The following is a 72,089-nucleotide window of genomic DNA, read 5'->3' on the forward strand; positions in this document are numbered from 1 at the left end:
ACCGATTAATTTCGAAGCGACCGACAGCGCCATCTATCGCGTGACCCGTGCAAGGAGGCTTTTGCATCTAAATTGACGGTTGACGGCGTCAACAGTGCTTGTGTGCGTGCACATTCTGCTCCACCGAATCCTGCACTAATCTCTAACGTCACGCACACACACGCATATTTATCAAACGAGGACGGCACTTGAACACAAGAACACGGAATCCGGCTCACCTATGATTAAAAGTGATTGCTCTCACCTGAATATTGCTCCTCCATCAACGAATGAATGCGCTCATGTTCTTACCAATAGCAAAATAAGCTTTCACACAAATGATCACGAATCCGTAACAAATCATGAGCAGAACGATCAAAACAATGCTGATCCAACACTCACACAAATACGTGGCGCTAATGTCAATCCAGCAGGGTTTGCCTCCACTATTTTTCGACAAAATTATTCTTGCAAATCTGAGCTTTCCGTGTATTACCAAAACACCCGAGGTCTACGGAGAAAACTCTCGAGTTTCTTCAGTGCATCTTCAAGCTGTTCTTTTGATATCATCGCGATCACAGAAACCTGGCTCAAGGATGACATTGCCTCGTCTGCACTCTTCGATGACCGATATGATGTTTTCCGAATGGACCGTAACTCCTCAAATAGCCAGAAAACCCGAGGGGGAGGGGTACTGATTGCGGCTAAAACCATGCATCGTCCCTCAGTAATCACTGTTGCGAGCTCATCAACCGAAAGTATCTGGATCCGCATGCGTGTTGGCACTTCATTCGTAATAATCGGTACCGTTTACGTTCCACCGATTCTTAGTAATAATACCGAATATGTTGCTGCTTACTGTTCATCACTTATGGAAATTTCTGAGAAATATCCACAAGACTCGATCGTGTTGGGAGACTTCAATCAACCAGGCCTTTCTTGGCTATGTGACACTTACGGTTCTTTACATGTCAACATTCCGAGATCCCGTGTATCCCCAGCCTGCTCCCAACTGCTTGATACTCTCAGCTTTGTGGGACTATCTCAGGTCAATAATAATGTAAACAATCATGGGTCTTTACTTGATCTTATATTCGTGAGCCCGCGTATAATTGAGAATGGTATGAGAATTTTCCGTTCCATAGATTATTTAACTGAGGAAGACCGATATCATCCGAGCTTGCTGGTCAATATTACACTTCCATCAACAACCCAGGCTGCTACGGAAGTCACTGGATCGAACAGCCTGAGACATCTCGATTTTAGAAAAGCTGATTTCCCAAAAATGATTGACGCTTTTGCCAATACTGACTGGTCATTCCTTAATTCTGATAGCAATCCCACCTTATCAATCGATTCGGCAATCGACTCCTTTCAAATCAAGGTTGGTCTAGTCCTTCACAAATGCTGCCCTACTTTACAAGAGCGCGCAGCTTCCGGTCCCCCGTGGGGCAATAGAGAATTAAAAAGACTTAAATCTGCGAAAAATAGAGCTTTACATTGTCTCGTAAAGTCTAATCTTCACTCCAACAGACTATTGTTTAACACTGTTAGTGGCAACTATAGAAGATTCAATAGGCATCTGTATAGAATCTATATCAACAAACTTCAACGAAGTATATCCACCGATCCGACTAAAATATTTTCTTTCGTTAACCGTAAGAGGAAAAATGCAAAAATCCCGTCAGTAATGTCACTAGACACCGAGAAAGCCTCAAGTGAACTTGAAATAAGTCAGCTCTTTGCCAAAAAATTTAGTTCAGTTTTCGACCTTCAATCTTCGTCACCAATTAATATTGCAACTGCCCTGCAGCACACACCCGCGGATGTTCTAGATATGTCTATAAATGATATTGTCATCACAAATGAATCGGTAGAAAATGCAATCAAACAAATTAAACCCTCATTTATCCCGGGTCCGGATGGGATTCCAGCAATAGTCTTACAGAAGTGCTCAACTTATCTTTCAGAGCCACTGGTCCATCTGTTTAAGCTTTCTCTGCACAGTTCTACATATCCTACTATGTGGAAGTCTTCGTGGATGACACCCGTTCATAAAAAAAGGTCCGAGACATGTTATATCTAATTATCGTGGCGTAACTTCCCTATGTGCATCAGCAAAAATACTCGAAATTCTTGTCCAGGAAGCGTTAGTCAGGGGTGGCTTGAATTATATCAGTCCAAGCCAGCATGGATTTGTTCCCAAACTATCGGTGTCGACCAATCTCGTTCAATTCGTGTCTGAATGCCTTACGGCAATGGACGGCAAGTCACAGATTGATGCAATTTATACTGATTTCATGTCAGCATTTGATCGGATTAACCATGACATACTCCTTGCGAAACTGAGCCGGCTTGGCTTTCATAATAATCTAGTCATATGGTTAAAATCATATTTAAACCAAAGATCATATTGTGTTAAAATCAATAAGTGCTTGTCCAACGTGTTCGTTAGTTCGTCCGGTGTACCACAGGGAAGTAACATTGGCCCAGTATTGTTTATCCTATTTATTAATGATGTTGTATTTGCGCTCCCAAATCAATGTTTGCTTATGTATGCGGACGATATCAAGATTTATGCGACCATTAGAAATGATTCGGACAGCTCGACACTCCAGCACAGCCTAGACGAATTTAGCAATTGGTGCTCTGCGAACTCGCTATCCTTGTGTGTCAATAAGTGTTGCGTGATTAGTTTTACTCGTAAAAAAGACCCTATCAAGCGAGACTATAACCTTGACTCGTGTATAATCCCACGTAACATAGAAACTAAGGACCTCGGCACTATTCTTGACTCATCACTCTCCTTCCGTCAACAATATTCGTACGTCATCGACAAAGCAAATCGGCAGCTTGGTTTTATTCATCGTCTGACATCTGATTTTAATGACCCTTTCTGTTTAAAACAACTGTTTGTCGCCTTAGTCCGGTCCGTACTTGAATTTAATGTTGTAACATGGTCTCCACACACTAACAACTGGTCCACACGAATTGAGCGAATTCAGAAAAAAATCACAAAAATAGCTATAAGAACCTTACGGTGGAACATGGACCAGCCTCTAACCTATCAAACTACGGCTTCTTCTAGAATTGCAGTCCTTAGAGAGACCTAGGGAGGTAGCACAAGCAGTTTTTGTAGCAAAATTAATAAAAGGCGAAATTGATGCTCCCGAGCTTCTCCTTAAAATAAATTTGTACGCCCCTGACCACGCACTTCGTCCTCGAAATTTTCCGATCAAAATAGACCGGGCTCGTACTTCCAGAGGAGCTCATGATCCAATTATTTCAATGTGTAAAGCTTTCAATAAGTTCTACTGCTTTTTTGACTTCAACATTACAGTTGCCACGTTTAAATGTTCATGTCTGTTTTCAAATATATAGCCAGTAAGGTTATTTTTAAGTATTACTTTATTTTAATATTGCAAAGGCCCCTGCGCGCGCCACGCAATTATCTTCAATAAATTAACTAGAAACGGCAACAAGTTTGTTGCCCCAATTTCATATTATTCACCGCATAATCATTCTTCTCACAATTTAATCCGAACATCTCACCTCTCAAAATTAGAGTCAGAAAAATTAAAAAAGGTGTTGGAGAAAAATAGCCATTCATTTTATAAACCAGATACTAAATTAACTTGTACAACTAATATCGAATGTGCAATACACACTACGGATAACTCCCCAGTTCATCAAAGAGTTGATCCTTACCCTGCTGCATATGCTGACGAAGTAAATAAGCAAGTGGAAAAATTATTAGAAGATGGAATTATTAGACCGTCTCACTCGGCTTGGACATCCCCGGTATGGATTGTACCAAAAAAGTCAGATGCGTCAGGGCAAAAAAAATTCCGAATGGTTGTAGATTATCGCATGTTAAATGCCAAAACCATCTCTGAAAAGTACCCAATGCCTGAGATAAACTACGTAATAGACCAATTAAAAGGAAAACATATTTTTCAACGTTGGATTTAGCTTCCGGATTCCACCAAATTAAGATGAAAGAATCGGATATCGATAAAACAGCATTCGCTATTAATAATGGCAAATACGAATTCACTCGAATGCCATTTGGCTTAAAAAACGCTCCAGCGATATTCCAAAGAGCGATTGATGATATTTTGCGAAATTTTATTGGAAAGATATGCTACGTCTATATAGATGACGTTATAGTTTTTGGAGATAGTTTGGATAACCATCTAGAAAATTTAGATACAATTTTGAAAACATTAAATAATGCAAGGTTAAAAATTCAATTAGATAAGTCAGAATTCCTTCGTCAAGAGGTAGAATTTCTAGGTTTTATTATTAGCACTGACGGAATAAAACCTAATGAGAACAAAATCGACGTAATTAATAAATACCCCGTGCCCAAAACTATTAAGGATTTGCGTGCATTTTTAGGATTAATGGGCTACTATCGACGATTTGTCAAAGATTTTGCCAAAATAGCAAAACCTCTGACAAACATTTTAAGGGGGAAGGGATCTGACACATCGAAAAAGAAAATTACTTTAGACTTACATGAAATTGAATGTTTTAATAAAATGAAACAAGTATTGTCATCAAGCGATATTTTGATTTATCCAGATTTTAATAAGCCATTTATTTTAACAACAGACGCCTCAAATTTCGAAATAGGATCAGTTCTCTCTCAAGGTGAATTAGGCAAAGACAAACCAATCCACTTGGCCTCAAGAACCTTATCGAGGACAGAAGAGAAATATTCAGCTCCCGAGAAAGAGATGCTTGCTATTTTTTGGTCATTGCAAACGTTCCGTAACTATCTTTATGAAACGAAAGTTAAAATAGTAACCGATCACCAACCCCTGACTTTTGCACTATCACCGAAAAATACGAATGCCAAATTAAAGCGTTGGAAAGCTTATTTGGAAGAACATGATCATGAGATTTTATACAAGCCTGGCAAAGGAAATGTTGTGGCTGATGCCCTCAGTAGAATAGTATTCTCTGTGTCTGGCACACAACATTCCGCAGAAACTAGCCAAGATTTCTACATTATCTCTACAGAAGCCCCATTAAATGTTTTTCAGAATCAGATCATACTAAAGGAAGGGAAACCGAAAACAGTATTCGAAAACCCGAAATTTTAAACGAACTATCATTTATACAGATACATTAACTGAATTCTCTTTTTTACAGATTCTTAAGGATCATTTCATATTAACAAAAATAAACGGTATTTTAACGAGCGAAGAAATTATGGGTAAATTTCAAGATGTTTATAAGAAATTTTATGGAAATCAGAAACTCCTTAAAATCCGTTTTACACAAAAGCTCTTGGAAGATGTATCGGACGAAAATCTACAGATGAATATAATTACGGCAGTGCACATAACAGGGCACACCGTGGAGCCCAGGAAAATAAGTCGCAAATTTTACGCAAATACTATTTTCCCAAGATGCAAGCCAAAATAAAAAAAATTTGTTTCTAATTGCAGTATATGCAATGAAAACAAATACGATCGTAACCCGATTAAATTTCCTCAACAAAACATTCCCATACCAAAAGCACCATTTGAGATTGCTCACATTGATGTGCTTTTTTTGGAAAAACATTTTTTCCTCACCTACATCGATAAGTTTTCAAAATTTGCCCAAGTTAAGTTGATTCAATCGCGAGCAGCCGTTAATATAGTTACAGCTTTAAAGGAAATTTTAACAAAGTACCACCCGCCAAAAATATTAGTTATGGATGGTGAAAAATCATTCGGCACTCAGGATTTAACCAACTTCTATAAAGTCCACAATATTCAGACCTACTTAACCGCTACTGGTCGAAGCGAGATGAACGGAACGATAGAAAGATTTCACTCAACCTTACTCCAAATTTATCGTATTACAAAATCCGAACAAAAAGATATGCCCATCCCTGACCTTGTCCAATCCTCAGTTCATAAATACAATTCATCAATCCATTCCAGAACTAAACATACTCCATATGAAATTATGCTACCTTCCTTCCGGTCATCTGATATTTGCGAGAATGTTTATAAGAATTTAAATACCAAGCAGAAACACGATCTTTTGCTATACAATAAAAACAAAAGGGAGATAACAATACCAATTGCTAGAACGATTTATGAAAAGACTAGGGCTAGATTAAAACACAAACCAAGATACAAAAAGATTAAAGTTAAAAATGTTAATAGGAGCACAATTACAACCGGAGAATATCGCTTTAACTTAACTGCTTAGTTTAACTGCTGGAGTAGGGAAGGACAGTCGATGTTACTTTGCAGTAAACCAGCCACAAATAGTTGTTGTGCGCTACGGCGTCGGATGTGGAGCGGTTGCAGTCCGAGGAGCAGAAGTCGCGTTTCATAAGGTGGTAACTGACTGCCAGGTGGCCAAGGTAACAAGCGTGTTGCGTATCGGGATAAGCGACGCTGTATAGATTCCATTCTCTCAGAAAATCTTTGGGTTGAGGGCTTCCACAGGCGATACGACACAGGCGTATTCGAGTACCGGGCGGATAATACCATAGTATAACGCTTTAATGCAGACTGGGTCTTTGAAATCTCTTGTTATCCGAAACAACATGCCAAGCAATTGATTACCTCGGGTAATCACCTCCTCTGTTTGCTGGTCAAATGACAGCTTTGAATCCAGTATGACTCCGAGATCCTTCATAGCATTAGTGCGTTCTATTGGTAAACCGTTAACTGTGTAGCTGGTGTTCTTAATTTCTCGTGCTCGTGTGAATGAAATGACTCGGCATTTTTCAATTCAGAGGCTCAGGCGGTTTCGATTGCACCATTGGTGAAAATCGAGAAGGTATTGTTGTAGCTCGGAGTGGTCTGTGTCATTTTTTATCGTCATGTAGATTTTAATGTCATCTGCATACATTAAATGATTTGCTGCTGGTACTACATACGATAGGTCGTTGATGAACAGTACGAACAGTAGTGGACCCAGGTTGCTACCTTGTGGCACACCAGATGATGCAATGAAAGACCTTGAATGGCACCGTGAGAAAGATACAGCATACGATCGATTGACAAGGTACGATTCTAACCAGCATATTAAATTTCGCCCAAGTCCCAACTTATTCATCTTGGCTAAAAGGATGTTGTGATCGATGCTATCAAAAGCGGCCTTTAAATCCATATAAACTGCATCTGTTTGCATCCTGCTATCCATGTTACGGAGACATTGTGATGTAAAGTCAACAAGGTTAGTAATCGTCGACCGCTTTGGAACGAAACCGTGTTGTTGAGGGCTAATATAGTGATATGAAGCCGTGAGTAAACTTGTTTGGATCACTTTCTCAAAAACTTTGGCTCCAGCACTGAGTGATGTTATGCCTCTATAGTTGGCTGCATCTTCCTTGTCACCTTTTTTAAATATGGGGACAATCCATGAACTCTTCCAAATAGAGGGGAATTCTCCTTGCTGCAGCGAAAAATTAAAAATTTTGGTGAAGATCGGTGCAATGGACTCACAGCATCGGCTGAGAATGATGGCAGGAATACCATCTGGGCCAGGACTAGCTTTGGGCTTGACTGCTTTGAGCACATTTAGAACAGATTCCTGCTTTATTTAGTTAAATTGAGGTCGATGACATCATTAGGAGTATTAATTAAAGCGTTGGTAATAATATTGTCGTCAGTAGTTGAGATTGTGTATGCCTCCTCGAATCTACACGCAAATATATCACAAATATCTGAAGCAGTTGAACCAGCTCGGTCATTGTGGTAAATCGATTTAGGTGTCACATTTGTACTATTGTGTTTCTTACGAAAACTCCAGAGAGCTTTGGGCCTTTTGATGAAATTCTTCTCCAACCGAGACAAGTAGCCACCGTAGCGTATTTTATTGTAACTACGGTACAAGCGAGTTGTTTCGTTTAATATGCTTTTGTTAACAGGTGATCGGTACTTCGTGTATTTTTTTAATGCAGCTTCCTTAGCTCTTTTAAGTTTTTTTAGGTGGCGGTCAGACCAAGCAGGGCCGCTCTTTGGTGTGATAATTGGTACACACGAATCAAACGAGGATAAAAGAAAGCGTATAAATATCGATAAAGCTTCATCAACAGAATTAAACTGGCTAATTCTGAACTGGCTATTAAAATTAGTTATGAGCTCATCAAGCCGAGTAAAATTGGTTTTATAAAAATTCATCCTAGGTCTACTTGCTTGAGTCAGTGTAGGATTAGGATCTAGGAGTGCTCCTTGACGAAAAGTTGAGCTTCCACGACCAGCTAGAGCACGTTGTCACTAAGGGTAACCAATTGATCGGCTTACTAAAACAAATAGCACGAGACATCACTGACCCGATTTGCATCAAGACGCTATACTGTGCTTTGGTGCGACCAGTGTTAGAATACGCTTCTGTAGTATGGTGGCCTACAGCTGCTCGTCCCCTAGCTCGTTTAGAGTCGATCCAGCGCAAATTCACGCGGTTCTTGACTATGAGGGACGCTGTGCGTTGCTTGGCATCGAGACGCTGAAGCAGCGGAACTGCAACGCTCAGAGGCTGTTTGTCGCGGGACTTCTTGACAATCGGATCGACTCGCCCGCGCTTCTTTCGAGGCTCAACATGTATGGCCCGCCGAGATCGCTCCGAGCTAGATCGCTACTTGACGTGGAGGAACGCCGCACTCGCTTTGGCTCCTCTGATCCGTTTATTCGTATGTGCCGTGAGTTTAATGTCATTTGTGATCGTCATCAACCTGACATGTCGCGCACCGCATTGTTGAATAGTATTCGTGTCGTGCGACCTTTTACATGTTAATTATGTTACTTAAGACTAAGCGTGACAAATGAATGACCGTAATGTGACTATGTTATAATGAATGAATGTAAATGAATTCGCTTCAAGTGGGCCAATTGCGGTCCGTTGAATTTTAATAAATAAATAACAATAAATAAATAACAATTAGGCATTGTGCTTGGAATTCGAACCGTTAAATCGATGGCTGGATGGTACAGGTCAGGAGAGACTAGTGGTGTTGGGCAGGGGTGCAAATCGATGCAGTAAGTTGCGGCAATAAAATTTGCGAATACTAAGTCGAGCTGCCGGTTAGGCGAGTTTTTGATACAGCTTATTTGATAAAGATCGCTAGCGTTAATTTCATCCAAAAACCGAGATCTGACCGAAGATGATGAATTTGCCACATAGTGCGCGAACGATGATGAGTGACCAAATGTTTGTTGTGATAGTGACCACGATACTGCCGAAAAATTAAAATCTCCAAACAAAAATATTAGATCATTAGTTTTTGCATGGTTTACTATTGCACTTACACTTTCAATCACAGATGTAAGAGTATCTGTGTCGTTAGCTCGATTAGGAGGAATGTAAACAGTCCCGATGAATATCGTGCAAGATGATAGGCGAACGGTAACCCACACTTGCTCAAGTGAGTTACGAGGTAGAGTGAGTTCACGGGTGTTCAATAAGGATGAGCATGCGATCAGTGCGCCACCACCACGAGTATGCATACTATTAGACAAGCTACGATCACATCTATACACCGAATAGCCCGGGTCAAACAGTAGCGATGATGGAATTGAATTGTCAAGCCAGGTTTCGGTGAGTATTATTATCTGATATTTAGCGTCCAATGTGTTCAATCCGAATTCTGTGAGTTTGGTACGTAGTCCTCTAACATTTTGGTAGTGAAAATGTATATCACATGGTTTCAAAGCAGTGTCAGTCGGTTTGGCATGTGAAATGTTTTTAATATCGCGAACTGAAAACATTTTCAAGTGAGTTGCTGTGTTAGTGCGTGCGTGGTCATTACATGAAGTGTTAGTGTGCGAATAGCGACTGGCTGATGCTTCTTGTGTGCGTAAGCTTCATGAGCTGTGTTCGTGATGGACGTCATTGTTTTGAGCCGTACGATCAGCTGGGATAGGTAAATGCTCCATATCGTGCACTATTGGGTGTACATTACTAGGTGATGAACTATTTGGCTTTTCATTGATGGTTTGCTCTGCCGGTTTCGGAATATTATCGATAGGCACTACATTGATGCTTTGAAGTGGGGTTTCATGTGCATTCATCGGTGTGAGACAAGCCAAAGTATGGGATGAGGCTGGGCGGTTATCACGTAGTATAAATTCACGTACACGTAGATTAGAAGGCCAAACCGAGGACGATAACGCAGTTTCACGAAGGTGAGCCGGGATGCGAACCTTAAACGACATCGGTCTAGCCAAAGTGGTGTCGAAATTTTTGTCCATCAAGCTAAATGCAATGACGTCGGTTGTGGCCAGCCGTCGTTTCACAGATTCCACGACTTGTTCACAGGAAGTGCCAGGAGCAATGTTAGCTAAATGAAGCCACATTTTGGGTACAAAGCGGTTTTGAACGGTTGGAAGGTTTGGAGAATCGTTATCCGTGCCATAAATAGCAATTGGCTGCTCAGCAAGTGACGGTACGGATATGTTATTGTTGATATTGTTATTATTGATGTTTGTTGTTCTTTTGGCGATAGCAGGTGAAGTGTTTGTAGCACTGACCACCTCGGAGAATAATTTCTTCGCTGGTAAAACTCTGCGCAATTTGGCAGGAGGGTGACTGCTCAGTGGTGTTCTCTTCTGCGATTCATTAAGCTGCGATAGACCAGTACGAATTTCTTTTGCTAGAGGTTCAAGTGCAGATTTGAGACTATTGGCGACGGGATCCATTGTTGTTTGTATGCTCGACTGAGCCAAAGCTTGTTTGATGTATTTAGTGCGAGGATTAATAATCACATTGTTGCACGCTAGGCAGCACCAGTGGAGTTGTTGGTATTCGTTGATTAGCTTCAGTGCATTCTCGGGAATGCGCGAACAGCGGATGTGGAACGGTGAGTTGCAAATATAACAGCTAATCAGGTCTTCGGTGATCTCGGTTGCGCAAGAGTTGCAAGTATGCTCCATTTTGAAAAGGAATTCACAGGTCGATGCCTTGACCGGTTAATAGACGCACTACGCGGGTGATGCGACCGACGAGCAATTGAAGAAGAACTAGCACAATTGCTAAAAGTATGTATAATACGTTGTGGGCAAGCTCACTACACAACTTTTTTACTTAGAGAAAACTGATTGTTTGTTAAAATAACCGGAATACGGAAAATAAATCACGGAGCTATACGTAAACACGTCTGACTATGCCGATTTGACAGCTTGGAATTTTTAAACGTTGGGATTCCGTCGGCACTCTTTGGAAGTACTTAGCAGGGAACCCTGACGCTAATGACCTTAGAATAATAAACAGCAGTTTAAACGACCTGATAGATAACAACAACAAACAAATAACAATAAATAGACAGTTTAATAACAAAATTAAAGAGTTAGCTTTTAACACAGTCAAGGCTATAGAGCAATCAAATTCATTAGAAACCCATTCGATTGTTATATATATATATATGCACTTAGAAAAAATTATAGAATCTGTTCAAGGAATTATACATAGTATAGTTTGGACAAAAGCGAATATTGTTAATGAAAAGATTTTGTCAGATTTGGAAATGAATTTGCTAGAAAAAAACTTACAATCTGAAAACATACCCTTCACAACGAAAGCTGAAGCTCTCACGTTCATCGAAACCTCAATCGCCAGCAATAATCGCGAAATAGTTTTGCTACTAAAAACCCCTAAACTCGACCCAAGAATCTTCCGTAAAGTCAAAATCTATCCTGTGTTGTACCATCAAGGGCGAATCCACCTGGACCACACATCATACGTCATTAACGGAAACATTAGCTACATGGTAAACAGTCTCAATCAATACGTATATTCCATGAGTGAAGTCAATCAAGATCGATCAGAATGTGTACCAAGGTTAATTGGAGGACAACAAGCTTCATGCAATTTTACAAAACAGCCACGTACATTTGAAGCGTTTTGAGTAGGCGACCAAGCCGTGTTGATCAACTGTCTGCGCCCACACGCACGGTCCAAAACAGCCGAAGTCATACAAAATCATGAAAAAGTCTGCGCCCCTTTGTTTCGGCACCCTCGTGAAGTTTACCGAGCCGAACCGAATAGTTGTGTTCAATAAACATGTGTGCGTATCAGGTAGCAGCATTTGTACTGCTTACCTGCCGTATGCTGCTGTGATACCGAGCGAGACGCATAGACAACGCATCAAAAGGACATGTGTAGCCGTGAGGAAATTTTTCTGTGTCTCTTTTGCCTTGTCCTTGCCTTTAGATCCTGATGAGTAAAGCATGCATACCTTTCGGGTACGTTTCGGGGTATAAGCTCTGTCCCTCTCATGTTAATAGTGAAGATAGAATCGTATGTCATCGGCTCTGCCTTCGGGCGTGGGCAGGCCTGTGGACGCCGTTTGTTCGCAGGCACTCAATCCAAAATTTCTCGCTTTTCAACAATTGCGGAACCAGCAATAGAACGTTAAAGGGATCATTCGTCGTCAGAACAAACTCATGCGACGTATGGATAAATGATGTACAATTCTCATCAAAGGTGATAGAAATGATAGGCGAGCTCTCGTTATATCAGTTGGACGGAATAGTCGTCAATAAGCAGCACGAGGTTATCAATATGTCTATCGAACACCTTCTAGACCTACACTTTGAAACAAGGAAAGAACTCGAGCACATTCGTTTAGCGAACCAATCGCTATCCATCACCTGGCCATCCATAAGCCTTTTGGGAGGAACGTCGATCCCTCTCGTCATATGCATTGTAATTTTGCTGGTATGTAGAAGAAAAGCAAAAGCTAGAGTTGATTTGACGATCGCACCTGCAAAACCTGCCTACACAACGTTTCCACACCGTAGCTATGTTCCGGGGACGTCAACAACATAAGGAAGGGCGAGTTAGCACATCGGCTTCAAACTGCTGATGCGGCGGGTTGAATAACTTGGGTATCGATTTGCTGATCGATATATGCATATCGATACCGTTAGCCGACCGGTCACATTAAGCGTTGGTAACAAATAATGGAAAATAAAGTCAGTTGGTTTCTAGTACTCGAAAGGTCCACTTCTTTCTAGCTTCGAAGAAAGAAAAATAACTCGCGGTAAAGTTTAAAATAAATCAAAATAAAATACTTACAGCTTGTGGAACTTATACACCAAAAAATCGCAAATTAAAAGCTACGGAAAATTTCAAGGCAATAATAGCAATGAACCAAAAGTTATTGCAGTTTAAAGTTGAACTTAAAGGTTAAAATGATAAACAGATACTGCAGCGTTTGTGCACGAACATATATGTTCGAAAATCACACTCCACTTTATCCTTTTGATTTTGTTTGAACTCATGGTCTGAACACAACACTGAATATTATTTTAATAAATGTATATGTTGAAGCGAATTCCACCTTGTTTTAAACAAATGACATCAAATACGGTGTATTTTAAATTTTCACTAAAATATATTGTATTAGCAGAATTTTGATTATCTGAAATGTATCTTTGTATTCGATAGGAATTATCTTAAATTAAATTTGTTTTGTCTTTTTGCTGAATTGGGGTTTTGTATGTTCAACATTATCCATATAACCAGTGCCGGCAGAATATGAGCAATTTTATAAATCCTAATTCTTATTTTGTACAGTATTAAATGCATTCAACATTATTGTGCAACGAAACGTAAATGTGCTAGTGGTTTTGTTGAAATGCAACTGCACAGCTTTGGAAATAGCTTTAGTAAGAAAAAACGTGTTTCTCAAATAAACTTTACTAATTCTCGATGCTCACTGCCTCATGTACATGGGTTAGCTTTAATAAGTCTATTATCAAATAGGAAACATTTGGTTTGTTTAATATCTAGCAAAGAGGAACATTGGAATCTTTTGAGCTATTCATTTTTGTATGTGTTTCTTGCTTTGTATATATCGTTTATCCCGGATGGAAACTAATAGATTAATCGAGTAAATATTATATAGACGTATAAATCCTTATTTAAAAGACTAGCATGCGGCATATGGAACAAAACAATGCAATCATATTGTAGTTCAAAATTGTTCGTAATACCTCAAGTCAAGCAGTCATGAACCTGGTGGTCTTAAAATAAATATATAACTTCCATCCATGAAGTCATATAGTTTAGTGATTTAAAGAAAATGTGAAAGATAATTATATGACTGATAATTTTAAAATTACTCATCTATTAACCGTATGGTTGAATAAGACGATCAGCCCTAAAAGTGTTCTGATAATTTGCAAATTCTGTTGTAAATTAATGTCTTTCAATTGGTTCTAACTAATAAAAGAGAGTCTTTTCATGTTTTGAAAAAGCATTTGTTCTACATAGTAATTGATTCACGGCTGTTTTCATTGCTTTCGTTTAACGTAGACGTGTTCGTTGCAGAAGCTCCAGAGGCAGAAGGTATAGCTGTTAACGTTGCTGTTGACGAGCTTGCCGAGGAGGAATCATTGCTGTTTATCAGGGAAGAGTGTTTGGGAGATTGATTCTGTATTTCAGGAGGTATTAAACCTTCCTTCACTCGCTTCTTTTGTTTCATGCGTCTATTTTGGAACCAAATTTTTACCTAAGTGAAATAAAAACAAAAATCATTTCATAAACACTGATTACAAATATGCAGTTGCGTGAAATATTTCATTTCTTACTTGTGTTTCGTTTAAATGTAAAGCATTTGCTATTTCTATTCGCCTTGCCCGAGTCAAATACTTGTTGAAATGGAATTCTTTCTCCAGTTCTGTTAACTGCTTATTGGTGAAATTTGTACGGCCTGTGCTGTTATTGTTTATCATAAAACTTGATTGATGAGGTGATACAGCACTAGGGGCTACTGAAATGAAGAAAGAGTATCATTATCATTGTATCATTGAAATCATTATTTGTTGGTATTATAAATCCCTAGGAAGCAAAGAGTAATGCAGGCTACAAAGTTCAATGTGAAAAAGGACTTCGTTGTCGAAAAACATTAAAAAAACATTTATGTATATACATACCAACTGTCGTGTGATTAGGAACTCTTAACGGGTCGAGTACATGCGTAGGAATATGATATTCTGGTGTAGTTGATAACTGTAAAGACTTAGTCACTATTACAGAAAAAAAAGAAAAATAGCATTAATTTAAATAATATTTCTATATTCACTACTTATTTTATTAGGAGGCTTATTTATTCTTGCAATCGAGATGTCTTGACGTTGACTTATATTGAGTATTGAGAAGAAAAAATGGTTTACTTTAAAGCTTAATCCCATTTCTATTGGATTGGGATTGGGATTGGGATTGGGATTGGGATTGGGATTGCCACCGGTCAACGTCCACGGGGACCACAGTGTGTACATGCACACTGTAGCACACACTAAGCGCGCAAGACTTAGTGTGTGCCGAGCGCCGAGCAGAGTGTGCACGAAGGCCGATCGAGCAAGAGCTCTCGGCAGCGTCGCTCGGTGCGACTGGCGCGGTCTACGTTTTAACGTTTTGTATTTCGTGTGTATTTATTATAATGTTAAAGTTTTAAGTGTTTAAATAAAGTAAAAGAGCAATTCATAACACAGATGACCACCCAAACTGGATGGACCTTTTACTTATTGGTATTACTGGTATTGAGTGATTTAAGGACCATATTGGTCAAGATTGGCATGCTACGTGGTCATTTTGAATACGTGAAAATGAATACAGTCAATCTTTCAGTGGACCACATCAATTTATGTTCTCACGTTTCTCTCACGTTTATGCATAGTGTTCCGAGATATGAAAAGATATCGGTCTGTTTTGTAGTAGAAATATACAGGCAGTCCCCGAGATACACGGTACCTCTTATAAGCGGATTCGGAGATACGCGGTTTTCTAAATTTGACAGTTCTTTGAGCAAATTGTACTGATTTGACACATCAATTGTAAATTGCCAAATAATTTCCGTTTCGATCGAATGTTAAAAACTATTTCAAAAGGTTTTAAACTGTTATATTCAGTCAGAATCATATCAAATAGGGGAAGATAGGTAAAGACGGACACTGCGGGTAAGATGGACACTTCTCATAAATGCATGAAAAAGGTAATTTTCGAGTAATTCAACAATGTAGAATCCAAACTGAAGGTAAAATAACACATTTGAGAACATTTTTGGCATAATATATATAAAATTGGTTAAATCCACGAACAAAACAAATTTTCAATCGTACGCACCCTTGTGAATCTAATTTGACTACTGCAGATCTTAAGCACTACAACTTGTATTATTTATATTTCCGGAAGTTTTATTTCATGAATGGGTTGTCATGATCATTAATGAAAAAACTGGCGAAAGAACGAGGATAAAAGTGTTGTGGACAGACCGCTGCCTCATCCTGAGGGCTCACTGTTGACAGCAAGGCTGTCATCCTGTGACGTCCTCAGTGAGGATCGCGGCGCGAGCAGGACCAGCCGTCCTCTCCCCGCATTGCGTGTGTGTTGTTTATATTAATTATTACCAATGTTAATTGTACCCATACCAAAGATAGTGACAAAATATATATTCTGTTTGTGCCGTACACACCACCGTCTCATGTTTGTTTTGTGCGGACACAACAGTGGCGACGAGGATGGGATCCTCCTCGCGTAGGGGGGGATCCTACAACGAACCGACGCAGCACCGAGACCACCATCGCGGTTCCACCATCGCACAACCGCCATCGCGCAGGATAGGCACGCTCGGGCTTGCGCGAAGCCCCAAAGAGGATCCTCACTCCGCTGCAGCCCTATACCGGACAAAGCGAGGGGACATTCCGCTTTGGACCGTCGTCACACGGCATCACCGCCGCCCGCTGCAGCGTCATCGGACACACACTGGTGCAGCATCGTCATCGCGGCACCACAGCCGCCCTTCTGCACCAGCATCATCGCGGAGCCCGATAAGGCACAGTGCTGAGGCATTTCGGCTGCCCCCTGTGGACCTTCATCGCCGGCGCTCCAGCTGCACAGGTGCGTCTCGACGGCGACACCACTGTCGCCCCTGTGCAGCACCATCACATGTGTCCCGAGTGCACAGTCGTCGTGCGCGGCATCACGGTCGCCCGCTGTGCATTCGCATCGTCATCATCATCACCATCATCCTGCGCGCCCTGCACAGCAGTTCACCGGCAGCGAGATCACGGTCCCCCCTGTGCAGCGGTACCGGCTGAGCGGTCCAAGCGCGCGCGGCACCACGGCCGCCCCCTGCTCAGCCGCACATCGACGCCCCAACGGCAACAGCATCCGGAGAGCTGCCTCATCAGCATCATCGGTGTCCGGAGCAACAACAACAACACCAACAACAACAACACCGACAACAACAACACCGCAGCGGCTGCAACGGAACGAGCGAACGCAGCACATCGGCTGCCCCCTGTTGCAGCCCGCAACGCTCATCCCGTCGAGCGTTAGACACGGAGGCCGGTCAACACTCTCCCCCCCCGTTTTACACAGCGCTACTTGAGCCGTACGCTTGCCACTCCGGTTTTAAGTACATTAAAACTGCTGCGTTGGCTTAAGCCGTACCGGCTTAATTAAAACGGGGAGATGTTGTGGACAGACCGCTGCCTCATCCTGAGGGCTCACTGTTGACAGCAAGGCTGTCATCCTGTGACGTCCTCAGTGAGGATCGCGGCGCGAGCAGGACCAGCCGTCCTCTCCCCGCATTGCGTGTGTGTTGTTTATATTATTTATTACCAATGTTAATTGTACCCATACCAAAGATAGTGACAAAATATATATTCTGTTTGTGCCGTACACACCACCGTCTCATGTTTGTTTTGTGCGGACACAACAAAAAGCAATACAAAATATTGTTTTCTGGTGGTTTAAACATTCTGACATCAAAGCGGGAAAGACGGACACCTTGTTGTAGGGAAAGATAAACACCGAATTTATTGATTTTTTTACATCTTATATCAATTGGTGATGAATAGAATTCTTCAAATATCTTAAATAAGGGTATTCCGATGCTATAAATCAATCAGTAACTAGAAAAAGTATTGAAATAAGTGTGAAATTAAACACCGATCTAATGGTTTAATGGCTACTATCATTCGTTATGCTATTACTCGCTCGACGCTGATGAGGCGCTTCACGAAATCCAATATCTTCTCACGACTTGGACAACTTTAAGCAATAAAAAGATGAGACATTTATACGACATTGTTCAGGAATAGATGAGAAATTCTATTGGAATACAAAAATCAAATGTTGAATTTTGACATGGTGGAAAATGGATTTAACTGTTAACAAGTCCCTCATGAATACTGGGGTCGTGGTCTTTTTGCGGAGTAATTTCCTAAAAGGAAGTTCTAGACTGTTGTTCTGTAAGCTAGAGCAACGTCAGCTGTAAGTGCGCGATATGTCAATAATGCTTGAGATGCTGCATTCTACGATATATTACAAGCGCCGTTTACAATTCCTAAATTCATGGCTGAATGAATCGTCGTTGCAATAGACCAAGAATTGGTTTATACACGTACCAGGACGTGGAAAGCGATAAAATTTGTTAAAATATTGTAAAACTTTTCACTTTCTAACCTTTTCTACAGGTGTCCATCTTACCCTTCATGGTGTCCATCTTTCCCATATCAGGTGTCCGTCTTACCCGAACATTTCAAAACTTCACGAAAAAAAAATGTTTTTCATTCATGAAAAAAACGCAAAAATCGATGGAAACTTTAAAGTTTTAACACATTTTCTGATAAAACATGAGTGTAAGATAATGTATGCACATTTTCATGGTCGTTGCACTTATATATCCCTAGATTTTTACCATTTCCCTTAACGTGTCCGTCTTTACCTACCTTCCCCTAATTCATAAAGTGCCTAAAACCGCCCCCTACTTCCAAATTACTCGAATATTAATGATATTTTAGCTGGAAATCACGAGATTCGACTTACGCGGTATTTTGCTGCCGTTTTCGGTCCCCATAAACCGTGTATCTCGGGGACCACCTGTAGCTGAAGAGGTGTCCTCAACGATGCATGAAAATCGTTTTCCGGTAAGTGGTCTAGAAAACTGTGCAAAGTTATACAATTGGTGAAAATATGAGGTATCCGACTTTAGGTGACAACCTCTGTAAATAAAACTCATGAGGATCATTCAAATCCGTTTCCATTTAAATACATTTTTCATCATTCAAACAATTATTAATGAACTTATGCAATATAATAGCAGATTAAGCCCAAGAACCACAAATCCACTAAACGACCACTAAACGGTTTCTAAACGACTCAAGCTGTCTACCTAAATGGAATATAGTAAAACTTCGTTTAGCAGATGGTGAACGAGAAAAAGAGTTTTCTCAGTTTTATAGCTTTTCAAGGTATTAAAATGATATTTTGTTGTTTCTTTATAAAGATAATCATTATTTGATATGATTTTAGACATTTGACATCTGAAATAAAATCGCATGCGGCGATGCGGCAAAATCAAATGATTTTGATTTTGCCGCATCGCCACATGCGGCAGATTCGCAAGTGTTGTCTTTAACGTCAAATCCCATACAAAAGCTTGTGGCAAAATCGCATGCGGCGAGGTTCTGACCGCTGCCTAAACCAGTAACGCTATGAAGGTTTCATTTTTTCTATGGATATTCGATTTTCCAGTCGTTCCAGCTTAATCTGTGTCGCTTGGGATGTTATTTAATTTTATTTTTATAATTGAACGAATAAAATGTGAAATTATTCAATTTTACATTTTGAAGTCAATTGCACGGCGGGAATGTTTGACGGAAATGTTTAACGGGGATAAAAATGCCTAGGCTCGCAAGCTCTTTACAGGGTTTCACACTTTATCTCAAGACCGCGCTTTATTTCAACCCCTTCCAGAATCTGTCTTAGCCAAAGCCAAAACTGCGGTATGATGCTTGAAAACGTTGATGATACCTGAATTCATCGGATGCAATGCTGAATCTGCGGCACATTTCTCGAAACACACTGGTCCGCGCCGAGGACATGCGGTCGAATATTTTTTTACACGGATAACCTTTGTGTACATAAGTCTATTAGAAACACTCAATTATCCTTTTCGTTTTTACCAAAAAAAGACAATTTAATAAAATGAGTAAATGCATATTTGTTTAATTAAAACATTTACAAGTGTTAAGAAAGTAGTTTGAACTGTTTAAATAATCTTTTCTGGTAAAAACACGAAAAAAAAAAATTCACTGTTTTCAGTACACTGATGTCAGCATGTCCTCGGCGCGGACCAGTGTGTTTCGAGAAATGTGCCGCAGATTCAGCATTGCATCCGATGAATTCAGGTATCATCAACGTTTTCAAGCATCATACCGCAGTTTTGGCTTTGGTTAAGACAGATTCTGGAAGGGGTCCCGCGGTCTTGAGATAAAGTGTGAAACCCTGTAATGCAAGGGCTCTGGGGCTGTGAACTTATATGGCGCGCGAGCCCTCACGTGCCCTTGCAAATCGGATAGGGCTCGCAGGAGGATGTATCTCATTTCTCTAACCGTATTAATAGGGGAAAGTGGGGCAATGCTCAAAAAGTATTCATTAGAGTGTTCTATAAACACCATCCCTACCAGCATTAAACGGCTTTGAAGGCATTCAGAAGGCATTTAAGGCCTTAGTCGCCATGGAAGGCGAATAAAGATTTCAACCGAAACTTTCACGGCTGTAACGGGTTCTCTTCGAAATCTTTCAACTTTTTGATTCAACGAGAACAGATAGCTTGCCGCCATCTTAGCTTATTTATATACTGGTTTTACACCCTTACAGGTGTAACTGCTAAATAGAGCAGTGATAACGCTTTTAGTTCCGAACCGAGAATACGTGTGTTCAAATCCTGATTTTTATTATCTTTTTTGTGTTTTTTTCTTTTTAAATTAATATTTTCTTGCTACAATTATAGTTCGCTTGCAAACGTCAACGAGAGAGGACGTGTTGTTGTTTTGATTTGCAAGCCATAATGTGTACGACCGAAAGATATGGAAGGAACACCTTCCGTATCGACTATTCGGAGGCTCCTAAGCGACCCACCCTAGAAGAAACCGTGAACTTCCTTTTTGAAGTGCTAGAAACGGGTGTGGATGTGAAGATGGTGCAACACAGCACTGCGCAAAGTGCCGTCTACGTCACTATGCCAACGCTTGAACGTGCGGAAAGCAAAGTGAAGGAGCATTCGGGGAAGCACTACATCACGCACGAGGGGAAGCAGTATCCGATTCCGATCGAGATGGTGGATGGTGCGATGGAGGTGAAAATCCGTGATCTTCCGCCAGGAATCCCCAACGAAAACGTTTCCGCTGAGCTGAACCGCTTCGGTGAAGTGCTCACTATTGTGCCCGGTGTTTGGGGAGCCGAAACGCGGCTTGCCGGGATTCCTTCGGGTGTGCGCATAGTGCGCATGAAGCTGGCGAAACCCATCCCTTCCTTCATTAAATAAATAAATAAATAAATAAATAAATAAATAAATAAATAAATAAATAAATAAATAAATAAATAAATAAATAAATAAATAAATAAATTACTGTGTGGGTGAACTTGCCCGGCAAACTTGCCGTCACTGCAATGAAGCTTTGCATCACGGTATTAGCTGCATCCAAAACCGTGTGGGTCAGCTCCTCAACAGCGGTGCGGCAAAATCGTACGCAAGTACCGTTAAACAAGCACCAGCACAAACATCTGATGCGAACACAGCATCAACTAGTACCGCAGGTACTAACACCACGGGACGGCGCAAAGGGAAGGTCAAAATCACTTCCCTTACAAACACTACTAAGCCACCAGCGAGCACTGCATCGAAAGTGGCTAATCGGCTTGTGATCCCGATCGAGCCGCTAACTCTAGCTCCGCCTTCGGGTCCGAAGCGGAGCGTGAAAGCCAGTGGTGAGCAACCCGAGGAGAAGATGCGTGCTGCCGTTGGTGCCGTCGCAACGCATGTAGAAAATGACGATGCTCCTACTTTTACTGCTCCTGCTGCCAATGATGCTGCCGCTGCCGCTACTATCAATGCCGCTGTTTCCGCTGCTGTTGCCGATGCTGCCGCTGCTACGGATGCTGCCACTGATGCTAACGATGCGGCTGCATCTGAGCCCATGAGGGTGGAATGCCGGGCGCTTTCAGGTGCCTTAATGTTCAAAGAGCCGCTCGCAATCCCTTCCACATCCTTTTCCATCCCTTCCCACGACGAACCGCTTGCGGTTAAACGCAAGCAAAATCCGGGAACGGATAATGAGAGTGACGCCTCATGTTCGTCAACATTTAGTGTTATGAGCGCGTCCAAGCGTAAGCCTGGTCGACCGTCAAAAAAACACACAACTTCACTACAGATTAATTAAGTTTTGTTGCGATGGATCCTAACCCGGTAAGTAGTAATCTTGGTAGTAGCTATAATATAGCTACTATCAATATTAATGCGATTTCTAACGCGACAAAGCTGAAAGCCCTCAAAACATTTATTAGGACGATGGACCTGGACATCATATTTCTGCAAGAAGTATGTATTTCAGATCTATCGCTTCCTGGGTATAACGTAATTTGCAATGTTGATGTGACGGGGAGGGTACGGCGATCGCTTTACGTCAACATTTAAAATTTTCCCATGTCGAGCGCAGCTTAGATTCTCGTCTGATTTGCGTTCGACTCGAGAACAATGCCACCCTGTGCAATGTTGACGCTCCTTCGGGCAGTCAGCGGAGAGCGGAGAGGGAGGATTTTTTCGGGCGAACGTTACCTTTCTATTTGCGGAATGCATGTAACCATGTTATTCTCGCGGGTGACTTTAACTGCGTGTTGCAGCCGAAAGATGTGACGGGCGCTAGAAATTTTAGCCTTTCTTTGCAAAACGCTTAAAGCAACATGGGCATGTGCGACAGCTGGGAGCTTCTCAGAGGTAACTCAGTGGAGTTTTCTTATGTCACAAGTGGTTCGGGTTCACGTATCGATCGTTGTTATGTCTCCTCTTCACTTAAAACACAGTTAAGAGCGAGCAGTATGCATGTCTTGTCCTTTTCCGATCACAAGGCGCTTACCGTTCGTGTTTGCCTTCCAATCCCGCCGAGCCGTTCGCACAGCAATGGCTATTGGCAACTGAGACCATATGTATTAACTGACGCAAACCTGGAGGAGTTTGGATGCAAGTGGAAATATTGGACCAGACAGCGTAGAAATTACGGCTCGTGAATGCAGTGGTGGGTTGAGCTCGCGAAGCCTAAAATAAAGTCGTTTTTCCGTTGGAAAACGAATGAACGGTACCAAAGTTTTCGCTTGCATCATGAACTGCTCTACAGGGGGTTGAAGTCCGCCTATGATCGATATGTCACGGACCCTAACGAGTTAGTGAATATAAATCGTATAAAAGGACAAATGCTTCTCTTTCAGAGATGTATTTCCGAGGACTTCACCCGCATTAATGAAACACGCGTATGCGGAGAGAGCATGTCGGTCTTTCAGTTAGGGGAGCAAAGGAGGAGACGAACGGTGATCGACAAGCTGACGGTTGATGACGGATCGTCCTTAACTGAGCTAAAGGATATAAATGTTCATGTTGAGGGCTTTTTCAGAAATGTATACACAACATCCGACACATCCACAACGACCACAGAAACAACATTCACAAGCACACGCGTTATTCCCGAGGACTGCGAAGCCAACAAAATTGCATGGACGAGTTTACTTATGGTGAGCTTTTCGATGCAATTAAAAAGTCACCTTCGAGAAAGTCCCCTGGCCCGGATGGAATTCCCAAAGAGTTTTATCACCGTGCATTCAGCATCATAAATAGAGAGCTTCTTCTAGTTCTTAATGAGGCCCTCTTAGGAAAGATTCCTGAAAGTTTCGTTGACGGGGTCATAGTGTTGGTTAGGAAGAAGGGAGGAGGCTGTACCATGTCTGCATTTCGACCGATATCACTCCTTAACGCAGATTACAAGCTTCTGTTGCGGATGGTCAAACACAGACTCGATGGCATCATCGGGAAGTGGGAGATTATTTCGGCAGCGCAGAAATGTTGTAATAAACCACGCATTATTTTTCAAGCTGTTCTTTCCGTTAAGGAGAGAGTGATTGATCTGCAGAGGAAACGAAAGTGTGGTAAGCTCATCTCCTTTGACCTTTCGCATGCTTTTGATCGCGTCAATAGGAATTTCCTTTTCAAAACCATGCTCTCTTTGGGATTCCATCCGAGGTTGATAGGGCTTTTGAGAACTATTGGTGTGCGATCAGCATCCCGCATCCTCATTAATGGTCACCTCTCTCCTTCCTTTCCGATCCAACGTTCTGTCCGACAAGGTGGCCCTCTTTCCATGCACCTTTTCATCCTTTACCTTCAACCGCTCATCACAAGACTAGAAGGCATTTGCTGCGGCCAGGATGAGCTGGTCAACGAATATGCTGACGACATCTCTGTGGTGACAACCTCTTCTGACAAAATCGAGCGTGTGCGAGAACTATTTGAGGCATTTGGAAGTGTCTCTGGTGCTCGTCTCAACGTGGACAAAACTAACGCACTCGACGTAGGAATCGTTAGTGCTTCCACAATAGTATCTGTCCCATGGCTACACACTGTTCAATGGCTTCGACTGCTCGGAATTCTATTTTCGAATAACATCCGAGATGACATGGGACAGAATTGGGACGTCGTAATCCAGCACTTTAGATCTCTAGTGTGGCTGCATCGCATGAGAGATTTAAATCTTGTGCAGAAGGTATACCTTCTCAACACCTTCCTGCTACCGAAGCTGTGGTACGTGGCGTCAGTTTGTGGCGCCAGAGCATTGGACATTGCGAAGGTCACTAGTGTTATTGGTTCCTTTCTGTGGCATGGCACTGGAGGAATCCGGATCCCACTTCATCAGCTGGCACTACCACGGAAGCGAGGTGGTCTGAATCTGCACATACCAGCAGTTACAGTTAATGTTCTCTTGACGAACAGGTATGTTGCAGAACGAGAGTGCCTAGCAATTGGTGAGCCACACATCATACCCTTGCCTGAGAAACGTGATCAAACAACTTGCGTACGTGCCACCAGAGTACGGTCAAAGGCCATCGTCTCGGCTGTTGTGGCGTATGCTTACGAGCAGATTACCAGACGCTAAGATAGTACGTGAGACACGACAACACAGCTGGAGAAGGATCTGGAGAAATCTCAATTGTCCAGCCTTATCATCCCTTCAACGTTCGACACTTTTCCTGTTGGTCAACGGAAAAATTCCAACATGCGATCTCCTTTTCCGAATGGGGCGAATTGTGACAAACTCGTGTTTGTTTTGTCCGTTCGTGGAAACCCTGGAGCATAAATTTTCATGTTGCAGAAGAGTTTCTGCGGCTTGGGAGCTATTGCAACAGAAAATACTGCGCTAGCTCCAGGTTGTGCTCGTTCTTTTAACTGTTTGCAATTCCCAGTACTAGCCGGAGCTAGTACTGAACAGAGAATAGGTGTTTTGCGTTTGTTTGCAAACTGTATCATCCACATCGTTGGTAACAACGATGGTATGATTGATCTAGGCGTACTCAATTGTTGTCTAACGTTATAAAATATGTTATTTTTTTCCCTGCGTCATATATATATATATATATATATATATATCTATATATATATATATATATATATATATGTGTATATATATATGTTTAATAAAAAAAAATCATACGAAAACAGCTGCAAAACTTAGTTCCATGTATATTACACAGTTTTTGAGGCATCTTTGTGTACCACCACTATAGGAACACAACACGACGACTATAGGAACCATACCACCATTATAGCCCAAATAGAAAAAAAAAAATGAATACAAACAAAATTTAAGTGAAGCTAAATTAATTAATATCTTTTTAAAAACATAATAATAACAATATGTTCACCTTTCATTATCAGGATGGGAGAAATATGTATCTCATTTCTCCTTTTATTAGAGTTATCGAAATGAGTTTGATATATTAAAACCTTACAACGGGTTGGTATTTAACATCCGATTAATGCAGACCATCATTAATAAAGTGAAATAGCTCTGAGCTTAACGCAAGAAAACATAACACGTTAATCGTGCTATCAGCAACTATATGATTTTATTATCAGCAATCGTGCAACAGTGCAGTGCTGAAGACGCTTGTAAGGTTTTCTTTTGACAGTTGCAATTTCAAATTTCAAATTAAAAGCGAAATTTTTCATTGACATATTTCAAAGGCATTTAATTACTGCTAAAAGCTCTGCTGATCGCCTTAAATTCGCCGGCAATTACAAGGCGATTAGAAGGCATTTAACGGAAATTTGCGGGTAGGGATATGAGTTTCATAACCCTTACATAACAAATAAAAAAGAAAATTTCAAATTAGGGTTTGGTGGCATATTGATTTAATTTTTTCCACTTCGAAAATAAGCTTAAACCAGTGTCACAGGGACGCGTTGAAGTTTTACATGATATATTTTACCGGACGGTTGGCGGTTAATCGATTTGCACGGATAATGATCCAAGAAATGTCAAACGCATATAAAACATATGAAATTCACTAGTTTTATCATGAATTCACCTAGAATCAATCGATTAATCGTTAGTAGAATATTATTATAATCAATAACTGTAGGTTTAAGAACTGTTCATTAACAAAAATGAATTTCGAAAATACCCCTAGACACTACAGAGCTGCACAATAAACTCGTTACCCAATTGATTATCGCTGCAAACTTTCGCCGTACGTATGAACAGCTGTCAGATTTATGCGCACGGTTAAGCCGCCCGCCGGTTATTCCGTCCCCGGATAATCGACGTTCTACTGTGTAACAAAAAATACAAAAATGCGTCAGGTGGGGCAAAATGGGCAGATGCTTTTGACATACGACGCTTGGTGAGGCTATGGTGTAGTATTTGACGCCTCAATAATGATAACGGGCACAGCTTCAAAACATTCAATTTTGTAGTTTTAAACGTGTAAAAACTGTTTTAATTTTGAAAACGTATTTTGGAAGAATTTAAAGGGCTTTCCTGGACAGCAAAACAAAAGATAGAGCGAAAATACATTTCACGAAACGTGCGCAAATGCATAGACCATTATCTAAGCGCAGTTATACAATAGAACGTCGATCATCCGGGGGCGGATAAAACGGCGGGTGGCTTAACCGTGCGTATAAATGTGATAGCTGTTCAAACGTACAGCGAACATTTGCTGCGATAGTCAAGTGGGCAACCAGTTTCTTGTGCAGGTCTGTAGTGTCTAGTGGTGTTTTCGAAATTTATTTTTGTTCATGAACAGTGGTTAAAGCTATCGTTATTGATTAAAATAATATTCTACTAACGATTTATCGATTGATTCAAGGTGAATTAATCATAAAACTAGTGGATTTTTTTAATTTTTATATGAATTTGACATTTCTTGGACCATTATCCGTGCAAATCGATTAACCGGCAACCGCCCGGTACCGAACTGTCCGGATAATCGACGTTCCACTATATTACCATATTGCCCCAGTATTTTGACGTTTCACAGCATGTTTACATATGCCCATTTTGCCCTGCGTGTTAAAATAGCTTCTCGTAAAACGTCAACATTTATTTAATACTTTTTTCATCTTTTAAGTTATTTTCATTCTATGTGATGACTTTAATCCATAGATAAAGGGTGGAGGCATACATAAATGAAAGAAAAATTGTGTTTGGTGGCATATTCAAAGGAATATTCAGTAAACTGCTTAACATGCTAATTTTGCCCCGATTTCCTCTACCTCGCTGAGACGAGGATAGATCCAAAGGTAGATACGAAGAAGGTTAACAAAGGATCTCCAACCCCTACACCAACTAAATATGTCCCCGTAGTACAGCACGGTAACATGTGGTAACCCTCTCAGCGGATGTAAAGATCCGAATTGCGTTCGACGAGGTCTGGGCTTCGAAATAGTAGCACTTCAAGAGGTGTCCTAGAAAGGCGTGACGGTGCGCCGGTACCGTAGCAACTGCACGATCTACCAGAGCGGTGGTGAGACGCGCGAGCTCGATTTATGGTGCTAGGTGCGATGCAACAGAGAGTGATCGGGTGGTGGCCGATCAACGAACGAATGTGCAGGATGAGGATTCATGGCAGATTCTTCAACCTGAGCTTTATAAATGTGCACAGTTCGCACCTTGGGAGCACCGATGACGAGAAGGAGGCCTTCTTGCAGTTGGAGAGGGAGTACGACCGCTGCCCAAAGCATGACGTGAAGGTCGTCATAGGAGACCTTAATGCTCAGGTCGGACAGGAGGAGGCATATAAACCAGCGTTTGGATGCTTCAGCGTCCACCAGCTGGCAAACGACAACGGTCTCAGGCTGATAAACTTTGCCTCCTCCAAGCACATGAGCATCCCCACCTTCTTTCAGCATACACGCCGCCAAAGGTACACCTGGAGACACCCTAGCGGTAGTTCAATGTCTCAAATCGACCACGTTCTGATTGCCAGGAGGCACTTCTCGGATATTATTGACATTAAATGGTATAGAGGCGCAAACGTCGACTCAGACCTGGTCATGATAAAGCTGCACCAGAAACTCTCCGTGGTCAACAACCAACGGAGTCAGCCCACTCCAATGCTCAACCTGGATCGGTTGAAGTGTGCTAATTTGGCGGAGGGATACGCGACACCGCTCGGGAAAACGCCACCGGCCGACAATAACATCGCAGCGATGCCCCTCGCAGACTATTGGCGTATGGTGGAACAAGCCATCAGCACTGCAGCCGAACAAGATCGTTCGCTTATAGACGAGTGAGGAAACAGCAAACCCTGCTCTTCCAGGCCAAACCGTGCCGTTTTGAAGAGTCAGATGAACAGCTGCTTGAGCAGCTTTCTCAGTTAAGGGCAGTGTTGTTAATTGTCGACATTTTTTATGATATTCGAAGTAAGCGGCTGCCAAAATCATTTTTTTTGATCATGATATTCATGGCTACCATGACACGACTTTCCAAAAGCGACAATCATTTGTGCAATAACAATCAATGCTTTTGCGATGACATGAACAAAATGTAGAATGAATGTCATTCCACATTTTTCATGAGACGCCAGAACTGCTTAACCGTCTTGTGTACGACCAAAAAACTTTACGCAATCGTACAACCGCCTACCCGGGTAGGCCATACATTTTGTATGGAACAATTATGTTTTTCGTGGTTAAAAGAGTATATCTTTTGAATTTCTTGTAAGATTTGAATGTAAACTGTCTTAAAGGTTCATAATAAAGTTTTATAACATATAAATAAAGTAAGAATGTTAAAAATCCTATCAAGATTTTTTTCAATCAAAAATATGTTCTAACTTCACCACCATAACTGGCCAGGCCGCATGTTTTAAGTGGATGATTAGTCTTTTTCTAAGTTTTACTTACGTTTCTTTCAAAAGTTATATACATTTTTCAATCGTTTTGCTTGTTGTATAAAAATATATGTTGACGATCTATAAAATATGCTCATCATGTTTTATTAAAAACCGGCTCCGACCGACTCCAGACAACTTCGGAACCTCCTCCACTCCAACCCAAAGTAGCCGGCTCCACACCCACGGCTCCTATGCTGACTCCTCTCCAGCAACGACTCCGCACTTACGGCTCCGGAGCCGGTTTTTACAGATTGCACCAAAAAATTCATTTTCAATAAATTTTCAATCGGGAAGATACATCATTAGCTGAGTAAATAATGTTGAAAAGAATCTATAAAAAAATCAATAAGTGTTGAACATTGTTCAAATCACATCACACAACACATCGGGTGTTAGCTTCTACACTTGCGAGAAGATAGAATCGTTTTTCGGCTATCATACAATGCCGTCTCTATTGAAACGTTAGTCCAGGGTCGTTGGTCCGGAGCCATTGATTCGTCGCCGGCTCTGGGGCTGTTGGTACGGAGCCGGCTCCGGAGCTGTTGGTGCGGCCGTGGGCTCCAGAGCCGGGAGCCGTAGGTGCAGAGCCGACTTCGGAGCCACTGGTGCGCTCCAAAACACCCATCCCTTTTCGGCAGTAACACTATGACAAAAGTATGAATGTGTGTGCTATCTTTCAGCCAATTCTATTTCGTTTGCGTGTAGTGGTTGGTATCATATAAAAGAGATGATTTCAGTGCTAATTTCAAAATATTGTTACACTGTAATACAACATTTGAAAGAAAAGAAAAAGACATAAGCATCCTCTGAAAACATGTGGCAAGGCCGGTTGATGTGTTGGAGTTCGAGTACATTTTTGATTGAAAAAAATATTGATAGGAGTTTTAAAATTCTAATTTTACAACGATATGTTAAAAAAAAACATTAAACTACTCTGCAATGGGAAGAGATCCGAAGCCCTCCGAGGGATAATACAGGCTCTCCCATCTAACTCCTATTCCGACACGTCCTCGTCGTGCAGAGTGGTAACATGTGCCTCTATATATCCTAGCTTGGGTACACGGGCTAGATCCAACCCCTTGGGCGAACCAGGAGCGGGGTGGGTATCCCGAGAAACTGGGTGCCTGAACGTCGGGGAGCAACCCGACGCTAAATAAAACGGCCACGTGAGCGCAGCGCCAGTCACCCAGTCTCACGGAATAAACGACTACAGAAAGCATGGAAGAAGGGATTTACGAAACGGACCTAACGATACCGACCCTACGCAATGCCCCCGGACAACGATCAAAATGGGCTCATGGAACGTACGCACTCTTAGCAAAGCCGGAGCCTTGAAACAACTTGATGACTCCCTAGTCACACTGAGCATGGACCTCGTAGCTCTACAAGAGATTCGGTGGCTAGAGAACGGTGTGCACAACAGGCGTGGTAAGCAATGCTACGACATTTACTACAGCTGCCACGACCGCCACCGCGTGCTCGGAACGGGTTTCGCCGAAGGTCCCTGGTTGAAATCCGTAATCATAGATTTCAAGGCTATAAACGATAGGCTATGTACCCTGCGCATGTGAGACACATTCTTTAATAGAAGCCTCATTAACGTTCACGCCCCTACCGAAGAAAAAGAAGAAGAGGAGAAGGACCTTTTTTACGGCGGCCTCGCTAGAACTATAGATGCGTGCCCCAGGCATGACCTCTTAATCATCCTGGGGGACTTCAACGCAAAAGTCGGTAGGGATCCAATGTACTGCCAATACACTGGCTGTCACAGTCTGCATGAGCACAGTAACGATAATGATAGTAGATTGGTCCAGTTAGCCGCAGCAAACAATCTGGTTGTAGGAAGTACCAAATTTGCGCGGAGGGACATCCACAAAATGACGTGGGCGCACCCGGATGGCGAATCCTTCAAACCAGATCGACTACGTGTTAATAAGCAGCCGACGACAGTCGAGTCTGTTAAATGTCAGAACATATCGAGGAGCCAATATCGATTCTGATCACTACTTGGTTGGCTTAGTGATACGTTGTAGAATCGCACGGACTCTCTAAGGGACATTACTGTCCAACAGGAATTCAAAGCCGCTTTAGAAGAGTCTCTACTACCAGAAAACAGATATGAAACTACGAGCAAGAGGTGGAACGCTCTAAAAACAAAAAAAAAACTGTGCAAGAAATATACGTCGTGGCAACACCCAATCTGGCTGGTTCGACGATGAATGGAGACAAGTGACCGAACGTAAGAATACTGCATACCGAGCAATGCAGCAACGACATCGAACGCGGGCATGCGCAGAGGAATATTCACGGCTCAGACGCGAAGAGAAACGAGTTCACCGCTCCAAGAAGCATGCTTTGGAAGAGCAAAACATGCGGGAACTCGAGCAAACCAGAGAGGCGTACGGACCGACACGAAAGTTTTACCAAGCGATAGCAGGTCACTGAAACAACGTTGTACCTAAGGTAACCTGCTGTCGCAACAAGGATGAAGATCTGGTTAGTAACCAGCCAGAGGTCCTCTCGCGGTGGGCTCAGTACTTTGATGAATTACTCAACGACCAGTTAAACGAACAGCTACAAGCGCCACTAGCAGATAGTGTCATGCTACTGCCACCTAGCATAGAAGAAACACGAAAGGCTATCCGCCGGCTGAAAAATAACAAGGAACCCGCAACCGACGGAATTGCAGCTGAACTGGTCAAGAATGGAGGTGCACGACTAGAAAATGAGATTCATCAAATTGTTACTGAGGTGTGGGATAGCGAATCGATGACTTGTGACTGGAATCTCGGCATCATGTACCCCATATACAAGAAGGGAGACAGGTTGGACTGCAACAACTACAGGGGTATTACGATGTTGATTACCGCCTATAAAATATTCTCCCTGATCCTTCAGTATCGCCTTGTCCCGCACGTCGAAGAGATAGTAGGAAACTATCAAAGAGGATTCCGAAACGGAAAATCAACCACTGATCAGATCTTCACCATGGGGCAGATCTTGGAGAAGATGGCTGAATACAGACACGACACATGCCAACTCTTCATTGACTTCAAAGCCGCATAAGATATCATAGCCAGGGTAAAACTGTACGACGCTATGAGCTCATTTGGAATCCCGGCCAAACTGATAAGGCTAGTTAGAATGACTATGACCAACGTCACATGCCAGGTGAGGGTGGATGGAAAACTCTCAGGATCTTTTGCTACCACCAAGGGTCAGCGCCAGGGGGACGGGCTTGCCTGTCTCCTATTGAACCTGGCGCAAGAGAGGGCCATCCGCGACTCGAGGGTGGAGACTACGGGAACCATCTTCTGTAAGTCTACCCAGATCCTGGCATACGCTGATGATATAAACATCATTGGTCTGCGGCTCTCCTATGTAGCAGAAGCCTACCAAGGGATCGAACAGCTCGCGAGCATTGACCACACGCGAGAAAGAGATGGCGCTATGGAGGGAAAAAGCACGGACGACGGCTGACAGCGATTGGCCGCCTGGCGCACCAACACATCCAAACCTTCGACAGCGCGCTCAGGCGAGGGGTGTGAGGCGGAGCCAGGAACGGGAAGCTCGACGAGCTGCTTGACAAATTTGCCGTTGGAGAGAAAAAGAAGGCATGAGAAAATTCTCCGAACGCCTTGATTTCTTCCGTCGCTTTGCGCAGCGGGAATGCAATCAATGTAGAACACGATTCGTTGTGGATTGCATACGCACAGGCTAAAAACTGTTATTGCCGTTTGCATTGCAGATTGCGTTGCTACCATGTAAAGTACTCTTTAGGATTTTCTACACGAATTGTTTCAGATAAATGATAAAGTGTTTCAGAATACACCACATTCAATCTTAAATATCCAGAAATCAAATGTATTTTCACTAAAAATGTGTAATTCGAGTTACGCGGATTCCTCGGGAACGTTAAACCGCGTACCTCGGGAACATACTGTACTTCACGCGGTAGCAACGCATTTAGCAATGCAACCGTTTGGAACAGTGTTAAGCCTGTGCGTATGCAATCCAGAACGCATCGTGACATTGATGTCAATTGGACCAAGGTGTGTTTATTTAGAAGGTGAATTATTAGCGCGTTTGCCGGGCGCCATAATTGAGTATTGTTCGGCATCAGCACAATTTTTCGATCGAAAAAATTCGATAGGCGCTCACGTAAAACTGAAAGTATAACTATTTCTATTATACGCCTACATAAAGTTGCCCCCCCCCCCCATGTAAACAATTTTCAAAATAATTAATAAATATTTTTTTATCACCCAACATATTAAAAAACAATCAACAAATTTAACAACTTGCTTTTACATAACGTTTTTCAAAACATCAACCTTGATTTATGGCATTTTTTTTATATTCGATAATTTCCGCAGCTCAAAGCGTCGCGGATTTTTCCCCATACAAAGCGGAACGATCGAATTTTTGTAGCATACAGTCTGTTCCCGAGTTACACGGTTTATCGACTTACGCGGATTCGGAGATACGCGGTTTTCTAAATTTGACAGATTAAATGTCAAATCAATACAATTTGCTTCAAGATCGGTATAAATTGCATTTTTGCTAACAAATTGAAACCGCTTAAAAGCCAGAAATATTAGAATTTGCAGCACAAATCATATCAAATAAATGATAAAGTGTATAAAAGTACTACATTAAATCAAAAACTCGGAGTATTCAATAGAATTTTATCCAAAAAACGTGAAATTTGACTTACGCGGATTCGTTGGGAATGCAGAAACCGCGTAACTCGGGAACAGACTGTAGTTCATTTTGCTCGTGAGTGTCATGGTATACCAGTTTTCTAAAAGACCAGTAAAATGAACACCTTGACGTTGAAATGAGTGTCAAATGACACCAAAATGACAGCCGGATCGATCGATTTTTTTCGATCGAAAAATTGTGCTGAGGCCGGTTATGTCAAATCGCATAGAAAATTTCTATACCACCCTCCAGCCCTTCCCAAGGTGGATTTAAAAATATCAGGTGGTGGACTCTAGTGCATTTTGCAAATTCGTCACTTGACGTAAGGTCCCCAGGATTCAAACTTTGTTTAAATTTATTAAATTTGTTCACATAATTTATCTACCTCATTTTTTCGAATAAATATTCTTTAAAAATATATTTTGGACTTTGCGAGTTCTTATTAAACATTAGAACATGGATTAAAGTGTGTTATTTTGTTTTATTCCGTGAATTTATTCTATAATTATTTGTGTTTTCAAAATTTTTGGAGACAAAAATTAAGAAAACCATTATTTTTCAATTTTCACATTGATTCCTTATTATCTACGAGCCGCATGGACAATTTACGTGAGATTAGAACTCATACTCACAAGATTTAAAATTTCGTGCATAAACAAATCATCAAATCTTTTGTTAATATATTTCATTTTTTCGATAAATTCAATAGACACACAAAAATGCACATAATAACAAAGAAATCTGTTCTATTTGCTAAGCTTTCTGTGCGGAAACCAATGGTCAACGGTTCTAAAATGACGTAAAGTCCCTCAACTATGGCGACCCCCCAAAGGCCCTAATCCACCACCTGATATTTTTAATCCACCTTGAGCCCTTCCCTATTTTAATACCGGGCCCCAAGGTGGATTCAAAAATATCAGGTGGTGGACTCTAGTGCATTTTGCAAATTCGTCACTTGACGTAAGGTCCCCAGGATTCAAACTTTGTTTAAATTTATTAAATTTGTTCACATAATTTACAGGGTTTTCCATTCCAATTAACAACTGTCCACTGTCTACTAGCAATCTTCGATTTGAAAAACACGATTGTCTACCACTTACAAACAAGTCAAGCCGTTTTTGGTACACTGTCCATTTCAATTTCACAATTGTCGTCTTCAAAAACACACGTCAGATGCGGCACGTTTTGTTTTGGGTTTGGCTGGAACGTGTATCACTTGTAGTTGGGACAGCTGGGCAACATGGACATGTTAGGCATTTTATGTATACTTTAATCTTTCAACACAATGCAGAAATTTTGACATTTATCGGTGCTTTTACTTGTAGTCAGTGAAAAAAAATTACAACTTCCCAAAATAACCTAAAAACTGTAACGATCCAAGAATAACTAAAACCAAATGATAAAACTGTTTAACATGTCCAAATTGCTCAGCTTTCCCATATTCTGATATTCAATCAAGACCTGTTTACAACTTGGTTCAATTCTTACAGACAAGTGATACACGTTCCAGCCAAACCCGTGCCGCATCTGACGTGTGTTTTCGAAGACGACAATTGTGAAATTGAAATGGACAGTGTACCAAAAACGGCTTGACTTGTTTGTAAGTGGTAGACATTCGTGTTTTTCAAATCGAGGATTGCTAGTTGACTGTGGACAGTTGTTAATTGGAATGGAAAACCCTGTATCTACCTCATTTTTTCGAATAAATATTCTTTAAAAATATATTTTGGACTTTGCAAGTTCTTATTAAACATTAGAACATGGATTAAAGTGTGTTATTTTGTTTTATTCCGTGAATTTATTCTATAATTATTTGTGTTTTCAAAATTTTTGGAGACAAAAATTAAGAAAACCATTATTTTTTCAATTTTCACATTGATTCCTTATTATCTACGAGCCGCATGGACAATTTACGTGAGATTAGAACTCATACTCACAAGATTTAAAATTTCGTGCATAAACAAATCATCAAATCTTTTGTTAATATATTTCATTTTTTCGATAAATTCAATAGACACACTAAAATGCACATAATAACAAAGACATCTGTTATATTTGCTAAGCTTTGTGTGCGGAAACCAATGGTCAACGGTTCTAAAATGACGTAAAGTCCCTCAACTATGGCGACCCCCCAAAGCAAGGATAATGTATTTAGAAGGTTGATTTTTATCGCTTTTGTTGGGCGACATTGTGGGGGACATCTGTCACTCTCTGCATACAAATTTCATTACCCAGCACCAGCCCTCCCCGATTTTTATACCGGAGCCCCCGGAAGAGAAATGTCAAGTCGAGAAATGTCATTTGACTCTGAACAACTTCACCTTGTCATTTATAACACCTTGCCCCAAAGGCCCTAATCCACCACCTGATATTTTTAATCCACCTTGACCGGGCCCCCAGTATTGTTATGTCAAGTCGTGAAATGTCAATTTGCTCTGAAGTACTTCACCTCCTAATATCCAAACACCTTCCCAAGCGGAAATTTTCGGACGATAACTCATACACTCTCATAATTTGACAAGCAATATATGATTGTATGTGTGGTTCTTCCATTCGTAACATTTCGCTCTCCAAGCCAAGCGTTGAAGCAGGTTATGTGTATTTCTTTTTGACTACTACCCAAGCGAGTGAAAAAGTCACTTTTCGGCTGAGTTTTCGATTGATATTTCGTGCACGATTTGACAAACGAAACAGTGTACGAGATTCAGACTTTTTTCGGCACATAACCACAACAGCGTGCAATGGCATATTTGCTATCTTCATTTCACGTCTAGCGTTAGACATTTTGAGGTTAAATAGTTTTTAAATTGTTGGTATTTATATGAATGATACGATACGAAAGAACACAACTGATTTAAATGCAAACTAAACATAGTAGTCAAAAAGAAATACACATAACCTGCTTCAACGCTTGGCTTGGAGAGCGAAATGTTACGAATGGAAGAACCACACATACAATCATATATTGCTTGTCAAATTATGAGAGTGTATGAGTTATCGTCCGAAAATTTCCGCTTGGGTATGTTTAGTTTGCATTTAAATCAGTTGTGTTCTTTCGTATCGTATCATTCATATAAATACCAACAATTTAAAAACTATTTAACCTCAAAATGTCTAACGCTAGACGTGAAATGAAGATAGCAAATATGCCATTGCACGCTGTTGTGGTTATGTGCCGAAAAAAGTCTGAATCTCGTACACTGTTTCGTTTGTCAAATCGTGCACGAAATATCAATCGAAAACTCAGCCGAAAAGTGACTTTTTCACTCGCTTGGGTTGAATTGGACATAAATCGAACCGTAGCAATAGACGATGCGCAATCTCAGATTGCGCATATATTTATCTGTCAAACGGATATTGATCTGTCAAAAAAATTATATATCTCGGACATATAATCTTGAAAATTTATGCGCAATCTTGGCGCAATTTGAAATTGTATGGCAATGACGTTTATAGCTCAGGGTTGACTACGCGAAATGACACATGTTTTGATAAAATGAATATATGCGCAATCCGAGATTGCGCATCGTGTATTAATACGGGAAGACGTTATTCAAAATTTACATATATTCAGGGGTTACTGATTGCATTGCTTATTGCGTTGCTACCGTCTAAAGGGCCCTTTATCAAAGATACATAGACAGGGTTTCACAATTTATCTCAAGACAGCGAGACCCCTTCCCGAATCTGTCTTAGCCAATGCCAAGACTGCGGTGTGATGCTTGAAAACGTTGATGATTCCTGAATTCATCGGATGCAATGTTGAATCTGCGGCACATTTCTCGAACACGCTGCTCCGCGCCGAGGACATGCGGTCGAATATTTTTTTACACATATAACCTTTGTGTACATCAGTGTACTGGAAACACCTAATTAATCTTTTCGTGTTTTTCACGAATTCGGAAAACGATTCGATGAATTCAGGTATCATCAACGTTTTCAGGTATCATCAACGTTTTCAAGCATCATACACTAGTCTTGGCTTTGGCTAAGACAGATTCGGGAAGGGGTCCCGCGGTCTTGAGATAAAGTGTGAAACCCTGTAAGCTCTGTCCCTCTTATGTTTATGGTGAAGATAGAATCGTATGCCATCGGCTCTGCATTCGGACGTGGGCAGGCCCGTGGGCGTCATGTGGATTCTCGCTGAGAGCACACCGTATATTTTTTATGGAAGCTGGAGAGTACTGGTTCAGGCCCTCACCTCTTATTTTAAAACACTCGGATAAAGTATTCCTTTTTAGTGAATTTACGGGTGCACGCACACCATGGTAAAATGTCCTGCTCATTGTCTGTAGGGATGAAAAGTTATTATGTTAATTTAACAAATAAACAATCTTACATTGCGTTGTTCTAAGCGTTATGTTGCCATGCCTTTTAAGCTGTTATATGAATTGTTTAAGCCAAAAAGCAGCGCTAAGTTGATTTATTTTGGGCCAATGATCTTGTGAATTTTTAAAAAAATACACAAGCGTTCCAAATTTGCAAGTGATTCCGTTTTTTAGGAAGTATCACGCGCGGCAGACTCAAACTTAATGATTGGATTGTTCTCGCTCAATAGTGTAGAAACGTTGTCTGATGAAAAATTCACTCATACATCCATACAGGAGATCCTAAACATAGGACGCATTGTAGTTAAGACGATTTCCGGATACAACGGATGTTGACATTTTATAGTTTATATATTTGGAGCAACAATTGTTGCCTGTACCGCTAGCAGATTTCAGAGACTAACGGGGTTTTCTAAGTCACAAATTTAAGTAATATCAATTTGGAAAATGTTGTCAAAATCCTAATGAGATGCGGCTTTATGCCTCGAAAAAACGATTGCCATAGACCTTTTTTTTCTTTATTTTTATAGAGACTTTGGGTCAACAATAGATCGTTGAAGTGTTGAAAATCGTGCTTGAGAAATTAAAAATTATTACAAGGTTTCAAGTCACTTTCAAATGAAAACATAGTTTTTCACCGCATGCAAGAAATTATTCAAAATCTCTCTATTATTTCATTTTTATTAAAATAATTTTTAATTTCTTCCACATGATTTTCAACATTTGAACGGGTGATGAAATCCGGCTTCAAACCCTCTGTGACAATATGATAGACGGAGAAGACCCATGAAGTGTTTCGAAACACTTCCATTCGTACATACTTGCACTGTACATTCGAAAGTGACTTTGAAAATCCTGTAAGTAATTCATTTGATTTCATCATTGGATAACAGTCACATAACCACTGTATTTTTGTTTTTATAGCAAATACATCTATCTACCACTTTGGTGGAATTATTAGGAGGCGATTCCGGATTTTTGTTGAATTAAATCATTGAATTTAATTTATTTTCCAAGTCATTTTCCAATGTGCACATAATTATTCACTGCATCCAAGATGTTTTTCAACAGCTGTCAAATGGTGTATTTGGTTCAAAATGAAATTGCAGTTTCATCACATGATTTTCAACACATAACAAAACACTGTCAAACCCAATCGTATTGAAAATTATGCTGAAGAAATCAAAAATAATGATGATGGAAACGAAATATCAGATTGATGTGGATTAACATGTTGCACGCGATGAATAACAATGTTTACATTTAAAAGCGCCTTGGAAAACCCTGTAAGTACTCTACACCAGAGGTCTCCGAACTTTTAGGTTCGCGGGCCGCATTACGTCACAATTAACGTAGTCAAGGGCCATTTTGACGCTACCTTTACAATAGGTGAAATATTAACGCAAACAACATTTTATTATTGCTTTATTATATTCAATTCATAATAGACAGTTTATTTATGCCTTTTCATGAAATAATAAATCCAAGCATCAAGCATTTGTTAAACAGTAAATATAACCATCAGTAAAATTAATCGTACCATGATAAAATAATTGGCTTTGGGATTGAAATATATCGCTAGAGTGATATAAAAAATAGAATATGTGTGCTATTTGTGTATTGTGTTATTTGTATTTTGTGTTATACGATTTACCAGACTGTTCTGGAATGATTAATTCACATTGCAAACTTACACTGCGTGATATTAAAAGAATTATAAAACTAAATGAAATTAAAATAATGAAAATAACTGTGGAATAATCGAACATAGGGGCCGATTTCACGATTTTAGTCAGTTTCTTGTATTGAGTTTGACAGCTGGAGGCTGTGGAAATCATATAAAAAACTCCATAGAAAAACTACCAATAAAACTAGCCTGCAAATTTTCAGTCTAGATTATTCTAGCCTCAAAGCTAGAGTTAGATTCGAGTACCTGCTCGAAAAATGGCAAAACAATGTGGTGTTTACATTTTTACCAAGGTGCATTAAAGAGATCTGATGGAATATAGAATCAAAGTGTATGTAATCCAGTTGGTCTCATATCATGTTTTTCATAACCAAATTTGAGCATCTCTTTTTGACAAAACGGGTGAAAACTTTTGCTCAAACAAGCTTTCTGGATGCTTGATGAACACTCAAAACATTCTTAAAATCTTCATTCAGAAACAGAAGCGATAAAGATCAGCCTTCTAAATTCATACACCTTATAACCCCACTTGTATATTATACCCCCTTAGATAGCTGCTCGAAAACTGCTATACAATGCAAACAGCTGACAGGCTGAAATTTCAGCGAGCGAACTTAAAAAGGAAAGGGCCCCATAATTATAAATTATTCAATAAATATATTAAAGCAATGTGCTTGAAAGGTGTAATACAAGTTATTCCAACATTCTCAACTAAAACATCGTTATCTTTAGGGTAAATCTACAATTACTAAAAAAAACATGGTAGTGCTATTTTTTTGCTCAGAGTAGAGCAGTTAAATGCAGTGATCCATTATATGGGCATATTAAAGAGTATGTAGGGAACTACGAATTATTGGGTTAAATTATAATTATTGTATATAGCAAAGATTGTTGGTATGTGAACGCAAAAATATTGGCGAATCTTTTTTTGACACTTGTTTCTGGTGGAAGGGGAAATATTCGCGAAGAAAGAAGGATTTTGAGAACGTACCTAATTAAACATTTTGTCTATCTATTTGTATTGATTGAAACATTTTCCGACTCGTATTTGCGTTGCCGAAAATAGGAGCATAGCCTTCCGAAAATAGGAACAAACGGCCAAAAACAGTGTTTGAATTTTCAAGAATATCTCTATAAAATAAATTAAAATGTGCAAATAAAAAAAGCACTAACCTGTCCAATACAGGTACAGTAACCCTATATTACACGATTTATTAACAGTTAATCCCATATGTTTTACCCATTCCCATAAATACATTGACATTGTTCAAACATTTTTGAAAACACATAATTCAAACGATTTTGAACAACGCGAAATGCATTGTTGAATAGGGTAAACGTACCTATAGTGGTGGTAGTACCAATAGTGGTGGTATTGCCAGACTGGCAAACATTGAAATACTTTGAATGTGTAAACACTTTTTCCAAAATCCTTAGGATTTTATAATGAAATCCATATTTTTGTTTATTTTCGAAATGACTACGTAACAACGCAATTACAAATTTTCTTTTAACATATCTATTATAAAATGTTATTCATTAACTAAAATTCATTAAATACACTTCCTTGAAAGGGGTTAATACGGCCAGGCTGTAAAATAAAAATCAAAACAAACGATCAAAACAAACAAACAAACAAACTAAAATTCATTTCCTTTTGACTTTATTTTCGCATTTTTAAGCGCTTTTCATCATACTGCCATTATAGGTACACAAAAATAAAATCAGTAAAAACAGGACATCTTGCTTTTTTTTAATCAGAGTGTTGTGTCCGCACAAAATGAACATGAGACGGTGTGTGTACGGCACAAGCAGAATATATTATATTATCACTATCTTTGGTATCGTTTACAATAACACGTATATAAATAATATAAACGCAACACACACGCAATGCGGGGAGAGGACGACTGGTCCTGCTCGCGCCGCGATCCTCACTGAAGACGTCACAGGATGACAGCCTTGCTGTCAACAGTGAGCCCTCAGGATGAGGCAGCGGTCTGTCCACAACACAGAGGATATTTTTAACATGTAGTACTGCTTTCACTAAAATAAGCAACAGAAATGAGTTTTCTGTAATTTACCAAACAAAGGCCAAAATTTAGTGAATGAAAAATCGACTTCGAATTAAGCACACTCTTCCGAGTGTTGGTTGATTACAAGTCATTTCATGAATCACATTTATACATTTCTACGATCAAATTACGCAAGAAATCAATATTATGGCAGTAATCCTTGCTATTCATATGAAAATTGCTTCAAAACTAAGTTCCATTGATATTATACACTGGTTTGAGGAAACTTTGTTTACCACCACTATGGGAGCTAGTGATGGGAATAGTTCTGAAAATTGAGGAACGGTGCGAACCTGCCAATCTGGAGAAAAAGAACGGAATGTTCTCTTGAACGCAGGTTCAAGATATCCTGCTATTGGGGTCTTTTCCGTTTTAAGTTGGTAGGCTGAAATTTCAGCCTGTCAGCTGTTTGCATTGTATAGCAGTTTTCGAGCCGCTATCTAAGGGGGTATAACATACAGGTGAGCTTATCCCATGGTGTATGCATTTAGAAGGCAGATTTTTATCGCTTCTGCTCTGAATGAAGATTTTAAGAGTGTTTTATATATTCGTCAAGCCACTAGAGAGCATGTTTGAACAAAAATTTTCACCCATCAAGTCAAAAAGTGATAATCAATTTTGGTTATAAAAAGACCACCTGGACTACATACACTTTGATTCTGGATTCCATTACCAGATCTCTTTAATGCTCCTCGGGATAAATGAAAACACCACCTTGTTTTGCCGAGCAGGTACTCGAATCGAATTCTAGCTTTGAGGCTAGAATAATCTAGACGGAAAATCGCAGGCTAGTTTTTCGTGTGGTTTTGTATGGAGTGTTTACATGATTTTAGCCTCCAACTGTCAAACTCCATACAAAAAATCGACTAGAATTGTGAAAGGCCCCATTGTTACGCTTTTTCAGTTACTAACTTAACTAACATATGGATAATTTTAAATATATATGAATTCTTTAAGTAAAATTAATATACTACTTAAAGAAAAACTCTTAACCTAAGTAAACCGCTATACAGTGCATTTTGAAATAACTAGTTAAGACATTTTGTAGGATTTGTTTTTAAATAAATTTAAATATAAATAGCATCTAATAACATCGATCTATAACAAATATATAGAGTTTTAAGCTGTTTCCGTAGGGTTGACATTATACTGTACGGTGCACTACAGGAGTGTGCGGCAATGCACTTTAATTGTCTATAAGAATAGCGTTATTCCACGGGCCAATAAACGGTGTTCAATAAGTTATTGCAGAAGGCTAAACTTGTCGTGCACCTCAAGTATTTAGTCACACAATGAAGATCTCATGTAAAAATTCAAGTGCGTTCATTGAAGATGCATGCGCAACGAAGTAGCTTAGCACCCAACACATAGCAATTCATTAATTGCCACAATCCAGTCCAAATAACGCACCAATAGCAATAGTATGTATGTGGCAGAAGAGAAGCAATTCATTCATTGCGTTTACCTTTAGCGCAAGATTGTCTCTTTAAAATTTGGCAATTAACTTCTCACCTCACCAAAAGTCTCTATCCTTTTCTGGCTTCATGGCGCTGGTGTTGTACCGTTATCTCTGTGATTGAGAGAGTATGGCTTGCGCTGTTATCACTCACATATACATAATGTGTATGTCTATCCATCCTAGAAACCAGCATAAGAGAAGCGTAGAATATCGAGCGTTCTAGGCCGGATAGCAAAGAGCACTGAAAGTAACCAGTCCAGCACAGATTGTAGATGAGAGCAGCCGGTTCAGTTCGGATCGCAAAGAACGGTGGGAGCAACAGGTTCAAGTTGAGCCTGCATGGGGTAAACTTAAGGTTCACGGTCCAGATGCTTGCATGCTGGAACGGATCGCACCTGGCAGGTTTGGAACGGAACGCGCATCATTAATAGGAACACGATACGACGAGTATAGGAACCATACCACCATTACAGGTACAACGAAGCAGTCACAAAAATATGTATTTTTTTCGTAAATTTGATGTGTTTCATGGTAAAAATGCTTGTAAAGATAAAAAATATTCAAATTGGTATGTGTTAAAATATTTATTAAAAAAAAATTAAATACCTTCCTGACGCTGTACATTAATAAAAACACTTATGTACTACCACAAATTGCACCACTATTGATACATTACCCTAGTTCAAATAAACTAATTGAATCCAAATAACTTCGTACAGCTAACAATAAATCGTCAGATGGCCCCAAACACAAATTGGAAAATATTCAACAAAAAAAAAACCCTCCGGAGTTGATCCTGGTTTGAATCCGAGGGTAGCTGGATTCGAATCAATCCAAATCTGGCTGCAGGCCTTTTTAGGCCATCACTATAATGCGCCATACACATACACACACACACGCGCGTGATTAAAATCTAAATACTTGATAACTTAGGTTTAGAGCTCAAGTTTTTTCTCGTAAATGTCTGAAGCTGACTCGTACGACTTAACAACATGCCCGTCATGGGTTCAATCCCCAAATGGACCGTGTCACCATACGTAGGACTAGACTGACTGGGGGTAAATCAATAAGTCAATGAAAGTCAACCTCGCAAGTGGTACAGACAGGCCTTGACCTACATCGGTTGTTGTGCCAAAAAGAAGAAAAAGAAGAAGAAACTTCTGATGCTTATTTATATGTGTATATGAAAATTGCATTCGTTTGTAAATTTTGTCGTAAGAAAATTTTAGTGAATTATTATTATATTACTTTCAATAAAAATGCTCTTATGTTCTAAAATTTCATTGGTTGATGGCTTTGATAATAATCAAGGAAATAGAATTACAAATAAAGTTTTTAATCGAGGGGTCGCGGGTCGCACCGGATGACCTCAAAGGCTGCAGGTGGTGGCTAGCTTGACATTTTTTTAGAAAGATTTATTTTTTGTTTCTTCAAGTGCAATACCCGATAATCTTGATTTCGACTTTTCAACTTGAGGCGTGAACTATGTATTGATGGATATTTGACACACGATTATTTCGACTTACATCTTGTTCTGCAACCTTCCTTGTACTAAAACTCTGAACAATAAACTTTCAATGTTGCAAAATTGCTATTACCATTGAATCAAAGAGCCCCATTTGTTGATGAGTTTACATTTGTCCAATAGGTCAGCAATTATATACAAATGCAAAAGAATTGCAGCTGCACTACAGTTGACGTTTAGAAGATTCTGCACCATCCTCATAGCAAGACTAAGAGAAGTGCACTAATCAGACTATATGTTTTACTTAAGGATGCTATTTTTCATGTTCAACATTTTATTTAATTAGTAATGTACAAATATATATCCAGATACATAAAAAGTGATTACTTTTCGCTTTATCTAAAGTACTTTAATGAAGCTGTGGACTGAAATGGGCTTGCGATAGAATTTATACAGTGACAGTTATCTAGACACAGAACAACTCTAAGTTTTAGCACCCTACCATCGATTATAACAAATAACGCGGACAGGAAGCTTCACGAACGTTATCTTGATATGATGTCAATCGGATACACGAAACATCGATACTTCCTACAGTCGTTTTCACTATCTGAACAAATACCCTGACTCGGACTGTATACCTGAACATTTGTAAGATTTTTTGTCATTACTCTAGCTTGCGCATCATGTTTATCTATAGGAAGCACATCAAATATTTGGTTCACTTTATTATGTCTTACTGCAATGTGACGCGGTTGTAAGCCCTCACTGTTCATAGTCCCTAGTACCAAGTTTGCGATTACGAGTATCTAATGTGACAAAGTCTTAACCCTTCCTCAAACCTGAAAACTGTCTGCAGCCATGTGTGGTACTGCAGTTGTTGCGATAAACATTTATTTATTGATAAGCCTTGGTGCTACTGTTTCGAACACGATGGGTTGATTCTTAGCGCTTGTGTATTTTTTTTTCATACGCTGATAGTGCCATATCGGGCATCCAAAAGTGATCATACAAAACACATTAGGAACGATAAACTAAAAAAAATGGTAATAGGTTGAGCAAGCATTAGGTTTTGGTCTGTGTAATTGTTGTGAATGCGATGGCAGAGATACTATAGACAAATATAAATCAAAGGAAGTGTGTAGATTGCATTGTTAGAAGTTAATTTAGGCTTATTTTCCATAGCGATCAGAGTTAAAAAATGATAACACCATTGATTTTGGAAATAGCTAATGAAATTAATAAAATAACAGTTCTCTAATTTTAAATCAATGAGTTTTGTGTATCAATGAGCTCCCACATTCGATAACTTCATCAATTCTTAGCGGACTCACACGTCGCGAGCTAGCCCGATGTAATATTTTTCAACTGAATCAATTTTGGCTTTCCGTCCGACTGGCAGACCCTAGCGTCCTCTCATACCGTACGTTCGAATATTGTATTATTTTAACGCGAAAATATTACATTCTTTCCCTTTGTAAATATGTGATTCAGTTTGTGATATATAAGCGATATATAGCACGAATTAGCACATGACTGGGCCTCCACACGTACCAGGGTCGTGTGGTGTACCGTACAGTCAAACTCTGCATGCAAAAAGGAACGGTACGGTACGCTAAGCCGTGACGTGTAGAGGCCCGCTCACAGTGCCATCGGGAAATTTCGGGAGCCTGTAGAGGCAGAAAGAATAAAAAGAATACAAAAATAATACAAGAAGAATCAATAAGTCGGGAAATGAGAAATCTGGTATAGTTTTAGGGTCGGATACACAATTGTAACAACCCGTGGTACAGACCGTGCCCCCATACGTTGGACTGGCTATCCGGCTATGGTAACCTTAAAGTCAAAGAAAGCCAGGCCCACCAGTGGTACAGGCACGCCTTGACCGACTACGGTTTTTGCCAAAATAAAGAAGAAGGTTGAAAATTTACAATTATTATGATATAAAGATAACCTGCAATTAGTGTAGTTAGCATGCAAATGTTAATAAACAAAATGAAACTAAAAATGCTACTTCGATTTGTGAAACGTATACACTTTAGTTGAATTTTGATTATTGTCTAAATTATTTCTTGATTCAAGAAATTTTTCGTGTCAAAAATAATAATGTGTATTATTATACAACACATTGCTATCGTTCATAGAGTTAGAACGCGGTTCAAGATATCCTGCTATTGGGGTCTCTTCCGAAATAGAACCAACAAATAATTCGTTTCTGCGAATTCAATAATTCGTAGAAACGAATTATTTGTTGGTTCTATTTGAGCATTTTTTGACTTTATTTTGGAAACTATTTATTCTGCTTAATTTGAGCTGATAGCAAAACAGGTATCTCGCTGGATAGTAAAAAAAAGTCCAAAAAAGATTCGCGAATTGTTTTTTTAATGCATGGATATCACCAATAACCTTTAGAAGAATGTTCTCCCATGCACAGCGATCCCAAAAATAAGTTGAAATATCAAAATTTACAGTTTTCTTTGCATCTGCCAAAAGATTACAAGCAAAGATGTGTGCCATCCACACTGCGAATAGCCGCGTTCAGACACGGCATATTCTGCTAGCAAATAACTTTCAAACACACTTGTTCACTGAGGTAGAAGAAGTCTAGCAGTCTATGGCGAATCTTTTTCGAGCAAACCAAGCTATCCATCGCGGAATGGATAACAAAAATATTTGCTTGCTATTTTTAATAGGCCGAGAGAAATATCGTGTTTTTTTGTCTTTTAACATTTATTTTCGATTGCTTCCAAGTTCTAAATGTTCTAAAGGTTGTATATTGTGCATTTCTTACAACAAGAACCCGTGTTTAACGAAATATTTTGTTAATTTACGATAATTGAACCCTGCAAAGATTCGTGGTGTGTAAATGCAAAATATTGGCAAATCTTTTTTTGAAACTTGTTTCTAGAGGAAGGGGAAAGATTTGCCAAGAGAGATATGGAGTGTCTGAGTGTATATAATAAGATTCACTGAACTCTTCTCGATTATTCGTTGCCATGGGAAACGCTGATATTGACAGGAGTTTTTATGCAGAAATCGTTCCGTCGAAACGCGGCTTTTCTCTTCACCAAAAAATGTTCAAATCTAAGGTGTAAGTCCAAAAAGTGACGCTTTGGATATCTGACAACAGTTTATAATCGAAGTTTCAGAATCGAGACCTACGATATGGTGTATTTTAATCGTATCTATAACCAAAAATACACCTTTGCTTATATAAGCTCCTATTTGGATAGGAGATATATTTCATGCAACAATGAATAGGGGAAGGTAGGTAAAGACGGACACTGCGGGTAAGATGGACACTTCTCATAAATGCATCAAAATGGTAATTTTCGAAAAAATCAAAAATGCAGCATCCTAACTTAAAGTTAAATAACACATTTGAAAACATTTTTGGCAATATATATGCAAAATTGGTTAAATCAGCGAACAAAATAAACTTTCAATCATGAGCATCCTTGTGGATCTAAATTGACTACAACGGATCTTAAGCTCTAAAACTTGTATTGTTTACATTTCCGGAAGTTTTATTTCATGAATGGGTTGTCGTGATCATTAATGAAAAAACTGGCGAAAGAACGAGGGTAAAAGCAATACAAAATATTGTTTTCTGGTGGTTTAAACATTCTGACACCAAAGCGGGAAAGACGGACACCTTGTTGTAGGGAAAGATGGACACCAAATTTTTTTTTTTTTACTTCTTATATCAATTGGTGATGAATATATTTCTTCAAATACCTTAAATAAAGCTATTCCGGTGCTATAAATCAATCAGTAATTAGAAAAGTATTTCAATGATCGAGAATTAAATCACCGGTCAAAATAGTAGCCATTCGTTATGCTATTACACGCTCGACGCTGATGAGGCGCTTCACGAAATCCAATATCTTCTCACGACATAGACAACTTTAAGCAATAAAAAGATGAGGCATTTATACGACATTGTTCAGGAATAGATGAGAAATTCTATGGGATTACAAACATCAAATGTTGAATTTTGACATGGTGAAAAATGGATTAAACTATTAACAAGTCCCTCAAAAATTACTGGGGTCGTGGTCTTTTCGCGTAGTAATTTCCTTAAAGGCAGTTCTAGACTGTTGTTCTGTAAGCTGGAGCAACGTCAGCTGTAAGTGCGCGATATTTCAATAATGCTTTAGATTCTGCATTCTACGGTGTATTAGAAGCGGAGCTTACAATTTATAAAACCACAGCTGAATGAATCGTCGTTGCAATAGGCCAAAAATTAGTTTATAAACGTACCAGGACGTGGAAAGCGATAGAATTTGTTAAAATACTGTAAAACTCTTCACTTTCCAACGTTTTCTACAGGTGTCCATCTTACCCTTAATGGTGTCCATCTTTCCCATATCAGGTGTCCGTTTTACCCGAACATTTCAAAACCGCACGAAAAAAACCATGTTTTTCATTCATGAAAAATACGCAAAAATCGATGGAAACTTAAAAGTTTCAACACATTTTCTGATAAAACATAAGTGTAAGATAATATATGCACATTTTCAAGATCGTTGCACTTATATATCCCTAGATTTTTACCATTTCCCTTAACGTGTCCGTCTTTACTTACCTTCCCCTACATCTTTACTTAAAAAAAATCAGCTTATTTTACGTTTGTATAGTAAAAATATTTATTTTTATGCCATATCTTTATTATGTATGGCATTTAGATACATATATTTAATACACAATAGTTCAACTGACACTAATAGACCGCCATGTCCTCTTGACTTTACATGGCTAAACACTTCAATTTATACCAGTTAAGCAACATATTTAGAGTTAAAAAACTTCTGGAAAATGATCTATATATATATAAGTACACGTAATGCTATAGCTATAATAAAAAAAAAAAAAACTTGCGACTAAACGGAAACCCGAACTACTTATTATATTTATTAGCTATCTGGGTTAATAAAGAAAATCATTAATTTGTTTAACATTATATTGAATAAGTCATTTATGCTAAATAAATATTCAAGCTTGGATATTTGGAATTCTTCATAAAAGTGTATGTGACTGTAATAATTAAAAATTAAATAAAAAAAACAATTTCTTCCAAATGACAACTTTTAGCTATAAAAATCATTGTAACGCCAACTAACAACTAACGCCATGTAACCCGCATGGGTCGTATTTTGAGGGTCTCCTGTGCACACCAAATAAGATTTAAATAAAAACTGGAATGTTTTCTCCAAAACAGAATTAAAAATGTGGTATAAGCTTGAACTTTTAGATCATTACGCATAAGAAGACAATCAGTCACTTTCCAAAGCTCCATCGATGATGAACGATAGTTGCAGTGGCCAGTGTACAATGGTTACTTTAATTTATTTCATCAGTGCCCTGTTCAGCAATGCCTACAATATGGCACAATGCTCTAAAATATCCGAAGAAACCACAATTTTATATAATTTTTGACAACCGCTTCGATCGTTCCCACTTCGATTTATATTTTAAAGTAATTCGATATCAAATTAAGGTTTAGTTATTTGGAAGTTGATTCATACAGATTTTAATTTTCATTGGAGTAAACTAATATTAACAGAAAATGTATATAATAACTTCATATAACATAAGCATTAGACGTCTTTAGGTCTCTTTTGATTGTTTCTCTTGCATGTGGCGAATCTTTTTCCTTTCATGTCAAAAATGATTCTTGAAGTTTTATGCTTATGCCCTTATCTCTATCTTGCATTGAAATCAGTCCAGGAATGTTGATCACTGATCATCACTATAAACATTCGCAGCCTTTTTGTACAATTTCGTTTTCGATTTGCGAATTGTGTCATTTGAAATGTCCTAAAGTTTTGTTGAAATAGTTTACTACCGCTTCAAAATAAACCATAAAATCTACATGAACATAAATGCACTCAATCTGATAGCAGAAAAACATCAGTTTAAAACCTGGGTTTTTGTTTATGCTACGATGGAAATTGTCTCGCTTGCAAATATAACAATTTCCCGAACAACCCACTGACATGCGTGATACCTTTTAACCAAACCATAAACAAACAAAAGTAAGCTAAAAGGGGGAGCTAGAAGGGAGTTGTGAACTTGTTGAAGTTTCAAACAAGCGCTAATTTACGAGCCGGCAGTCAGATAGGTCGCACGACTCAACCATCCCGCGGCGACCCAAGTGCGGCAACTGACAGGCTTAATTAATAGATTATACTGTATAATAGGGATGTCTGGCGAAAGTTAGGATTATGTCGAAGATGGACGTTGATGGTGGATCACTCCCACAAATAACGGAGGATGAGGTAGGTTAGACAAGGAGAATTCCTTAAGCAAGGAAGATACAACATGGAGGTTTAACTTTTGCCCATTTTAATACATATTTTCAAGCCTTCTTTTATGTTGTATGGAAGATGGAAAAGCGAAAACGCGTAGAAGTGTTATATTTTTCTGACCTTAATCATGCTCATAGTAGGTTTATCAGATGTTTGTGTTAAGATTGCAAGATGACCTTTGACATGTTCGATTGCTCAAATGTAACAACAATAGGAATGGGGGAAAATGCACATGTTTTTTTTTTGTTGAGCGATATTAACGCAAAGTTTTGGTTTAATTGTACACAACATACGCAAACAAAATGTGTTGCATTGAGACTAAAAGTCTAAAAGCGTTTCTTATTTGTACAGTAATAGATACCTATAGAATATAGATACGGCTGCATCAACACGGTAAACGTAATCTTTGATCGATAAAGGAACTATTGCTAAGGGATAGGGAGTAAAAATATTGTTTTGATGGGCAACGGTGGTATATGGATTGCATATCGGTAAGCCGTAATCCTTGAAAAACGATTGCAACCATCGATGCTACGATACACATTCTGAGGTAGCTGTATTCAACTTAGACATTTGTAAGAGAAGTCACAGCACAGTGATTCGCTTAGGCACTTGACTTGCTGATGAGAGACTGTGATATTGAATGACGATCTATGATAAACAATAAACCCGTTCGTGTCGCGTGTTGCTTGAACTTACCCAAAGCGGTTAGGGGAACGAACTGTGCAAGTTTTCTTGAGTTTCGGTTACGTCATGTGATCGTAGGATTTTCATCAACATAATAGAGAAGTTGTTGACAGAATTTCAACGTTGGGGTACTAGTGCGGTGTAAATAAAAATGTAACATGACCGACAAGCTATAAGATAAAATATAACACCACGTATGATATAGAATTACCACGCTTGTGGCTGCTGTAAGACAGTCTATATTCGTACCGCTTAAACTCTTGAACGAATGATACGTTCTCATTGCACATTTTTTTTTCACGATTATAGATTTTTGACTTCTTCGATACCTAAAGCAACATATTTCCAAAATATATTTACTTTAATATACAATTATTTTCAGATAAATTATACTCAATATTAAAATTATAGCCAATTGTATAAATTACGTGCAAAAGTGTTATACTTGTGAAATGAACAAATTTATACGCTTTTAAATATTTTAACGTTTAACACTGTCTCGCACAACTGTAATTATACTTTGTTTTGTTTTTTTTTTAAATTAAAAATGTTATTTGAGGTTCATTTAAAAAGTTAATATTGATTTTCAGACTACGGCAGCATAGGTGTAGTTAACGGTACTAACTCTAATATCCCTGATCAGTTTCGCAAATACATTAATTCATCATACGACAGGTTCCAGCACTTTCAGCTCACAATTTAAGTATTAAACTAATATACTTTGATGGCATGCATGGTGATCTATAGTATCATAAACCGGAAATGACATAATTTAATTTGTTGAACAATTATTGTAATCGGTTTCAACGTTTTCCAATGACACGTTCGCTGTACTTAGAATATCATAGAAAATGATAATCAATGTTTTATTCGTTTTTTTTTCAAATTCACATAAGAATGTTATACACATTACTCCATTGCCTATTTCACAAGTTCAAATATAAGAAAGGCCCAATTAAGTGCAACTCTTTTGATTTGCAAAGTTTTACCAATTTTTTACAATTTTTGACAAATAATCTGGCTTTTTATAAGTAATCTAATTAGTAAGTGAGTAGTAAAGTAGGTTAGTAAGAAAGAAAGTGGGTAAAACATGTTATTGCTATCATTTATCATTTTAATGATAAACTCCTTATTGACGGTCAGTAATTCATTTATGCTGCAGTGTCTTTTGTATTGATTCCATCCGTATTATTTTCAAGAACATTTTTTTATAAAAACTTTTTTTAAAATAAATTTACCTATTACATTTTTTTATTTACGTTCACTGATATAAATAATTGAAAAAGAAACTAGCTTTTGTTTATTAAGGTTTGATTGTTAAATATTAAATTTTAGTTAAAAAGCCACAAGAATAAATTATCGTTTGTTTTACTGCTACATTGTTCTGGCAAATTGTAACTATACCTCATGCTAGCCATTAATATTTGATATAGAAAGCCCTAAATTTTTTGACTTATCTCGTGTTTTTCATCGTTCAAACATTTTGCTAATATATTGAAGTTTATTTTTAATATCAGGATACATTTTACGGTTTTAAATACCAGCGGATACTGCTACGCATTTAAGTAAATTTGTTAAAGGCAATTAACACATTTACGTTTACGCATTACCAATGGCTCTAATAACTTAATTATAAACTTATAAGAAAAAAGGATGAGTATGAAGAGGTTTATTACATTCTACTAAATATTTTAGGTTACTTATAAACTCCGCAATTGATTCATCCAAATTCGGAATTAATTGCTACATTACAGAAAAAAATCAATTTAGTTTTGTCCAGTACGCCCTGCATCGATATTCATAATGTAAAGACTGATGTGAAATATAAAAATGATTTTTATAAAAAAAAATTAATATTGTTTGATATGGCCTGTTGTATGTAAATATTTGCAAATTTTTTGGTCTGTTAAGGAAGTAATACGCTAATGGCTTGAATATTTCATGATTGATAAAAAACACTAAAAAATTAAAAAAGGGAGGTCTCTTGGTACTTTCGTCATACTGCACAATATATCCGTCATAGGATCAAGCTGCATATGGATCGAACACCTTATACGTAGGACTGGCTATTTTGCTGTAGGTTAACTAATAAATTCATTGTCATTGTCAACATTCATTTAAAAAAAGGCAAAATTCCTTGGTAACTGTAAATTTATTGTCAGTTTAGCTCATTTATGGCTAGCTTAACTAGCTTAACAAAAATGTATGAAGTAAATAAAAAGTCTACAGGGTCAGTATCCGGGAGTACACAATCAGATATAAATTTATTCTTGTAGGATTAAATAAAAAAATATTCAATATAAAATTACATATAATTAACCTTATCATCATTGCATTACTGGAAGGAAATGGTTTTACATTGAATATGTGTAATAAGAAGTTTAGATCATGTTACACGACTGACCAGTCTAGTAAGAGCAGTGATATTTATAAAAAAAAACCAAAAATAAGAAATCAGTTTGAGAAGTTCTGCACCGAAACATAATTCGTACGTTAATGAATTATAAACGTCAAGGGGGTCGTTGGCATCTTCTTACTGTAGATTGTCGACCGTATAGTACCGATTCATTAGCTATTGTCAAACGTATTGAGACGTTTGATACAACAAATCATGAAAACATGTTTGGTCAGTTGATCAGATATGACAATTTTATGGTCAGCGTCGTCTGTAGCTACTGATATATCATTAATTACCGCTAATGAAAATGAAATTTTTGACATCGCAGAGAAGTTGAATGTTTGTTGACTGTTGTTTCTTTTCCTAAAAGTTATGCCTGTAGGTAATTAACAAAGCGGTATGGATTAGAACACATGTAAGTTTATTACGTATATTTATTTTGGGAAAAGATAAAGAGCTAGTTAGGATATATGTCAATATATGTCATATAAAAATTTAAAATGTGTGAGTAATTCAAATTTGACAATGGTACTTTAAAGTTACTGTGTGGTACTATGTGTTAAAATAGTTTAAATGATATATGTCAGATTTTATTTTTTTTATGAACTAACTGGCATTTCTTATCCGTCAAATACAATCGCTTAAACTGGCATCGCTTAGAATTATTTTAATAATGTAAAACAATTGATACTGCAAAATGTTTGGTTTGCTGTAATAATTAAAGAAACCCCTAAGGGAGAGGTTTCACCGATTGGTTGCGTGTTGCCTGTTGTTGTTGTTGTTGTTGTTGTTGTGAAAATATTATAATTATATGTTGTGATAAAATCTATTCTGTATACACTATGGACCATGCAAATTGAGTTGTAGGGAATGTTCGACTACAGTTACAGGCTACGACTACAAGCCACACTGATGTATTTGCATGTATTTCTTGGTTAGGTAAATGGAACCTCAACATGTGAAAATTTACAAGTTAAAAAAAATATCTTTTGCTATGCCACAGATATTTTTAATTTGACACTATGAAAGCATTGGAATTATAGAAAGGATAAGTGATCGCGGAAAGATTGAATGAAATTAAGTCAATTTGGTGAGTAGTGTAGTGTGGAGTAGTGCTACCCACAAATTAATTTGTAAGCCGGTGGTTGTGCTATATTAATTTCAATACTAATCTATTTTGTTACATATCCAGCAAGTACAGTGCAAATGCGCATGCAGAGGCATGCATGTTAATATTGAAATAACAGAACTGTATCCATAATGTAGTGTCTACAAAGGGGGAGGTTTGAATCTAATATTTGTTTTTATTATCTATGACATTCAAATTACTGCCTCGTGTCTTTTCTCTCACTACCAATTGGGTAAGCTTTGCAGTACAGTGCAGTTTGTGACATTTTTGACAGTGGACAGTTAGCCAATTGAAAGTAAATTGAGACCCCACAACACGTCTGCATGGGGTCGTTGGTATTGTAATATCGATCGTAGGCGTACTTTTTTTGCTGTTGCGCGTTATTATAGAAGAATCTATTTCAGCCACCAAAGAAGTTGAACAGGGTAGAGAACGAAAAGAATTGTTTCTATGCTAGCATAATCCACTTTCGTTTTCAGTCATCGTTCCGTCGTTTTTCGTTAGTGACCTTGACGGCATCGCAGTAAAAAACGTCTGTCCTCGACACGTTTTTGTTGGGGTCCACTTACTTCTGGACGATAATGGCAATTTCATTCAAATGGAAACGACCCAAGTCACGCACGGTGTACAACCTCTTTGACCCGTAACATAGACTAAGAATAAGTGAGCGTTGTTTTTATTGTTGGTGGTTAAAATTGGGGAGTTTGTTAACCTCACCAGCTATGGTAGTTTTTAATTAACAAAATCGGGGTTGTTTTGCGTTGTTCTTTAAGCAGTATGTGGTCTAAGCATAAGTTTAATGTTTGGTATGCTGAAAAAGCTTATGGAAAGGATCGAAATTTTTTAAATCTATTTCGAGAATAGCGTAATTGCTTTTATATAAAATTGTCTCTAAATTAAAAAAAAATCATATGGAGATCATAATGTTATCACGTAGTAATAAGCCAGTACTTCATAATACGACAACGATATCTGATTAACAGTAATATCTAACGTCTGCTAGAATTCATATTTACTGTTTTTGTCTTCATTGCTTTAAAGCAGTCATATGTAATATTTATCAACATGCAAACGATAACGCTCATGGCGAAGGTAAGATGTTTACGGAAAATTTGAATTATTACACCTTTATCAAGACTGCCATTGCTGCAGGATTGAAGATTTTAGGAGCAAAATTTATGACTCTACTGGTCCAGTTAGATATATTTTTATAGTTCATCACGGGGTTAAACTATGCAACGCGTATGAATTTTTGATGCTGATAAAGGTAGCTAACCGAAATAGGTGCGTTTGATATTTTTTATCGATATAAAAGAGTTTTTTTGTCGTTGTATGTGATTGCTGGATAGAAAGGAAAACACACAGACAAAAAATATAGCCTCCATTGAGAAAGCAAACCCTTTGGGACTCAAAGTCCCTGTGGGAATTGTATCGTTTTATGGTGAGACCGTAAAGCAAGCTCAGTGTGACGCTATCCTCTGTGGGATTGTGATAATCTGGAGATAGTGCGGGTTGTATCATCAACAATACAACTTTAGCTAGAAAAATACTTACATGGAGGCTTTGGCACGTTTCGTTTTACTTGCATCCACTTGTAGGTAGGTGCATTCTGTTGGTTCTGGGGTTGTTGAGCGTGCTGCTGTTGTTGTTGCTGCTGTGTTTGTTGCTGCGGTTGCTGATTCGCCGGATGCTGCTGCGCTTGCATATTTTGCTGCAATGTGGCATGGTGATGGTGATGATGGGGATGGTGATGATGTTGGTGAAGGCGCGAAAAACTATTAGCAACACTACCATTACTGTCACCATCGTCGGATACACTGGCACTCAGAATTACATGGGGCGAGTCCAGCAATGCGGAAGAAACATTAGGACTGCACTGAGCCACCGTATGCTGGTTAAGAGACGGCTGCAGTTGCTGATGTTGTGACTGAGGAATGTTATCGGAGTAAACTTGTCCCCAGGTAGCTCCACCGCCATGTGCATCATTAGGGGATGTGGAACTGTGCTGATGTGAAATATGCGAATGCTGATGAAGAAGATTATGATGATGAGGATCCCCATCAACAGTGGCATCGGACGCTACAGCTCCAGGAAAGGCTCCATAGCGATGTAGATGTAATTTGTTATCTTGATGATGCGCCAGATAACTAGGATCTGCGCATTCCTGTGCCTGATGATACATGGCATAGTCCAAATTAGTATAGCTCAATCCGTTATCCGCGCTTATGATACGGTTTTCTTGAAAAGGAGCCGCCGGTGTTGGATGACTAGGGCCGTAGTATATAGCACTTTGGCTATCGGCTTCAAAGTACAAATCAGTTGGGGGAGAGCTAGAGGTAGTTATTCCGTATTCGATTGCGGACGGACTGTATAGGTGAGATGCGTGAACATAGGAAGTCTGATGGATATTGGCTGTGGGCGGATTAGAATTGTTGTTGGAGCTGCTATTAGAGGTCACTACGGTATTACTAGTGGTATTGTTCACAGGTGGGCCACTAACAATGTTAGTAGCAGAATTAGTAAGCTGTTGTTGTTGCACAGGTTGCCTTTGGTGCTGGTGGTAATGGTGGTGATGATGGTGACCTGCTGTAAAATAAGGGTACCCTCCGGACCCAAGATCACTGTTCTGAAAACCATTTGTGTGCGTAGAATGATTTCCGTACATACTTATGTCTATCATATTGGTGGTTATATTATCGAATTCTTTTACTTATTTCCTATTTTTTTTTCAATAAAATCAATAATTAATTCATCATCACTTGTATTAAACTAGCACTGTTCACCAATCACAAATAAGCACAAAATTCACCATATTTCATCTCAATATCACTACGCACGATGATAAGAAGCACATAAAAACACACCAACCAAAAACATTCGGTTCCGACACTTAAACTATTTAGTTTTTTTTTTTCAAAATGCAAGCCAAATAAATCCAGATTTCGCTTATAACTGGTTTATCATTTAATTCTCCACAAGACGGCTCGTAAATATTAATCTATTGCCATCAACTTCTAATTTCAAATTGACCACGAAATTCAAGTTTCAGTGTTAATTTTGTTGGCTGTCGAGTGAATAATGTTCATGAGTGAATTATGCATCGGACTGTCTCTTTCGCGTGTTGCTCTGCCCCTTTTTAATTAATAATTTACAATGGTGTTAGCTCCTCCCCTTTTCTGTGATACACATGAACGCACTATGCTTGCAAAGCGGACAAAGAAAATACTGCATTGTATAAGCTGCAGGAGAGCAATGCGCACGCGCACAATAGAATACCCTTGAATGTTACAATTCATGTTTTGGTTTCAATTCGCATTCTCACGTTTGAACAGTTGCGATATCTTTATTTTTATCGTGCAAATGATCATTAAATGTTTTATTGTCATATCTTTGACATAACTAGAATATTGCAAATCCCGATCGCAGCACTCACGGATCGTGTAGCTTAAGATAAAATAATTATAATAGTAAAACAAATGGTTAGTCCATATTTTGTTACATACAAAAAGAACAAATGACAAAATTGAAACAAGTGTATGAACACATTGGAATTTATTAGTACATTAATTCATTAATCGATTGATTCATCTGAGAGTAGTTAGTTAATAAATATGGTTCATAGGTTAGTTTATTGCAAAATGAACATTAATTTTGGCAATGTTCAATATAAGTCATAGAAGCATATGTTCATATTAAGGTAAATTGTTTTAAAAATCTGATTTTTAGTTTGTATGTTACCAACCATAAAACAGAATAGTGTTATGTAAATAGTAGGATTCCTCATTTAATTTTATTCAATTTCAACACCCATTACCTTTTACTTTGACTTTCAATCTTCGATTTAAGCTACAGTGTTTGGATTTTATGTTATTTTGTAGTAACATTAATGAAATTAATAAATAAGCTAGCAGATGTGAATAAATTAACAACGAAACAAATGTTATCTTTCTCTATCTCTCTCTCTCATTCATCTTTAAACAAATAACGAGGAGGATATACTCATTTCTGCCAGTAAATTCTTGTAACAACTTGAGGTATCAAAGTGAAAACAAGAAATAAATGATCGCGTCTTGGAAAAATGTGCAGGGATACAAAAGTTTAATCTACATGGCATTTAATATTTAAGAAAATATCTAAAATAAAACGTAAAGCATTAAACACGCTAGAATAAAAATAAAAATTATATTAAGTAATAAATAAAGGTGAATACGAGACTGATGTTTGTGTATTGGAACTGAATGTGATCTTGGATAAACTGATAAGTTTTCCATGTTTGCGAAAATTTTATTCGTTGATATGAATGGCAGTCAAGTTTGTAATGCCATTCTCGCTACACAAGGAAACGAATAGCTCATTAGAGCACATTTCAGTTTTTTCCACAATTACTTTTTTGCAGCAAGTTATTTTGTATCTTGATAATCTTTTCCTGGAATTGATTAGAAATTTGACCTTCAGATTGATGTACAGTTTTTAATTTCAATTTAAAAATAACCATGATGAAAAATCGCCATTCCATGTGTGGAATTATTTCTTCTTTGATTCGACTACGAAAGTGGATTGATTTATTTCAAATCTTCAATAATACTTTTCAATATTGCAATGTTTGCTATGTATCTGTTTTGATGAGTTCTGGCTATCTGAAGTGGCTAAATTCTTCTTATTCTTCTTCTTCTTTTGACTCAAAAACCATTGTCGGCCAAGTCCTGCCTGAACCACTACTTGTGGGCTTGGCTTTCAGTGATTTATTGATTCTCCCCGTAGCAGGATAGTCAGTCCTACGTATGGGAACATTCGAGGCTTGAACCCATAACGGGCATGTTGTTAAGTCGTTCGAATTGACGACTGTACCCCGAGACCGGCTAAAGTGGCTAAATACATAAAAGAAAAGGGACATACTTGAATTAGAATTACAAATATACATACTTACAAATTATTGCTTTAATTTTTAGTGTGACTCATTGCGCGTGAGCAATGCTGATTAAAACTTGATGGGCTGTCAATTAAATTGCTCCAAATAATATTTTGAACAGCTAGGTGCTACAATTGTTTCAAAAGGAAAGTAATGATTATTTCACGTTATGAGTGAACATTTACGAAAATAACATAATAATTCGTCACATTTCGTAGGCGATACTCTACCAAAGAAGTCACAACGGATTCGCCGTTGTTATCTGCTGCAAAAAAAAACAAGTTGAAATAGTCCATGTATGATGAGGGATAAAGTTGGAAACATAAGGCGATGAGCTGGATTGGAAGTGTTCGTGAGGATAACATGTGAACGTGCGAAATATTGCAACCAGTCGAACAAACACCATCGGATGGACAGATCGAGTGGATACGGGAACGAGTGACAGATTGGGATAGAGCCAAAGCCGATCTACGTTGGATGGAAGGAAAGGGTCCAGCAAAGAAGGGAAAACAGAAAAATTGGAATGAACCTTAACAGCAACATGAATATGTACGCATTTTGAATATGAAGGTGACATGACAGCGAAAGATGGATCGGTGTTTTCCTCCATAGTTTTTTTTGTATGTCGTTCAATGCTTGCTGAAAATGTCTGTTTCAATCCTGCTAGTTGACGGTAGAAATAGTCGTTGTGCACAGCAGCATCGGAAGCAGAAACACTAACAGAAACATCAACCAGTATGCGAAGTCAATATAGGTCGGGTGAAGAGAGCTGCTTGGTGGTAAAAGCGATGAGGTATTTACAGATCCTGAGGAACAAATAGAATATGGTATTTATGGTGGATGAAAGTACCGTATCCAGTCATATAATCTGAATTCTTTGAGATATCTTGCCTTGACAATCAACTAAAATTCTAGTAGCCAAAGGTATAAAAAGTATAAAAATATTTAGCTTTGACTGTGCCAATCTAAACGTAAAAAAGATGCAGTAATATAGTGCTATGTAAAGAAGGATAGTCACAAATAAAATAAAAACTTTACATTCTAGGGCCTTGCATATACAGTAATTAAAAAAGAGAGATAATCAGTTGTCCGGTCAGCTTGATTTTCCCATATCCATGTCGTTGTTTAAACATAAATTTAAGATATCTGTTAAATACATGTGTGTGAATGGAACAGTAGATGGAATAATAATAATTATAAACAAATAAAAATCAAATAATATGTGATCTATTTGGTAGCATACATACCTACTCCTACTTTGGCTTGAGACCGCAAATATTCATGTTAGGTGTGTTATGTATTATGTTTCTACTAAAAAAATAGTATATATATTCAACAGAAATCAAATTGTTACACTTATAAACACTCAAAATTCTACCACTATCTACCTTTTTAAATTAATTATTTTATTCGTATAATTAATTATTGTACACTTTCTGTTACACTGAAATCGGATCTGGTGGTACAGTCGTCAGCTCGTACGACTTAATAACATGGCCGTTATAGGTTTAAGCCCCGAATGGACCGCGTAGGGCTGGCTATCTTGCGCCAAATAGATGCAGGTACCTAATTGTGTGCTACAGGCAGGTCTTGAACGACAACAGTTTTTGTGCCAAAGCAGAAGAAGAAGAAGAAGAAGAAGAAGAAGAAGAAGAAGAAGAAGAGGAAGAAGAAGAAGAAGTTTTTGTTTTTCTATTAAACCGTGATTAGGACAATACGACATGTTGTTACATTACACGAGTGTCTTAAGTTCAAGCCAGGATTCCGTAAAATAAGTAGCAAACTTGCACCTGCTGTCCCACGCCAATGGTAAACAAACCACTGTCATAATGTCATAAAATGGCAAAATGAGGGGAAATCTTTTGTTGTTGTTGTAGAATTTTAGGGGTTTTAAACTTCGTGGGTCTCTTTTTCTTCGACTCTTTTTGGCAAAATGGGCATCATTTATTTAAACATTACTTCACAGCAAGGATAAATTCCTAGGCACTAAATGTACTACAAGAAAAATACAAAATAAAATTTAGTAGAATATTGATGTAATTTTTACTACTTCGACCACATGTTTACTACTAAACAATGTCACAGAGATGCGTGGAAGAATTGGAAGAAAACAAAGAAAACAAGACAATTTAATGCGTATTTTCTTTAATATTAAAAAAAAACATAAAAATTCTTCAATTGAGGCAAAATGGGAAGATATTTTGTCCACACAACAATGCTAACAGGCACAGCTTCAAAAGATTATATTTCATTGATTGAAACGTTTTATTCAACAATTGTTTAACTAGAAAAAGTAAAAATTTTGCTTCTCAACCGTGAGCACAAATTATATTTGTTTGATTTCAATTAAAGTATACAGTTCGCTTGTTCATAGCGTGAAAAAACCTTATTTTGTGGTACACAATTAGGACCGGTTTCACCTATGAATTCCATTCGGTTTGAACGGTGTCCGTATTTTTTTTTATTTGTGTTTAAAATAGTGGTCTTAAAAAATGGAGTGTGCGACAGAAAAATTCAAAATGTAAGGAAAAATACTAGCTTTCAGCAACGTTTTATAAATAAATGAAAATAAAAACAACAAGTTATATGCAGTGTTGTACACCACCGCACCCAATTAGTGCGTTGGTGTGTAATTGGCAAACTACCATATTATTTATAACGTCTGGTTTAACGTAACACGTACGAAGCCATATGTTTTTGGGTAGTGTATAGCAATCATGCATAGTAAGAGATTCTCGATACACACGATTGCTTTTATTTTGACAGCTTCTTGTGCTTTGGATAACATTTTAGTGTTTAAAATGTCAATAATATATAAATTAAATATTTTTCCAAATTAACGCACGTCTTCTCTGTAAACATCTTCAATTCTTCTTCTTCTGTGGCACAACAACCGTTGTCGATCAAGACCTGTCTGTACCCACTAGTGAAGTGAGCTTGACTTTCAGTGAATTATTGTTACCATAGCAGTCCTATGTATGGGGGCACGGTCTATTCCACCCGACAGGCCATGACCAAACAATTACACAAGATAACGCACAATACAGTAAGTTTGGTTAAGAATGTCGCGTAATGCCAGTCAAACTATTCTAAGTTCTATTATAATTCTAATAATTTTCTTTTTCGCCCAATAGAGACATTTTACATCCTCAATACCCAGATGCTTTATGGCAATTTTTGATGGACAGTCGAATGGTTCACTGTCAATCTTTTTTACCTCTATCTGACCATCTTGTGGGTGACATGTATGTATGAACCAAAGATTATCGCATCAAATCCCCAAAGGAAACATATTCTTGCAAATTGTGATGAAGATTGTTTTTACCTGAAATGATTTACTTTAGACTCCCTGGACTTTTACAATAGATCATATCTAGAAAATGACAGAAATTGCGAGAAAACCTTCTGTCGTTTTCTCTGAGAAGGTGCTTGTGTTCATAAAGCTTTTTCTTTTGAAGTATGATCATCATAATAGGACGAGCTCTTCTTTAACTAAGCTCACATTACATATTTCTTGTCTGAGCCGCTCAAAAAAAGGTCAAAAATATTTTTCTGCAGCTAATCCTTGCGTTGTGTGCATATAGAAGAGCAGATAAAGATTTTGTCAATACATTTACCAGGATAAATAACAGATGGCAGGTGTACAATTTTTAAGACCTGAAGTCAATCCTTTCTTTTCCTTGGGAAAATTAAAGGACAGGTAACGCGTGTGATTTATGATTTTTTTAGTCATTAGATTTGTGTCCAGCTGATACTCCCACAACTGTTGTTGGAGCAAAGTGCAATAATGCAGAAGCAGTCTCAGTTATTTCGAAACATGTACGCAGTAGAAGAAAAACATTGTCTTGTAAGAGGAAATAGAAAGAAGTTCGACAAAAAGTAGTAAAAGATTGACGAGGATAATCTCTTAAACATATAAACACGTCAAGCTGTCGTACCACTGTCGAGACGATTGGCTTTGCATTAATGGACAGAAGGAATAGCAGGAGGTAAGAATCAGGAAAGTGGTACATTTAACGGATGACAGCATGCTAGATATCGTACTGTTGGCTATATGGAAGGATGAATGAAGAAGGTGGATAAAAAATTGTTACCATTGATGAACTTACAATGCTGCTTCATCACGTTACGGTGAACAAATCTAATTCATCGAGAATAGACGAAAAACAAACAGTATGTTAAATTACATTACAGTACTTTTTACAGAATAAAGAATAATTCCGTAATGTTAATCACGAATCGTAATGAATTTATAAATTAAATTGTGATAAATTTGGATATTACTATTGTAGTGTTAATATGATAAATGTTACAATGCATTTAAAAATATACCTAAAGTGTATATTCTTCTTCTTCTTCTTTGGCTCAACAACCGTTGTCGGTCAAGGCCTGCCTGTACCACTTGTGGGGCTTGGCTTTCAGTGACTAATTGATTTTCCCGCATAGCAGGATAGCCAATCCTATGTATGGCGGCACGATCTATTTGGGGATTGAACCCATGACGAGCATGTTGTTAAGTCGTACGAGTTGACGACTGTACTACGAGACCGGCTGTGTATATTATTGCTAAAGATAAATGTTTGGGAAAAAGGGATTTAGTTAATGTTTTACGGTTACACTTTGTACATAAAAGACATACATTAGGGCTTGATGTTGCAAATTCCTTTTTTATCTAATTAGATTATCTACTCTTCTTTGTTTTAATATCTTGGTTTTTCGTTTTGCCTTCTAGGGAAAAAAAATAATTATTAGCAAACAACAACCAAATTATTAAATATAAACTATCGGTTTAATGGCCATAACACTTTCCACGAACCTGAATAATTTCAACCAAGGTATATTCCGGTATAACATGAACATGTCAACTTTGCTCGTTGGTAAATACCACTAAATTGTTTATCCAATTAACAGCCTAAGTGGTACGTCATCTGTTCGGTATGAGATGAACATAGACAAAATTCAATTAAGGAGGTATGAAGGCTAGAAATGATAAACCGTTCATCGGTCATTCGACGACAGCAAAAAAAAAAAGTAGCATTCAAAGGATCAGAAGCATAAAAGCGAAATGAGAGTTTAGTTGTTTGAGTGAAACAGAAACGGTGAAATACAGGAAGTTCTATTCTTGTTTGACGATGACTAACAGTGCAGCATGAAAACTGTAAACCCACGAAACTCTCTTAACAGAAGATAAAATGATTTCTTATAAAATCTGTATCTCATCAAACTCATCTTGCTCTTCAGATGGTTGGATGCTATGTTGACGCTGGACACGGTCAATTAGCGAAACTACAGTGACCATATTCATTTATTATTGGATCGAAACAAGGCATCAGCTCTAAATAAACCGGTATCTCCGTAACACAGATTCATCCGTGATGCTTGGACGCTTTGGAAGCAGTAGTGAGAACGAAGAATAAACTGGTTACCCGCTGGGTTTTGATTTCGTGTGATTGGGCGATTCTTGTTCGTTGTATATCGTATCATGTCCATGCAATACCAATGAGTATATCACGTCATTCTGAAGTCTTCCCAGCGGACAAGAGATTCAAAGTGACACGTAAGAGTATATGCACACGTCCATCCTCAGCTTACACATTCGACACATTTATTTCGATGCGTTTGATTTAGATCTTGGAGGATGGAGAATTACGAATTAAAGATAATATGTTTGTGAAACTTCCTCTTTTAATGGGCCTTCCTAGCATGACATTTGTTCCTTTGTGATATTTTTTATGTTTACTCAGGAAGACTTTAGCACTATGTTGCGTGTGAAATGCGTGGCTAAAAATTAATTCCGTCTTACTACCGCATCGCCAACACAGCACATCATTAGGAGGTATGTAAATTCATTTGTTTTTCGATGTACAGCAAACATAGCACTGTAGTTTACGCTCATCATTTTTAATATAGGTAAATGCAGTAAAATATTTATAAAAACCGAGAACTCTTTATGTTTGGCTCATTTATTTCCCAAAAAATATTTCTTTTACAGTGGCATTGTATCACTTGAAAAGGAAATCCCAAAAGAAGATTAAGAGATGATATTCATTTATCTTTATTCAAGAATTAACTCGATACTCAGTAAGCTGAAAGTGATGTCCGTACTATCGTCGACTGTCGATCTTTTCTTGATTTAGGAGAGCGTAGAAATATCACAGAATCAATAACAAGAGCCCAATGTTGTCTGGACAGGTGTCAACGGCGTGGAATATTTGAGAAGTGAATGCGTTCAACGTGTAAATATGATGATCACTCCTCTCTTTCGTTGCGAGATTGGCTAGTCATTCTAGATGTTTTTACAGCAATATTCTAAGAAAAAATTAAACAAGAGTAAGTTGCAGAAAGAAATAATAAACAATATCACATTTAAAAAATATTTTGCTTATATATACTTTTTATCGAATACGCATGACTGGGATTAACTTAAATTGTTTTCAAATGTTTTATTTAATAATAAAATAATATTAATATGTTGATTGCTTTATTATAAAAACTCCAACTTCCAACAATTTGTCGATTAAAAGGAATCTGTGAAACTTTGATAATAAATAATATTAGTTTCGCAACCTTTTAATATACTTACTCTACCCCTTTCAAAAAAGACTATTTCGATAATCCAACCAGAATAGTTCTATGCAATAAGATACGAAAGTAATTTTAAATTAAAAAAACGGTTTAAAAAGCCTCAAAAGTATAATGTAAACACGATTTGATAGCAAACTCACGTCCCCAGGTTGGATTGTCACAAGTAACGATGGAAAGTGAAACAAATGAAGATGCATTGATTAGTCCACAAACTGATTGATTAGTCCACGAAATCGTCACGTCCTGTGTAGGTAAAAAAGTAAAAAAAAAAAAAAAACATTTAATTCATTGTGATACCTATGGTACAAATCGCTGTTTGGTCAAAATATGGATAATGATAAGAAATGAAGGGAGCGTACTTTAAACACGTAAACGATGCTCTAGAAGGCAAAAATGTGTGGCTTAGATAAAAAAATGAATAGAGCTAACTCGCGTAAGCCACCAGCTTGTCCAAGAAAAAAAAAGGAATTACGAGCTTGTGTTCATGTGTAGATTGAATAGTAGCTCGATAAAATGTGTTTGATCATCTTCTTGCTAGTTTGCGCTGATAAGAATAAGTGTTGTACGATAAACATTAAATAAGTGTTGATATATGGTACGGAAAGGTGAGTACTTTCTAGCATGTGTGTCTTAGATCGTGTATAATAGTCACTGTGGAGTGGATTGTAACTTAAAATTTAAGCGCAATAGAGGAAATTATATACGAAAAACGATCCTTGGATTTATCAATCGATCGAATATTTCACCAAAATCCGACAGCTCAAAACAGCGTGTCTTGAAACAGGCTGAGGGAGGGCTATTATGAGGGAAAGGCTATTAGCGTGATTAGTTTAGTGGTTTGATAAAGTATGTTTATTCACGTCAGAGTGGTTTATGGTTTTTTTCTATTCTGATTTGATAATAAATTCATGCCTGTTGAAATTATGCAACACTTTACTACGGAAGGTACCTAGAAAATTAAGTTCGACACGTAGTCTGCTAGATCTGTCGGCGGTGCTAGCGTGATTTTCGTCTAGCTGTCTGATTTATCTCACCGTTTAATGAATAACGATGTCGCGCCATAATGGCTCTTGAAGTCGACGGAGCACAAGTTGAGGAATAACAAAAAATTAGATTGTTTTTATCGTGTCATAATCGAATGAAACTAACCGTTATCAATCCTCTCACGTGTTTGTTTGCGTTCACGCAGGTCTATTTTGCCTGATCTGAGCTTTTGTATCTCGGGCAAGATTCATCCCTCAGATCCATTGTTCTTGTATGAATAATGGTAAGGAAGCTCGAGTTGTGAGTACGGCATATTGGTGAACGTTCATTGCTGTTGCCTTACTGTCTCTTGAGCCTTTTCGCAGTCTAATCTGTTACTGATGTATGCCTACGTATGTAGCTATGTTATCTTGGTTTGCTTTTATGAGCTGGAATATACAGAAATTGCCACAGTATCGTACTGCTGTTTCAGCGACTTGATGAATCTTTTTCTATTCTTTTTATTAGGTCTGTGAAGCCAGACATGGCTCTTTTCGTAACGGCAATATTTGTAGAAGCAGGAACCTCACACAATAGCGGCGAAGAATAATCAATCTTCGATTTTCATCGCTGTTGTCAAAATCAATATTTTTGGGCTGTTTTGTAATGCAGTTTTTGCTTCTGTAATGCTTTTTTTAAACCCATGTAGCTAGTTTAAATGGCTGAGAAATGAAAAGAGCAATAAGTTGACTTGAATATTGAAACCAATATTATGTCAAGAAAAAATATTTTAAAAAATTGTCAAAAACAATAATCATTAACAGAATATTTATAGCAATCAAAAAATATTTGCAATAATAATAAAAATATAAGAAATACAAAAAATAATTTCATTTCATAATGATGTCGAAAATAATTTAAATTTCTAAAGTAGTAAAAATAGTTAATGTAATATTTAAATAATCATAAGGATAAAATAATCATTATTGTAATAAAAATAAACAAAAAGTAATAAGATATTTAACAATAAGCAAAATATTAAAAAATATATTCAAAAAATACATAAAAACAGATAATAGTCATTTGAATTCGTTAAAACGATAGCTATAGTAATAAATATTCTAGTTCCAAAAAAGCAAGTTATAATAAATTTGGTTAAAAATTAATAATTAAAATAAACATAAAATAAATGGTTAAAAATCAATAATAAATAAATAATGTTAAAATAACATAATTTATATTATTGATATATATATATATATATATATATATATATATATATATATATATATATATATATATATATATATATATATATATATATATATATATATAACAGCCCTAATTATGAATAGCTATTTATTTTCCGCTAAAAGTAGGTGACGGCTACACATTAAACGATCGTCAAAATTAACTACTCGAAAAGGTATAACAAACGCATTGCAATAAGCTGTCGTTTATTTTGAAGCTATCGAATTTTAGTTCTATCATTTAAAACCTACTTATACAGGCCTATCATATTGCGTTCGGCATTCAAGAAAATTCACTCAAACGTCCATTTTGTTTATTTTGCTATCATTTGACAAGTTGGTTTTCCGCCAGCAGTTTCGAGTTGATGAATCTTAAATGGGTATCATATATTTCGATCGAGTAGGGAGATTCGAGTGACTTTCTCCCGACGGCTCAACCTGTCGGAAACACGCAGATTTACCATTGAATGAATTGTTCCGCTGTCTACATCTGTAATCATATTCAAAAAAAGTATTTAAACACTTTTATCACTCACATTTAACCCGTTTGTAATCAAAATATATGAAATATTGATTTAAAAGAAGTGCTCAATTAGTTTGTTTACACTTAGTCCGTCCGCAGGATGTCGACCAACTGTCAAGCACGCTGGAACAAGAACAAAAAAGGCGACGAAACATTCATCTATTCAAACGGTTGGTTTCCAATTTTTCCACTATTTTTTTCAGTTCAATGCTGGGACTTCCGACGAATTGGAGAGTCGTTAGACGTATATGATAAGGCCAGGGATGTACCAAATCGAGTATTTTCAAATTCGGGAAAAAATCGCGGGTATTTACCCGGTAAAACGGTATTTTCCCGGGGAAATTTGAGTTTTTCAATGGCACAGTCAGATTTGTTCATAATCAATAACTCTAAACACGTTTACTTAACCGAGCTTGATGTGAACGTTCCCTAAATGTGGCCTGAGATACATCGAAATCGTATAAATCAAAAATCAACTAAAAATTACGGGACTTGGATGTTATGGGATTATTTTCACCATACCGCGAATTGCTGCGCTCAACCGGGAGAAAAACGTGAAGCCGAGGGTGAGCTGGGTACATTTATACATATTACAGGGTTTTCATAGCCAATTATATTGTAAACTAGCTATCGGTTTTCGTCAAGTGTGACTTTGGCGTCGTAAACCCTCAATTGGACGTAGTTAACTCTATTCAGATGTTTTGATAGAAAGTTACCAAGGAATTGTTTGTGTGTTATATATGTTACTGTAATTAAGTCAAATAGCATAGTTTTATTATTGATGTTTAAGTTACATGTAATATATAAGTTATAAACATATGTTCCCGGTAACACATGAAACAAGCAGCTAAACAATACAAAAATTTAAAAAATAATATAACAGATACATATTTTTGTGAATATAAATACGAAAAAATTATTACAAATTATAAATGTGTCATATATACGTGATTTACATAAATTTATAGCTTATTTTTTATTTTTTATCATACATGTATCGTTTTCCTTCTTGTGCCGGCAACATTGGGTTATGACTTATACATTTCAAGTAACTTAAAATTATCCATAAAATTATATTATTTTATTTAATTACAGTTATTTAAATAATACGCAAAAAATTATTCTTTAGTTTTCGTTATACAAAACAATAAATCCCTAGAAAATATCGAGTACGTCGGATTCAAACTTCACAGCGACTGTTTTATACTTTACTAGGTCAAAAAAGAGATGAGTGTGTTTATCTTTACTTTACTGTGGGTTTACCACGTCAAAGTCACAATTGACGAATGCCGATAACTGGTTTACAATATCGAATTGGCTATTAAAACTCTGTAATGTATACCGGGAATATAGGTTTATGGCTTATATACTTCATATGACTTAAACATTCACTCAAACAATTCCTTGGTAGCTTTAAGGTTGCAAAACAATACTCAAACAATTCCTTGTTAGCTTTAAGGTTGCAAAACAATAAAATCCTAGAAAATACTGAGTACGGCGGATTCAAACAGTGTGGCGGTATATTTCAACCCTCGAACCGGTAATGTAAACTATTTTTCCATAGGAATCCGCTATACGCGAAAACTCGAGATACGCTATTGCGCTCGGTCCCGAACGATAGCGTATATCGGATAATGACTGTACTTCACAACATAAGAATAGAGTTCACTACGTGCAATTGAGGGATTACGACGCCAAAGTCGCATTTGACGAAAACCGACAGCTAGTTTACAATATCGAATTGGTTATGAAAACCCTGTAAGTTGTTCAAGGATTCGTGGAGCTTCAATAGATGAATTTAGGGTAAATGTAAGGCATAGCCCTCTACGTTACGCTAGCGTTACGTGTAACGCCTGTTTATCCCAAACCCAAGCAGCATTTTTTGAACGCCTGTTTTACTTGTCGTTGATGCGCAAATCGACAGATAATCATGTCTTAAGATTGATTATTTTTATGCGATAATGAAGATAGTATCAATTTTTAACAAAAATAAAAAGAAGTTCAGCAATCGTTTATAAAGATTTGATTCATTGATAACTCATGAGTATGGAAAAAGTTCTGATATTGTTATTATTTCATTATTTTTTTACATTTATCAATGTTATAACAACTTTATGTTTATGTTTATTTGTCTATCGATGGACAGTAATGCCCTCTCGAACCATTCTAGCAATGTTTTACAATGAATTACAATAACATAGGACATAAAAATGTGCACTATGGAACAAAATTTAACACAGAAACACGATCATTAAACTCAGTTGGCGAAATCCTCGGCTCAAAAGCGTCGCTGACGGCGTTGAAAGCACGGCACATGAGAAGGAACAAGTCAGAGGAGCCAAATTGCGTTCTACTGTCGTCGAGGAGCAACATTGCCCGAGTCCAGAGCGACCTGGCAGGAACGATAGTTGCAGGCCGAGGCCAATGGCTCGTAGATTAGCATTTCG

At 38.0% G+C, this 72,089-nt stretch overlaps 1 protein-coding gene across 2 annotated transcripts; it reads right to left on the bottom strand.

The window, feature by feature from the left end:
• Positions 1-13,311: 13,311 nt before the first annotated feature.
• LOC120896693 (homeobox protein Hox-A1-like) lies at positions 13,312-58,419 on the bottom strand. Of its 2 annotated transcripts, none has more exons than XM_040301022.1 (4): positions 56,967-58,419; positions 14,874-14,966; positions 14,529-14,707; positions 13,312-14,449 (listed from the first exon to the last, which is right to left on the bottom strand). In XM_040301022.1, the coding sequence occupies exons 1-4, from the start codon at positions 58,090-58,092 to the stop codon at positions 14,204-14,206; spliced, it is 1,644 nt and encodes a 547-aa protein (XP_040156956.1). In that variant the 5' UTR covers positions 58,093-58,419; the 3' UTR covers positions 13,312-14,203. The 2 variants fall into 2 exon arrangements, with proteins under 2 accessions (XP_040156956.1, XP_040156955.1); XM_040301021.1 differs by having other exon boundaries at positions 14,529-14,710.
• Positions 58,420-72,089: the final 13,670 nt, after the last annotated feature.

The sequence above is a fragment of the Anopheles arabiensis genome, chromosome 2 (genome assembly GCF_016920715.1).
Source record: "Anopheles arabiensis isolate DONGOLA chromosome 2, AaraD3, whole genome shotgun sequence".
Lineage (NCBI taxonomy): Eukaryota > Metazoa > Arthropoda > Insecta > Diptera > Culicidae > Anopheles > Anopheles arabiensis.

What these genes read in the sequence shown, in the direction of transcription:
- LOC120896693 (XM_040301021.1), bottom strand. Translation starts at nt 58,092, where the DNA reads ATGATAGACATAAGTATGTACGGAAATCATTCTACGCACACAAATGGT. An exon ending in TCCTAATCACACGACAGTTG is followed by an intron (nt 14,711 to 14,873) that starts GTATGTATATAC and finishes TCTTCATTTCAG; the next exon opens with TAGCCCCTAGTGCTGTATCA. An exon ending in TACATTTAAACGAAACACAA is followed by an intron (nt 14,450 to 14,528) that starts GTAAGAAATGAA and finishes TATTTCACTTAG; the next exon opens with GTAAAAATTTGGTTCCAAAA.